Raw genomic sequence first — 72,089 nt, forward strand, 5'->3', positions numbered from 1 at the left:
ATTTGAACTTGGTACTTTTGAATTGTGGTCCGCGAGTAGTGACTTTGTCATTCAATAGCTTTTGACTTTTGCATCCATCGACCATCCGATTTGAACTTGGTACTTTTGAATTGTGGTTCGCGAGTAGTGACTTTGTCATACAATAGCTTTTGACTTTCGCATCCATTGACCATCCGATTTGAACTTGGTACTTTTGAATTAAGATCCGCGAGTAGTGACTTTGTCATTCAATAGCTTTTGACTTTTGCATCCATCGACCATCCGATTTTAACTTGGTACTTTTGAATTGAGGTCCGCGAGTAGTGACTTTGTCATTCAAAAACTTTTGACTTTCGCATCCATTGACCATCCGATTTGAACTTGGTACTTTTGAATTGTGGTCCGCGAGTAGTGACTTTGTCATACAATAGCTTTTGACTTTCGCATCCATCGTCCATCCGATTTGAACTTGGTACTTTTGAATTAAGATCCGCGAGTAGTGACTTTGTCATTCAATAGCTTTTGACTTTTGCATCCATCGACCATCCGATTTGAACTTAGTACTTTTGAATTGAGGTCCGCGAGTAGTGACTTTGTCATTCAATAGCTTTTGACTTTCGCATCCATCGACCATCCGATTTGAACTTGGTACTTTTGAATTGAGGTCCGCGAGTAGTGACTTTGTCATTCAATAGCTTTTGACTTTTGCATCCATCGACCATCCGATTTGAACTTAGTACTTTTGAATTGAGGTCCGCGAGTAGTGACTTTGTCATTCAATAGCTTTTGACTTTCACATCCATCGACCATCCGATTTGAACTTGGTACTTTTGAATTAAGATCCGCGAGTAGTGACTTTGTCATTCAAAAACTTTTGACTTTCGCATCCATTGACCATCAGATTTGAACATGGTACTTTTGAATTGTGGTCCGCGAGTAGTGACTTTGTCATTCAATAGCTTTTGACTTTTGCATCCATCGACCATCCGATTTGAACTTAGTACTTTTGAATTGAGGTCCGCGAGTAGTGACTTTGTCATTCAATAGCTTTTGACTTTCACATCCAACGACCATCCGATTTGAACTTAGTACTTTTGAATTGAGGTCCGCGAATAGTGACTTTGTCATTCCAAAGCTTTTGACTTTCGCATCCATCGAGCATCCGTTTTGAACTTCGTACTTTTGAATTGAGGTCCGCGAGTAGTGACTTTGTCATACAATAGCTTTTGACTTTCGCATCCATCGTCCATCCGATTTGAACTTGGTACTTTTGAATTAAGATCCGCGAGTAGTGACTTTGTCATTCAAAAACTTTTGACTTTCGCATCCATCGAGCATCCGATTTGAACTTCGTACTTTTGAATTGAGGTCCGCGAGTAGTGACTTTGTCATTCAATAGCTTTTGACTTTCACATCCATCGACCATCCGATTTGAACTTGGTACTTTTGAATTAAGATCCGCGAGTAGTGACTTTGTCATTCAAAAACTTTTGACTTTCGCATCCATTGACCATCAGATTTGAACATGGTACTTTTGAATTGTGGTCCGCGAGTAGTGACTTTGTCATTCAATAGCTTTTGACTTTTGCATCCATCGACCATCCGATTTGAACTTAGTACTTTTGAATTGAGGTCCGCGAGTAGTGACTTTGTCATTCAATAGCTTTTGACTTTCACATCCAACGACCATCCGATTTGAACTTAGTACTTTTGAATTGAGGTCCGCGAATAGTGACTTTGTCATTCCAAAGCTTTTGACTTTCGCATCCATCGAGCATCCGTTTTGAACTTCGTACTTTTGAATTGAGGTCCGCGAATAGTGACTTTGTCATTCCAAAGCTTTTGACTTTCGCATCCATCGAGCATCCGATTTGAACTTCGTACTTTTGAATTGAGGTCCGCGAGTAGTGACTTTGTCATACAATAGCTTTTGACTTTCGCATCCATCGTCCATCCGATTTGAACTTGGTACTTTTGAATTAAGATCCGCGAGTAGTGACTTTGTCATTCAAAAACTTTTGACTTTCGCATCCATCGAGCATCCGTTTTGAACTTCGTACTTTTGAATTGAGGTCCGCGAGTAGTGACTTTGTCATACAATAGCTTTTGACTTTCGCATCCATCGTCCATCCGATTTGAACTTGGTACTTTTGAATTGAGGTCCGCGAATAGTGACTTTGTCATTCCAAAGCTTTTGACTTTCGCATCCATCGAGCATCCGATTTGAACTTCGTACTTTTGAATTGAGGTCCGCGAGTAGTGACTTTGTCATTCAATAGCTTTTGACTTTCGCATCCATCGACCATCCGATTTGAACTTGGTACTTTTGAATTGTGGTCCGCGAGTAGTGACTTTGTCATTCAATAGCTTTTGACTTTTGCATCCATCGACCATCCGATTTGAACTTGGTACTTTTGAATTGTGGTCCGCGAGTAGTGACTTTGTCATTCAATAGCTTTTGACTTTCGCATCCATCGTCCATCCGATTTGAACTTGGTACTTTTGAATTAAGATCCGCGAGTAGTGACTTTGTCATTCAAAAACTTTTGACTTTCGCATCCATTGACCATCAGATTTGAACATGGTACTTTTGAATTGTGGTCCGCGAGTAGTGACTTTGTCATTCAATAGCTTTTGACTTTTGCATCCATCGACCATCCGATTTGAACTTAGTACTTTTGAATTGAGGTCCGCGAGTAGTGACTTTGTCATTCAATAGCTTTTGACTTTCACATCCAACGACCATCCGATTTGAACTTAGTACTTTTGAATTGAGGTCCGCGAATAGTGACTTTGTCATTCCAAAGCTTTTGACTTTCGCATCCATCGAGCATCCGATTTGAACTTCGTACTTTTGAATTGAGGTCCGCGAGTAGTGACTTTGTCATTCAATAGCTTTTGACTTTCGCATCCATCGACCATCCGATTTGAACTTGGTACTTTTGAATTGAGGTCCGCGAGTAGTGACTTTGTCATTCAATAGCTTTTGACTTTTGCATCCATCGACCATCCGATTTGAACTTGGTACTTTTGAATTGTGGTCCGCGAGTAGTGACTTTGTCATTCAATAGCTTTTGACTTTTGCATCCATCGACCATCCGATTTGAACTTGGTACTTTTGAATTGTGGTCCGCGAGTAGTGACTTTGTCATTCAATAGCTTTTGACTTTTGCATCCATCGACCATCCGATTTGAACTTGGTACTTTTGAATTAAGATCCGCGAGTAGTGACTTTGTCATTCAATAGCTTTTGACTTTCACATCCAACGACCATCCGATTTGAACTTAGTACTTTTGAATTGAGGTCCGCGAATAGTGACTTTGTCATTCCAAAGCTTTTGACTTTCGCATCCATCGAGCATCCGATTTGAACTTCGTACTTTTGAATTGAGGTCCGCGAGTAGTGACTTTGTCATTCAATAGCTTTTGACTTTCGCATCCATCGACCATCCGATTTGAACTTGGTACTTTTGAATTAAGATCCGCGAGTAGTGACTTTGTCATTCAAAAACTTTTGACTTTCGCATCCATCGAGCATCCGTTTTGAACTTCGTACTTTTGAATTGAGGTCCGCGAGTAGTGACTTTGTCATACAATAGCTTTTGACTTTCGCATCCATCGTCCATCCGATTTGAACTTGGTACTTTTGAATTGAGGTCCGCGAATAGTGACTTTGTCATTCCAAAGCTTTTGACTTTCGCATCCATCGAGCATCCGATTTGAACTTCGTACTTTTGAATTGAGGTCCGCGAGTAGTGACTTTGTCATTCAATAGCTTTTGACTTTCGCATCCATCGACCATCCGATTTGAACTTGGTACTTTTGAATTGTGGTCCGCGAGTAGTGACTTTGTCATTCAATAGCTTTTGACTTTTGCATCCATCGACCATCCGATTTGAACTTGGTACTTTTGAATTGTGGTCCGCGAGTAGTGACTTTGTCATTCAATAGCTTTTGACTTTCGCATCCATCGTCCATCCGATTTGAACTTGGTACTTTTGAATTAAGATCCGCGAGTAGTGACTTTGTCATTCAAAAACTTTTGACTTTCGCATCCATTGACCATCAGATTTGAACATGGTACTTTTGAATTGTGGTCCGCGAGTAGTGACTTTGTCATTCAATAGCTTTTGACTTTTGCATCCATCGACCATCCGATTTGAACTTAGTACTTTTGAATTGAGGTCCGCGAGTAGTGACTTTGTCATTCAATAGCTTTTGACTTTCACATCCAACGACCATCCGATTTGAACTTAGTACTTTTGAATTGAGGTCCGCGAATAGTGACTTTGTCATTCCAAAGCTTTTGACTTTCGCATCCATCGAGCATCCGATTTGAACTTCGTACTTTTGAATTGAGGTCCGCGAGTAGTGACTTTGTCATTCAATAGCTTTTGACTTTCGCATCCATCGACCATCCGATTTGAACTTGGTACTTTTGAATTGAGGTCCGCGAGTAGTGACTTTGTCATTCAATAGCTTTTGACTTTTGCATCCATCGACCATCCGATTTGAACTTGGTACTTTTGAATTGTGGTCCGCGAGTAGTGACTTTGTCATTCAATAGCTTTTGACTTTTGCATCCATCGACCATCCGATTTGAACTTGGTACTTTTGAATTGTGGTCCGCGAGTAGTGACTTTGTCATTCAATAGCTTTTGACTTTTGCATCCATCGACCATCCGATTTGAACTTGGTACTTTTGAATTAAGATCCGCGAGTAGTGACTTTGTCATTCAAAAACTTTTGACTTTCGCATCCATCGACCATCCGATTTGAACTTGGTACTTTTGAATTGTGGTCCGCGAGTAGTGACTTTGTCATTCCATAGCTTTTGACTTTTGCATCCATCGACCATCCGATTTGAACTTGGTACTTTTGAATTGTGGTCCGCGAGTAGTGACTTTGTCATTCAATAGCTTTTGACTTTCGCATCCATCGTCCATCCGATTTGAACTTGGTACTTTTGAATTAAGATCCGCGAGTAGTGACTTTGTCATTCAAAAACTTTTGACTTTCGCATCCATTGACCATCAGATTTGAACATGGTACTTTTGAATTGTGGTCCGCGAGTAGTGACTTTGTCATTCAATAGCTTTTGACTTTTGCATCCATCGACCATTCGACTTGAACTTGGTACTTTGGAATGGAGGTCCGCGAGTAGTGACTATGTCATTTAATAGCTTTTGACTTTTGCATCCATCGACCATCCGATTTGAACTTGGTACTTTTGAATTGTGGTCCGCGAGTAGTGACTTTGTCATTCAATAGCTTTTGACTTTCAAATCCATCGACCATCCGATTGGAACTTGGTACTTTTGAATTGAGGTCCGCGAGTAGTGACTTTGTCATTCAATAGCTTTTGACTTTCGCATCCATCGACCATTCGACTTGAACTTGGTACTTTTGAATTGTGGTCCGCGAGTAGTGACTTTGTCATACAATAGCTTTTGACTTTCGCATCCATCGATCATTCAACTTGAACTTGGTACTTTTGAATTGAGGTCCGCGAGTAGTGACTTTGTCATTCAATAGCTTTTGACTTTCGCATCCATCGACCATTCGACTTGAACTTGGTACTTTTGAATTGAAGTCCGCGAGTAGTGACTTGGTCATTCAATAGCTTTTGACTTTTGCATCCATTGACCATCCGATTTGAACTTGGTACTTTTGAATTGAGGTCCGCGAGTAGTGACTTTGTCATTCAATAGCTTTTGACTTTCAAATCCATCGACCATCCGATTGGAACTTGGTACTTTTGAATTGTGGTTCGCGAGTAGTGACTTTGTCATACAATAGCTTTTGACTTTCGCATCCATCGTCCATCCGATTTGAACTTGGTACTTTTGAATTGTGGTCCGCGAGTAGTGACTTTGTCATTCAATAGCTTTTGACTTTTGCATCCATCGACCATTCGACTTGAACTTGGTACTTTGGAATGGAGGTCCGCGAGTAGTGACTATGTCATTTAATAGCTTTTGACTTTCAAATCCATCGACCATCCGATTTGAACTTGGTACTTTTGAATTGTGGTCCGCGAGTAGTGACTTTGTCATTCAATAGCTTTTGACTTTCGCATCCATCGATCATTCAACTTGAACTTGGTACTTTTGAATTGTGGTCCGCGAGTAGTGACTTTGTCATTCAATAGCTTTTGACTTTTGCATCCATCGACCATTCGACTTGAACTTGGTACTTTGGAATGGAGGTCCGCGAGTAGTGACTATGTCATTTAATAGCTTTTGACTTTTGCATCCATCGACCATCCGATTTGAACTTGGTACTTTTGAATTGTGGTCCGCGAGTAGTGACTTTGTCATTCAATAGCTTTTGACTTTCGCATCCATCGACCATCCGATTTGAACTTGGTACTTTTGAATTGTGGTCCGCGAGTAGTGACTTTGTCATACAATAGCTTTTGACTTTCACATCCATCGACCATCCGATTTGAACTTAGTACTTTTGAATTGAGGTCCGCGAATAGTGACTTTGTCATTCCAAAGCTTTTGACTTTCGCATCCATCGACCATCCGATTTGAACTTGGTACTTTTGAATTGTGGTCCGCGAGTAGTGACTTTGTCATACAATAGCTTCTGACTTTTGCATCCATCGACCATCCGATTTGAACTTGGTACTTTTGAATTGTGGTCCGCGAGTAGTGACTTTGTCATTCAAAAACTTTTGACTTTCGCATCCATCGACCATCCAATTTGCACTTGGTACTTTTGAATTGAGGTCCGCGAGTAGTGACTTTGTCATACAATAGATTTTGACTTTCACATCCATCGACCATCCGACTTGAACTTGGTACTTTTGAATTGTGGTCCGCGAGTAGTGACTTTGTCATTCAATAGCTTTTGACTTTCGCATCCATCGACCATCCGATTTGAACTTGGTACTTTTGAATTGTGGTCCGCGAGTAGTGACTTTGTCATACAATAGCTTCTGACTTTTGCATCCATCGACCATTCGACTTGAACTTGGTACTTTGGAATGGAGGTCCGCGAGTAGTGACTATGTCATTTAATAGCTTTTGACTTTTGCATCCATCGACCATCCGATTTGAACTTGGTACTTTTGAATTGAGGTCCGCGAATAGTGACTTTGTCATTCCAAAGCTTTTGACTTTCGCATCCATCGACCATCCGATTTGAACTTGGTACTTTTGAATTGTGGTCCGCGAGTAGTGACTTTGTCATTCAATAGCTTTTGACTTTCGCATCCATCGACCATCCGACTTGAACTTGGTACTTTTGAATTGTGGTCCGCGAGTAGTGACTTTGTCATTCAATAGCTTTTGACTTTCGCATCCATCGACCATCCGCCTTGAACTTGGTACTTTTGAATTGAGGTCCGCGAGTAGTGACTTTGTCATTCCATAGCTTTTGACTTTCGCATCCATCGACCATCCGATTTGAACTTGGTACTTTTGAATTGAGGTTTGTCAGTAGTGACTTTGTCATTCAATAGCTTTTGACTTTCGCATCCATCGACCATCCGATTTGAACTTGGTACTTTTGAGTTGTGGTCCGCGAACAGTGACTTTGTCATTCCATAGCTTTTGACTTTTGCATCCATCGACCATCCGATTTGAACTTGGTACTTTTGAATTGTGGTCCGCGAGTAGTGACTTTGTCATTCAATAGCTTTTGACTTTCGCATCCATCGACCATCCGATTTGAACTTGGTACTTTTGAATTGAGGTCCGCGTGTAGTGGATTTGTCATTCAATAGCTTTTGACTTTCGCATCCATCGACCATTCAACTTTAACTTGGAACTTTTGAATTGAGGTCCGCGAGTAGTGACTATGTCATTTAATAGCTTTTGACTTTCACATCCATCGACCATCCGATTTGAACTTGGAACTTTTGAATTGAGGTCCGCGAATAGTGACTTTGTCATTCCAAAGCTTTTGACTTTTGCATCCATCGACCATCCGATTTGAACTTGGTACTTTTGAATTGAAGTCCGCGAGTAGTGACTTTGTCATTCAATAGCTTTTGACTTTCGCAGCCATCGACCATCCGACTTGAACTTGGTACTTTTGAATTGTGGTCCGCGAGTAGTGACTTTGTCATTCAATAGCTTTTGACTTTCGCATCCATCGACCATCCGACTTGAACTTGGTACTTTTGAATTGAGGTCCGCGAGTAGTGACTTTGTCATTCAATAGCTTTTGACTTTCGCATCCATCGACCATCCGATTTGAACTTGGTACTTTTGAGTTGTGGTCCGCGAACAGTGACTTTGTCATTCCATAGCTTTTGACTTTTGCATCCATCGACCATCCGATTTGAACTTGGTACTTTTGAATTGTGGTCCGCGAGTAGTGACTTTGTCATTCAATAGCTTTTGACTTTCGCATCCATCGACCATCCGATTTGAACTTGGTACTTTTGAATTGAGGTCCGCGTGTAGTGACTTTGTCATTCAATAGCTTTTGACTTTCGCATCCATCGACCATTCAACTTTAACTTGGAACTTTTGAATTGAGGTCCGCGAGTAGTGACTTTTTCATTCAATAGCTTTTGACTTTCACATCCATCGACCATCCGATTTGAACTTGGAACTTTTGAATTGAGGTCCGCGAATAGTGACTTTGTCATTCAATAGCTTTTGACTTTCGCATCCATCGACCATCCGATTTGAACTTGGTACTTTTGAATTGAGGTCCGCGTGTAGTGACTTTTTCATACAATAGCTTTTGACTTTCGCATCCATCGACCATCCGACTTGAACTTGGTACTTTTGAATTGAGGTCCGCGAGTAGTGACTTTGTCATTCAATAGCTTTTGACTTTCACATCCATCGACCATCCGACTTGAACTCGGAACTTTTGAATTGAGGTCCACGAGTAGTGACTTAGTCATTCAATAGCTTTTGACTTTCGCATCCATCGACCATCCGATTTGAACTTGGTACTTTTGAATTGAAGTCCGCGAGTAGTGACTTTGTCATTCAATAGCTTTTGACTTTCGCATCCATCGACCATCCGACTTGAACTTGAACTTTTGAATTGAGATCCGCGAGTAGTGACTTTGTCATTCAATAGCTTTTGACTTTTGCATCCTTCGACCATATGACTTGATCTTGGAACTTTTGAATTGTGGTCCGCGAGTAGCGACTTTGTCATTCAATAGCTTTTGACTTTTGCATCCATCGACCATCCGACTTGCACTTGGTACTTTTGAATTGAGGTCCGCGAGTAGTGACTTTGTCATTCAATAGCTTTTGACTTTCGCATCCATTGACCATCCGACTTGAACTTGGTACTTTTGAATTGAGGTCCGCGAGTAGTGACTTTGTCATTCAATAGCTTTTGACTTTCGCATCCATCGACCATCCGATTTGAACTTGGTACTTTTGAGTTGTGGTCCGCGAACAGTGACTTTGTCATTCCATAGCTTTTGACTTTTGCATCCATCGACCATCCGATTTGAACTTGGTACTTTTGAATTGAAGTCCGCGAGTAGTGACTTTGTCATTCAATAGCTTTTGACTTTCGCATCCATCGACCATCCGATTTGAACTTGGTACCTTTGAATTGAGGTCCGCGAACAGTGACTTTGTCATTCCATAGCTTTTGACTTTTGCATCCATCGACCATCCGATTTGAACTTGGTACTTTTGAATTGTGGTCCGCGAGTAGTGACTTTGTCATTCAATAGCTTTTGACTTTCGCATCCATCGACCATCCGATTTGAACTTGGTACTTTTGAGTTGTGGTCCGCGAACAGTGACTTTGTCATTCCATAGCTTTTGACTTTTGCATCCATCGACCATCCGATTTGAACTTGGTACTTTTGAATTGTGGTCCGCGAGTAGTGACTTTGTCATTCAATAGCTTTTGACTTTCACATCCATCGACCATCCGATTTGAACTTGGTACTTTTGAATTGAGGTCCGCGAGTAGTGACTTTGTCATTCAATAGCTTTTGACTTTCGCATCCATCGACCATTCAACTTGAACTTGGAACTTTTGAATTGAGGTCCGCGAGTAGTGACTTTGTCATTCAATAGCTTTTGACTTTCGCATCCATCGACCATCCGACTTGAACTTGAACTTTTGAATTGAGATCCGCGAGTAGTGACTTTGTCATTCAATAGCTTTTGACTTTTGCATCCTTCGACCATATGACTTGATCTTGGAACTTTTGAATTGTGGTCCGCGAGTAGTGACTTTGTCATTCAATAGCTTTTGACTTTCACATCCATCGACCATCCGATTTGAACTTGGTACTTTTGAATTGAGGTCCGCGTGTAGTGACTTTGTCATTCAATAGCTTTTGACTTTCGCATCCATCGACCATTCAACTTGAACTTGGAACTTTTGAATTGAGGTCCGCGAGTAGTGACTTTGTCATTCAATAGCTTTTGACTTTTGCATCCTTCGACCATATGACTTGATCTTGGAACTTTTGAATTGTGGTCCGCGAGTAGTGACTTTGTCATTCAATAGCTTTTGACTTTCACATCCATCGACCATCCGATTTGAACTTGGTACTTTTGAATTGAGGTCCGCGTGTAGTGACTTTGTCATTCAATAGCTTTTGACTTTCGCATCCATCGACCATCCGATTTGAACTTGGTACCTTTGAATTGAGGTCCGCGAACAGTGACTTTGTCATTCCATAGCTTTTGACTTTTGCATCCATCGACCATCCGATTTGAACTTGGTACTTTTGAATTGTGGTCCACGAGTAGTGACTTTGTCATTCAATAGCTTTTGACTTTCGCATCCATCGACCATTCAACTTGAACTTGGAACTTTTGAATTGAGGTCCGCGAGTAGTGACTTTGTCATTCAATAGCTTTTGACTTTCGCATCCATCGACCATCCGATTTGAACTTGGAACTTTTGAATTGAGGTCCGCGAATAGTGACTTTGTCATTCAATAGCTTTTGACTTTCGCATCCATCGACCATCCGATTTGAACTTGAACTTTTGAATTGAGATCCGCGAGTAGTGACTTTGTCATTCAATAGCTTTTGACTTTTGCATCCTTCGACCATATGACTTGATCTTGGAACTTTTGAATTGTGGTCCGCGAGTAGTGACTTTGTCATTCAATAGCTTTTGACTTTCACATCCATCGACCATCCGATTTGAACTTGGTACTTTTGAATTGAGGTCCGCGTGTAGTGACTTTGTCATTCAATAGCTTTTGACTTTCGCATCCATCGACCATTCAACTTGAACTTGGAACTTTTGAATTGAGGTCCGCGAGTAGTGACTTTGTCATTCAATAGCTTTTGACTTTCGCATCCATCGACCATCCGATTTGAACTTGGAACTTTTGAATTGAGGTCCGCGAATAGTGACTTTGTCATTCAATAGCTTTTGACTTTCGCATCCATCGACCATCCGATTTGAACTTGGTACTTTTGAATTGTGGTCCGCGAGTAGTGACTTTGTCATTCAATAGCTTTTGACTTTCGCATCCATCGACCATCCGACTTGAACTTGAACTTTTGAATTGAGATCCGCGAGTAGTGACTTTGTCATTCAATAGCTTTTGACTTTTGCATCCTTCGACCATATGACTTGATCTTGGAACTTTTGAATTGAGGTCCGCGAGTAGTGACTTTGTCATTCCATAGCTTTTGACTTTTGCATCCATCGACCATCCGATTTGAACTTGGTACTTTTGAATTGAAGTCCGCGAGTAGTGACTTTGTCATTCAATAGCTTTTGACTTTCGCATCCATCGACCATCCGATTTGAACTTGGTACCTTTGAATTGAGGTCCGCGAACAGTGACTTTGTCATTCCATAGCTTTTGACTTTTGCATCCATCGACCATCCGATTTGAACTTGGTACTTTTGAATTGTGGTCCACGAGTAGTGACTTTGTCATTCAATAGCTTTTGACTTTCGCATCCATCGACCATTCAACTTGAACTTGGAACTTTTGAATTGAGGTCCGCGAGTAGTGACTTTGTCATTCAATAGCTTTTGACTTTCGCATCCATCGACCATCCGATTTGAACTTGGAACTTTTGAATTGAGGTCCGCGAATAGTGACTTTGTCATTCAATAGCTTTTGACTTTCGCATCCATCGACCATCCGATTTGAACTTGGTACTTTTGAGTTGTGGTCCGCGAACAGTGACTTTGTCATTCCATAGCTTTTGACTTTTGCATCCATCGACCATCCGATTTGAACTTGGTACTTTTGAATTGTGGTCCGCGAGTAGTGACTTTGTCATTCAATAGCTTTTGACTTTCGCATCCATCGACCATCCGACTTGAACTTGAACTTTTGAATTGAGATCCGCGAGTAGTGACTTTGTCATTCAATAGCTTTTGACTTTTGCATCCTTCGACCATATGACTTGATCTTGGAACTTTTGAATTGTGGTCCGCGAGTAGTGACTTTGTCATTCAATAGCTTTTGACTTTCGCATCCATCGACCATCCGATTTGAACTTGAACTTTTGAATTGAGGTCCGCGAGTAGTGACTTTGTCATTCAATAGCTTTTGACTTTCGCATCCATCGACCATCCGATTTGAACTTGGTACTTTTGAGTTGTGGTCCGCGAACAGTGACTTTGTCATTCCATAGCTTTTGACTTTTGCATCCATCGACCATCCGATTTGAACTTGGTACTTTTGAATTGAAGTCCGCGAGTAGTGACTTTGTCATTCAATAGCTTTTGACTTTCGCATCCATCGACCATCCGATTTGAACTTGGTACCTTTGAATTGAGGTCCGCGAACAGTGACTTTGTCATTCCATAGCTTTTGACTTTTGCATCCATCGACCATCCGATTTGAACTTGGTACTTTTGAATTGTGGTCCGCGAGTAGTGACTTTGTCATTCAATAGCTTTTGACTTTCGCATCCATCGACCATCCGATTTGAACTTGGTACTTTTGAGTTGTGGTCCGCGAACAGTGACTTTGTCATTCCATAGCTTTTGACTTTTGCATCCATCGACCATCCGATTTGAACTTGGTACTTTTGAATTGTGGTCCGCGAGTAGTGACTTTGTCATTCAATAGCTTTTGACTTTCGCATCCATCGACCATCCGACTTGAACTTGGTACTTTTGAATTGAGGTCCGCGTGTAGTGACTTTGTCATTCAATAGCTTTTGACTTTCGCATCCATCGACCATTCAACTTGAACTTGGAACTTTTGAATTGAGGTCCGCGAGTAGTGACTTTTTCATTCAATAGCTTTTGACTTTCACATCCATCGACCATCCGATTTGAACTTGGAACTTTTGAATTGAGGTCCGCGAGTAGTGACTTTGTCATTCAATAGCTTTTGACTTTCGCATCCATCGACCATTCAACTTGAACTTGGAACTTTTGAATTGAGGTCCGCGAGTAGTGACTTTGTCATTCAATAGCTTTTGACTTTCGCATCCATCGACCATCCGATTTGAACTTGGAACTTTTGAATTGAGGTCCGCGAATAGTGACTTTGTCATTCAATAGCTTTTGACTTTCGCATCCATCGACCATCCGATTTGAACTTGGTACTTTTGAGTTGTGGTCCGCGAACAGTGACTTTGTCATTCCATAGCTTTTGACTTTTGCATCCATCGACCATCCGATTTGAACTTGGTACTTTTGAATTGTGGTCCGCGAGTAGTGACTTTGTCATTCAATAGCTTTTGACTTTCGCATCCATCGACCATCCGACTTGAACTTGAACTTTTGAATTGAGATCCGCGAGTAGTGACTTTGTCATTCAATAGCTTTTGACTTTTGCATCCTTCGACCATATGACTTGATCTTGGAACTTTTGAATTGTGGTCCGCGAGTAGTGACTTTGTCATTCAATAGCTTTTGACTTTCGCATCCATCGACCATCCGACTTGAACTTGGTACTTTTGAATTGAGGTCCGCGTGTAGTGACTTTGTCATTCAATAGCTTTTGACTTTCGCATCCATCGACCATTCAACTTGAACTTGGAACTTTTGAATTGAGGTCCGCGAGTAGTGATTTTGTCATTCAATAGCTTTTGACTTTCGCATCCATCGACCATCCGATTTGAACTTGGAACTTTTGAATTGAGGTCCGCGAATAGTGACTTTGTCATTCAATAGCTTTTGACTTTCGCATCCATCGACCATCCGATTTGAACTTGGTACTTTTGAATTGTGGTCCGCGAGTAGTGACTTTGTCATTCAATAGCTTTTGACTTTCGCATCCATCGACCATCCGACTTGATCTTGGAACTTTTGAATTGAGGTCCGCGAGTAGTGACTTTGTCATTCCATAGCTTTTGACTTTTGCATCCATCGACCATCCGATTTGAACTTGGTACTTTTGAATTGAAGTCCGCGAGTAGTGACTTTGTCATTCAATAGCTTTTGACTTTCGCATCCATCGACCATCCGATTTGAACTTGGTACCTTTGAATTGAGGTCCGCGAACAGTGACTTTGTCATTCCATAGCTTTTGACTTTTGCATCCATCGACCATCCGATTTGAACTTGGTACTTTTGAATTGTGGTCCACGAGTAGTGACTTTGTCATTCAATAGCTTTTGACTTTCGCATCCATCGACCATTCAACTTGAACTTGGAACTTTTGAATTGAGGTCCGCGAGTAGTGACTTTTTCATTCAATAGCTTTTGACTTTCACATCCATCGACCATCCGATTTGAACTTGGAACTTTTGAATTGAGGTCCGCGAGTAGTGACTTTGTCATTCAATAGCTTTTGACTTTCGCATCCATCGACCATCCGATTTGAACTTGGTACTTTTGAATTGTGGTCCGCGAGTAGTGACTTTGTCATTCAATAGCTTTTGACTTTTGCATCCATCGACCATTCGACTTGAACTTGGTACTTTGGAATGGAGGTCCGCGAGTAGTGACTATGTCATTTAATAGCTTTTGACTTTTGCATCCATCGACCATCCGATTTGAACTTGGTACTTTTGAATTGTGGTCCGCGAGTAGTGACTTTGTCATTCAATAGCTTTTGACTTTCAAATCCATCAACCATCCGATTGGAACTTGGTACTTTTGAATTGTGGTCCGCGAGTAGTGACTTTGTCATACAATAGCTTTTGACTTTCGCATCCATCGATCATTCAACTTGAACTTGTTACTTTTGAATTGTGGTCCGCGAGTAGTGACTTTGTCATTCAATAGCTTTTGACTTTTGCATCCATCGACCATTCGACTTGAACTTGGTACTTTGGAATGGAGGTCCGCGAGTAGTGACTATGTCATTTAATAGCTTTTGACTTTTGCATCCATCGACCATCCGATTTGAACTTGGTACTTTTGAATTGTGGTCCGCGAGTAGTGACTTTGTCATTCAATAGCTTTTGACTTTCAAATCCATCGACCATCCGATTGGAACTTGGTACTTTTGAATTGTGGTCCGCGAGTAGTGACTTTTTCATACAATAGCTTTTGACTTTCGCATCCATCGATCATTCAACTTGAACTTGGTACTTTTGAATTGTGGTCCGCGAGTAGTGACTTTGTCATTCAATAGCTTTTGACTTTTGCATCCATCGACCATTCGACTTGAACTTGGTACTTTTGAATTGTGGTCCGCGAGTAGTGACTATGTCATTTAATAGCTTTTGACTTTTGCATCCATCGACCATCCGATTTGAACTTGGTACTTTTGAATTGTGGTCCGCGAGTAGTGACTTTGTCATTCAATAGCTTTTGACTTTCGCATCCATCGACCATCCGACTTGAACTTAGTACTTTTGAATTGAGGTCCGCGAATAGTGACTTTGTCATTCCAAAGCTTTTGACTTTCGCATCCATCGACCATCCGATTTGAACTTGGTACTTTTGAATTGTGGTCCGCGAGTAGTGACTTTGTCATACAATAGCTTCTGACTTTTGCATCCATCGACCATCCGATTTGAACTTGGTACTTTTGAATTGTGGTCCGCGAGTAGTGACTTTGTCATTCAATAGCTTTTGACTTTCAAATCCATCAACCATCCGATTGGAACTTGGTACTTTTGAATTGTGGTCCGCGAGTAGTGACTTTGTCATACAATAGCTTTTGACTTTCGCATCCATCGATCATTCAACTTGAACTTGGTACTTTTGAATTGTGGTCCGCGAGTAGTGACTTTGTCATTCAATAGCTTTTGACTTTTGCATCCATCGACCATTCGACTTGAACTTGGTACTTTGGAATGGAGGTCCGCGAGTAGTGACTATGTCATTTAATAGCTTTTGACTTTTGCATCCATCGACCATCCGATTTGAACTTGGTACTTTTGAATTGTGGTCCGCGAGTAGTGACTTTGTCATTCAATAGCTTTTGACTTTCAAATCCATCGACCATCCGATTGGAACTTGGTACTTTTGAATTGTGGTCCGCGAGTAGTGACTTTTTCATACAATAGCTTTTGACTTTCGCATCCATCGATCATTCAACTTGAACTTGGTACTTTTGAATTGTGGTCCGCGAGTAGTGACTTTGTCATTCAATAGCTTTTGACTTTTGCATCCATCGACCATTCGACTTGAACTTGGTACTTTGGAATGGAGGTCCGCGAGTAGTGACTATGTCATTTAATAGCTTTTGACTTTTGCATCCATCGACCATCCGATTTGAACTTAGTACTTTTGAATTGAGGTCCGCGAATAGTGACTTTGTCATTCCAAAGCTTTTGACTTTCACATCCATCGACCATCCGATTTGAACTTAGTACTTTTGAATTGAGGTCCGCGAATAGTGACTTTGTCATTCCAAAGCTTTTGACTTTCGCATCCATCGACCATCCGATTTGAACTTGGTACTTTTGAATTGTGGTCCGCGAGTAGTGACTTTGTCATACAATAGCTTCTGACTTTTGCATCCATCGACCATCCGATTTGAACTTGGTACTTTTGAATTGTGGTCCGCGAGTAGTGACTTTGTCATTCAATAGCTTTTGACTTTCGCATCCATCGACCATCCAATTTGCACTTGGTACTTTTGAATTGAGGTCCGCGAGTAGTGACTTTGTCATTCAATAGATTTTGACTTTCACATCCATCGACCATCCGATTTGAACTTAGTACTTTTGAATTGAGGTCCGCGAATAGTGACTTTGTCATTCAATAGCTTTTGACTTTCGCATCCATCGACCATCCGATTTGAACTTGGTACTTTTGAGTTGTGGTCCGCGAACAGTGACTTTGTCATTCCATAGCTTTTGACTTTTGCATCCATCGACCATCCGATTTGAACTTGGTACTTTTGAATTGAAGTCCGCGAGTAGTGACTTTGTCATTCAATAGCTTTTGACTTTCGCATCCATCGACCATCCGCCTTGAACTTGGTACTTTTGAATTGAGGTCCGCGAGTAGTGACTATGTCATTTAATAGCTTTTGACTTTCGCATCCATCGACCATCCGACTTGAACTTGGTACTTTTGAATTGTGGTCCGCGAGTAGTGACTTTGTCATTCAATAGCTTTTGACTTTCGCATCCATCGACCATCCGCCTTGAACTTGGTACTTTTGAATTGAGGTCCGCGAGTAGTGACTTTGTCATTCCATAGCTTTTGACTTTCGCATCCATCGACCATCCGATTTGAACTTGGTACTTTTGAATTGAGGTTTGTCAGTAGTGACTTTGTCATTCAATAGCTTTTGACTTTCGCATCCATCGACTATCCGATTTGAACTTGGTACTTTTGAATTGAAGTCCGCGAGTAGTGACTTTGTCATTCAATAGCTTTTGACTTTCGCATCCTTCGACCATCCGACTTGAACTTGGTACTTTTGAATTGAGGTCCGCGAGTAGTGACTTTGTCATTCAATAGCTTTTGACTTTCGCATCCATCGACCATCCGACTTGAACTTGGTACTTTTGAATTGAGGTCCGCGAGTAGTGACTTTGTCATTCCATAGCTTTTGACTTTCGCATCCATCGACCATCCGATTTGAACTTGGTACTTTTGAATTGAGGTTTGTCAGTAGTGACTTTGTCATTCAATAGCTTTTGACTTTCGCATCCATCGACCATCCGACTTGAACTTGGTACTTTTGAATTGTGGTCCGCGAGTAGTGACTTTGTCATTCAATAGCTTTTGACTTTCGCATCCTTCGACCATCCGACTTGAACTTGGTACTTTTGAATTGAGGTCCGCGAGTAGTGACTTTGTCATTCAATAGCTTTTGACTTTCGCATCCATCGACCATCCGACTTGAACTTGGTACTTTTGAATTGAGGTCCGCGAGTAGTGACTTTGTCATTCCATAGCTTTTGACTTTTGCATCCATCGACCATCCGATTTGAACTTGGTACTTTTGAATTGAAGTCCGCGAGTAGTGACTTTGTCATTCCATAGCTTTTGACTTTCGCATCCATCGACCATCCGATTTGAACTTGGTACTTTTGAATTGAGGTTTGTCAGTAGTGACTTTGTCATTCAATAGCTTTTGACTTTCGCATCCATCGACTATCCGATTTGAACTTGGTACTTTTGAATTGAAGTCCGCGAGTAGTGACTTTGTCATTCAATAGCTTTTGACTTTCGCATCCATCGACTATCCGATTTGAACTTGGTACTTTTGAATTGAAGTCCGCGAGTAGTGACTTTGTCATTCAATAGCTTTTGACTTTCGCATCCTTCGACCATCCGACTTGAACTTGGTACTTTTGAATTGAGGTCCGCGAGTAGTGACTTTGTCATTCAATAGCTTTTGACTTTCGCATCCATCGACCATCCGACTTGAACTTGGTACTTTTGAATTGAGGTCCGCGAGTAGTGACTTTGTCATTCCATAGCTTTTGACTTTCGCATCCATCGACCATCCGATTTGAACTTGGTACTTTTGAATTGAGGTTTGTCAGTAGTGACTTTGTCATTCAATAGCTTTTGACTTTCGCATCCATCTACCATCCGACTTGAACTTGGTACTTTTGAATTGTGGTCCGCGAGTAGTGACTTTGTCATTCAATAGCTTTTGACTTTCGCATCCTTCGACCATCCGACTTGAACTTGGTACTTTTGAATTGAGGTCCGCGAGTAGTGACTTTGTCATTCAATAGCTTTTGACTTTCGCATCCATCGACCATCCGACTTGAACTTGGTACTTTTGAATTGTGGTCCGCGAGTAGTGACTTTGTCATTCAATAGCTTTTGACTTTCGCATCCATCGACCATCCGCCTTGAACTTGGTACTTTTGAATTGAGGTCCGCGAGTAGTGACTTTGTCATTCCATAGCTTTTGACTTTCGCATCCATCGACCATCCGATTTGAACTTGGTACTTTTGAATTGAGGTTTGTCAGTAGTGACTTTGTCATTCAATAGCTTTTGACTTTCGCATCCATCGACTATCCGATTTGAACTTGGTACTTTTGAATTGAAGTCCGCGAGTAGTGACTTTGTCATTCCATAGCTTTTGACTTTCGCATCCTTCGACCATCCGACTTGAACTTGGTACTTTTGAATTGTGGTCCGCGAGTAGTGACTTTGTCATTCAATAGCTTTTGACTTTCGCATCCATCGACCATCCGCCTTGAACTTGGTACTTTTGAATTGAGGTTTGTCAGTAGTGACTTTGTCATTCAATAGCTTTTGACTTTCGCATCCATCGACCATCCGACTTGAACTTGGTACTTTTGAATTGTGGTCCGCGAGTAGTGACTTTGTCATTCAATAGCTTTTGACTTTCGCATCCTTCGACCATCCGACTTGAACTTGGTACTTTTGAATTGAGGTCCGCGAGTAGTGACTTTGTCATTCAATAGCTTTTGACTTTCGCATCCATCGACCATCCGACTTGAACTTGGTACTTTTGAATTGAGGTCCGCGAGTAGTGACTTTGTCATTCCATAGCTTTTGACTTTTGCATCCATCGACCATCCGATTTGAACTTGGTACTTTTGAATTGAAGTCCGCGAGTAGTGACTTTGTCATTCAATAGCTTTTGACTTTCGCATCCATCGACCATCCGACTTGAACTTGGTACTTTTGAATTGAGGTCCGCGAGTAGTGACTTTGTCATTCAATAGCTTTTGACTTTCGCATCCTTCGACCATCCGACTTGAACTTGGTACTTTTGAATTGAGGTCCGCGAGTAGTGACTTTGTCATTCAATAGCTTTTGACTTTCGCATCCATCGACCATTCGACTTGAACTTGGTACTTTGGAATGGAGGTCCGCGAGTAGTGACTATGTCATTTAATAGCTTTTGACTTTCGCATCCATCGACCATTCGACTTGAACTTGGTACTTTGGAATGGAGGTCCGCGAGTAGTGACTATGTCATTCAATAGCTTTTGACTTTCGCATCCATCGACCATCCGATTTGAACTTGGTACTTTTGAATTGTGGTCCGCGAGTAGTGACTTTGTCATTTAATAGCTTTTGACTTTCGCATCCATCGACCATCCGCCTTGAACTTGGTACTTTTGAATTGAGGTCCGCGAGTAGTGACTATGTCATTCAATAGCTTTTGACTTTCGCATCCATCGACCATCCGATTTGAACTTGGTACTTTTGAATTGTGGTCCGCGAGTAGTGACTATGTCATTTAATAGCTTTTGACTTTCGCATCCATCGACCATCCGCCTTGAACTTGGTACTTTTGAATTGAGGTCCGCGAGTAGTGACTTTGTCATTCAATAGCTTTTGACTTTCGCATCCTTCGACCATCCGACTTGAACTTGGTACTTTTGAATTGAGGTCCGCGAGTAGTGACTTTGTCATTCAATAGCTTTTGACTTTCGCATCCATCGACCATTCGACTTGAACTTGGTACTTTGGAATGGAGGTCCGCGAGTAGTGACTATGTCATTCAATAGCTTTTGACTTTCGCATCCATCGACCATCCGATTTGAACTTGGTACTTTTGAATTGTGGTCCGCGAGTAGTGACTTTGTCATTTAATAGCTTTTGACTTTCGCATCCATCGACCATCCGCCTTGAACTTGGTACTTTTGAATTGAGGTCCGCGAGTAGTGACTATGTCATTCAATAGCTTTTGACTTTCGCATCCATCGACCATCCGATTTGAACTTGGTACTTTTGAATTGTGGTCCGCGAGTAGTGACTATGTCATTTAATAGCTTTTGACTTTCGCTTCCATCGACCATCCGCCTTGAACTTGGTACTTTTGAATTGAGGTCCGCGAGTAGTGACTTTGTCATTCAATAGCTTTTGACTTTCGCATCCTTCGACCATCCGACTTGAACTTGGTACTTTTGAATTGAGGTCCGCGAGTAGTGACTTTGTCATTCAATAGCTTTTGACTTTCGCATCCATCGACCATTCGACTTGAACTTGGTACTTTGGAATGGAGGTCCGCGAGTAGTGACTATGTCATTCAATAGCTTTTGACTTTCGCATCCATCGACCATCCGATTTGAACTTGGTACTTTTGAATTGAGGTTTGTCAGTAATGACTTTGTCATTCAATAGCTTTTGACTTTCGCATCCATCGACCATCCGACTTGAACTTGGTACTTTTGAATTGTGGTCCGCGTGTAGTGACTTTGTCATTCCATAGCTTTTGACTTTCGCATCCTTCGACCATCCGACTTGAACTTGGTACTTTTGAATTGAGGTCCGCGAGTAGTGACTTTGTCATTCAATAGCTTTTGACTTTCGCATCCATCGACCATCCGACTTGAACTTGGTTCTTTTGAATTGAGGTCCGCGAGTAGTGACTTTGTCATTCAATAGCTTTTGACTTTCGCATCCATCGACCATTCGACTTGAACTTGGTACTTTGGAATGGAGGTCCGCGAGTAGTGACTATGTCATTCAATAGCTTTTGACTTTCGCATCCATCGACCATCCGATTTGAACTTGGTACTTTTGAATTGAGGTCCGCGAGTAGTGACTTTGTCATTCAATAGCTTTTGACTTTCGCATCCATCGACCATCCGCCTTGCACTTGGTACTTTTGAATTGAGGTCCGCGAGTAGTGACTTTGTCATACAAACACTTTTGACTTTCGCATCCATCGACCATCCGATTTGAACTTGGTACTTTTGAATTGTGGTCCACGAGTAGTGACGTTGTCATTCAATAGCTTTTGACTTTCGCATCCATCGACCATCCGATTTGAACTTGGTACTTTTGAATTGAGGTCTGCGAGTAGTGACTTTGTCATTCAATAGCTTTTGACTTTCGCATCCATCGACCATCCGATTTGAACTTGGTACTTTTGAATTGAGGTCCGCGAGTAGTGACTTTGTCATTCAATAGCTTTTGACTTTCGCATTCATCGACCATCCGATTTGAACTTGGTACTTTTGAATTGTGGTCCGCGAGTAGTGATTTTGTCATACAACAGCTTTTGACTTTCGCATCCATCGACCATCCGACTTGAATTTGGTACTTTTGAATTGTGGTCCACGAGTAGTGACGTTGTCATTCAATAGCTTTTGACTTTTGCATCCATCGACCATCCGACTTGAATTTGGTACTTTTGAATTGAGGTCCGCGAGTAGTGACTTTGTCATTCAATAGCTTTTGACTTTCGCATCCATCGACCATCCGCCTTGCACTTGGTACTTTTGAATTGAGGTCCGCGAGTAGTGACTTTGTCATACAAACACTTTTGACTTTCGCATCCATCGACCATCCGATTTGAACTTGGTACTTTTGAATTGTGGTCCACGAGTAGTGACGTTGTCATTCAATAGCTTTTGACTTTCGCATCCATCGACCATCCGATTTGAACTTGGTACTTTTGAATTGAGGTCTGCGAGTAGTGACTTTGTCATTCAATAGCTTTTGACTTTCGCATCCATCGACCATCCGATTTGAACTTGGTACTTTTGAATTGAGGTCCGCGAGTAGTGACTTTGTCATTCAATAGCTTTTGACTTTCGCAACCATCGACCATCCAACTTGCACTTGGAACTTTTGAATTGTGGTCCGCGAGTAGTGATTTTGTCATACAACAGCTTTTGACTTTCGCATCCATCGACCATCCGATTTGAACTTGGAACTTTTGAATTGTGGTCCGCGAGTAGTGACGTTGTCATTCAATAGCTTTTGACTTTCGCATCCATCGACCATCCGATTTGAACTTGGTACTTTTGAATTGAGGTCTGCGAGTAGTGACTTTGTCATTCAATAGCTTTTGACTTTCGCATCCATCGACCATCCGATTTGAACTTGGTACTTTTGAATTGAGGTCCGCGAGTAGTGACTTTGTCATTCAAAAGCTTTTGACTTTCGCATCCATCGACCATCCGATTTGCACTTGGTACTTTTGAATTGAGGTCCGCGAGTAGTGACTTTGTCATTCAATAGCTTTTGACTTTCGCATCCATCGACCATCCGATTTGCACTTGGTACTTTTGAATTGAGGTCCGCGAGTAGTGACTTTGTCATTCAATAGCTTTTGACTTTCGCATCCATCGACCATCCGACTTGCACTTGGTACTTTTGAATTGAGGTCCGCGAGTAGTGACTTTGTCATTCAATAGCTTTCGACCTTCACATCCATCGACCATACAACTTGCACTTGGAACTTTTGAATTGTGGTCCGCGAGTAGTGATTTTGTCATACAACAGCTTTTGACTTTCGCATCCATCGACCATCCGATTTGAACTTGGAACTTTTGAATTGTGGTCCGCGAGTAGTGACTTTGTCATTCAAAAGCTTTTGACTTTCGCATTCATCGACCATCCGATTTGAACTTGGTACTTTTGAATTGAGGTCCGCGAGTAGTGACTTTGTCATTCAATAGCTTTTGACTTTCGCATCCATCGACCATCCGCCTTGAACTTGGTACTTTTGAATTGAGGTCCGCGAGTAGTGACTTTGTCATTCAATAGCTTTTGACTTTCGCAACCATCGACCATCCGCCTTGAACTTGGTACTTTTGAATTGAGGTCTGCGAGTAGTGACTTTGTCATTCAATAGCTTTTGACTTTCGCATCCATCGACCATCCGATTTGAACTTGGTACTTTTGAATTGAGGTCCGCGAGTAGTGACTTTGTCATACAACAGCTTTTGACTTTCGCATCCATCGACCATCCGATTTGAACTTGGAACTTTTGAATTGTGGTCCGCGAGTAGTGACTTTGTCATTCAAAAGCTTTTGACTTTCGCATCCATCGACCATCCGATTTGCACTTGGTACTTTTGAATTGAGGTCCGCGAGTAGTGACTTTGTCATTCAATAGCTTTTGACTTTCGCAACCATCGACCATCCGCCTTGAACTTGGTACTTTTGAATTGAGGTCTGCGAGTAGTGACTTTGTCATTCAATAGCTTTTGACTTTCGCATCCATCGACCATCCGATTTGAACTTGGTACTTTTGAATTGAGGTCCGCGAGTAGTGACTTTGTCATACAACAGCTTTTGACTTTCGCATCCATCGACCATCCGATTTGAACTTGGAACTTTTGAATTGTGGTCCGCGAGTAAAGACTTTGTCATTCAAAAGCTTTTGACTTTCGCATCCATCGACCATCCGATTTGCACTTGGTACTTTTGAATTGAGGTCCGCGAGTAGTGACGTTGTCATTCAATAGCTTTTGACTTTCGCATCCATCGATAATTCAACTTGCACTTGGTACTTTTGAATTGAGGTTCGCGAGTAGTGACTTTGTCATTCAATAGCTTTTGACTTTCGCATCCATCGACCATCCGACTTGAACTTGGTACTTTTGAATTGTGGTCCGCGAGTAGTGACTTTGTCATTCAATAGCTTTTGACTTTCGCATCCATCCACCATCCGCCTTGCACTTGGTACTTTTGAATTGAGGTCCGCGAGTAGTGACTTTGTCATTCAATAGCTTTTGACTTTCGCATCCATCGACCATCCGCCTTGAACTTGGTACTTTTGAATTGAGGTCCGCGAGTAGTGACTTTGTCATTCAATAGCTTTTGACTTTCGCATCCGTCGACCATCCGATTTGAACTTGGTACTTTTGAATTGAGGTCCGGGAGTAGTGACTTTATCATTCAATAGCTTTTGACTTTTGCATCCATCGAGCATCCGATTTGAACTTGGTACTTTTGAATTGAGGTCCGCGAGTAGTGACTTTGTCATTCAATAGCTTTTGACTTTCGCATCCATCGACCATCCGATTTGAACTTGGTACTTTTGAATTGTGGTCCACGAGTAGTGACGTTGTCATTCAATAGCTTTTGACTTTCGCATCCATCGACCATCCGACTTGAACTTGGTACTTTTGAATTGAGGTCCGCGAGTAGTGACTTTGTCATTCAATAGCTTTTGACTTTTGCATCCATCGACCATCCGACTTGAATTTGGTACTTTTGAATTGAGGTCCGCGAGTAGTGACTTTGTCATTCAATAGCTTTTGACTTTCGCATCCATCGACCATCCGCCTTGCACTTGGTACTTTTGAATTGAGGTCCGCGAGTAGTGACTTTGTCATACAAACACTTTTGACTTTCGCATCCATCGACCATCCGATTTGAACTTGGTACTTTTGAATTGAGGTCCGCGAGTAGTGACTTTGTCATTCAATAGCTTTTGACTTTTGCATCCATCGACCATTCAACTTGCACTTGGTACTTTTGAAATGAGGTCCGGGAGAAGTGACTTTGTCATTCAATAGCTTTTGACTTTCGCATCCATCGACCATCCGATTTGAACTTGGTACTTTTGAATTGTGGTCCACGAGTAGTGACGTTGTCATTCAATAGCTTTTGACTTTCGCATCCATCGACCATCCGACTTGAACTTGGTACTTTTGAATTGAGGTCCGCGAGTAGTGACTTTGTCATTCAATAGCTTTTGACTTTTGCATCCATCGACCATCCGACTTGAATTTGGTACTTTTGAATTGAGGTCCGCGAGTAGTGACTTTGTCATTCAATAGCTTTTGACTTTCGCATCCATCGACCATCCGCCTTGCACTTGGTACTTTTGAATTGAGGTCCGCGAGTAGTGACTTTGTCATACAAACACTTTTGACTTTCGCATCCATCGACCATCCGATTTGAACTTGGTACTTTTGAATTGAGGTCCGCGAGTAGTGACTTTGTCATTCAAAAGCTTTTGACTTTCGCATCCATCGACCATCCGCCTTGAACTTGGTACTTTTGAAATGTGGTCCGCGAGTAGTGACTTTGTCATTCAATAGCTTTTGACTTTTGCATCCATTGACCATCCGATTTGAACTTGGTACTTTTGATTTGAGGTCCGCGAGTAGTGACTTTGTCATTCAATAGCTTTTGACTTTCGCATCCGTCGACCATCCGATTTGAACTTGGTACTTTTGAATTGAGGTCCGGGAGTAGTGACTTTATCATTCAATAGCTTTTGACTTTTGCATCCATCGAGCATCCGATTTGAACTTGGTACTTTTGAATTGAGGTCCGCGAGTAGTGACTTTGTCATTCAATAGCTTTTGACTTTCGCATCCATCGACCATCCGCCTTGCGCTTGGTACTTTTGAAATGTGGTCCGCGAGTAGTGACTTTGTCATTCAATAGCTTTTGACTTTCGCATCCATCGACCATCCGACTTGAACTTGGTACTTTTGAATTGAGGTCCGCGAGTAGTGACTTTGTCATTCAATAGCTTTTGACTTTCGCATCCATCGACCATCCGCCTTGAACTTGGTACTTTTGAATTGAGGTCCGCGAGTAGTGACTTTGTCATACAAACACTTTTGACTTTCGCATCCATCGACCATCCGCCTTGAACTTGGTACTTTTGAATTGAGGTCCGCGAGTAGTGACTTTGTCATTCAATAGCTTTTGACTTTCGCATCCGTCGACCATCCGATTTGAACTTGGTACTTTTGAATTGAGGTCCGGGAGTAGTGACTTTATCATTCAATAGCTTTTGACTTTTGCATCCATCGAGCATCCGATTTGAACTTGGTACTTTTGAATTGAGGTCCGCGAGTAGTGACTTTGTCATTCAATAGCTTTTGACTTTCGCATCCATCGACCATCCGATTTGAACTTGGTACTTTTGAATTGAGGTCCGCGAGTAGTGACTTTGTCATTCAATAGCTTTTGACTTTCGCATCCATCGACCATCCGATTTGAACTTGGTACTTTTGAATTGAGGTCCACGAGCAGTGACTTTGTCATTCAATAGCTTTTGACTTTCGCATCCATCGACCATCCGATTTGAACTTGGTACTTTTGAATTGAGGTCCGCGAGTAGTGACTTTGTCATTCAATAGCTTTTGACTTTCGCATCCATCGACCATTCGATTTGAACTTGGTACTTTTGAATTGAGGTCCGCGAGTAGTGACTTTGTCATTCAATAGCTTTTGACTTTCGCATCCATCGACCATTCGATTTGAACTTGGTACTTTTGAATTGAGGTCCGCGAGTAGTGACTTTGTCATTCAATAGCTTTTGACTTTCGCATCCATCGACCATCCGATTTGAACTTGGTACTTTTGAAATGTGGTCCGCGAGTAGTGACTTTGTCATTCAATAGCTTTTGACTTTTGCATCCATTGACCATCCGATTTGAACTTGGTACTTTTGAATTGAGGTCCGCGAGTAGTGACTTTGTCATTCAATAGCTTTTGACTTTCGCATCCATCGACCATCCGATTTGAACTTGGTACTTTTGAATTGAGGTCCACGAGCAGTGACTTTGTCATTCAATAGCTTTTGACTTTCGCTTCCATCGACCATCCACCTTAAACTTGATACTTTTGAATTGAGGTCCGCGAGTAGTGACTGTGTCATACAAACACTTTTGACTTTCGCATCCATCGACCATCCGATTTGAACTTGGTACTTTTGAATTGAGGTCCGCGAGTAGTGACTTTGTCATTCAATAGCTTTTGACTTTCGCATCCATCCACCATCCGATTTGAACTTGGTGCTTTTGAAATGAGGTCCGGGAGAAGTGACTTTGTCATTCAATAGCTTTTGACTTTCGCATCCATCGACCATCCGCCTTGAACTTGGTACTTTTGAATTGTGGTCTGCGAGTAGTGACTTTGTCATTCCATAGCTTTTGACTTTCGCATCCATCGACCATCCGATTTGAACTTGGTACTTTTGAATTGAGGTCCGCGAGTAGTGACTTTGTCATTCAATAGCTTTTGACTTTTGCATCCATCGACCATCCGATTTGAACTTGGTACTTTTGAATTGAGGTCCGAGAGTAGTGACTTTGTCATTCAATAGCTTTTGACTTTCGCATCCATCGACCATCCGACTTGAACTTGGTACTTTTGAATTGAGGTCTGCGAGTAGTGACTTTTTCATTCAATAGCTTTTGACTTTCGCATCCATCGACCATCCGCCTTGAACTTGGTACTTTTGAATTGAGGTCCGCGAGTAGTGACTTTTTCATTCAATAGCTTTTGACTTTCACATCCATCGACCATCCGATTTGAACTTGGTACTTTTGAATTGAGGTCCGCGAGTAGTGACTTTGTCATTCAATAGCTTTTGACTTTCGCATCCATCGACCATCCGATTTGAACTTGGTACTTTTGAATTAAGGTCCACGAGTAGTGACTTTGTCATTCAATAGCTTTTGACTTTTGCATCCATCGACCATCCGATTTGAACTTGGTACTTTGGAATTGAGGTCCGCGAGTAGTGACTTTGTCATTCAATAGCTTTCGACCTTCACATCCATCGACCATCCAACTTGCACTTGGAACTTTTGAATTGTGGTCCGCGAGTAGTGATTTTGTCATACAACAGCTTTTGACTTTCGCATCCATCGACCATCCGATTTGAACTTGAAACTTTTGAATTGTGGTCCGCGAGTAGTGACTTTGTCATTCAAAAGCTTTTGACTTTCGCATCCATCGACCATCCGATTTGCACTTGGTACTTTTGAATTGAGGTCCGCGAGTAGTGACGTTGTCATTCAATAGCTTTTGACTTTCGCATCCATCGACCATTCAACTTGCACTTGGTACTTTTGAATTGAGGTCCGCGAGTAGTGATTTTGTCATACAAACACTTTTGACTTTCGCATCCATCGACCATCCGATTTGCACTTGGTACTTTTGAATTGTGGTCCGCGAGTAGTGACTTTGTCATTCAAAAGCTTTTGACTTTCGCATCCATCGACCATCCGATTTGCACTTGGTACTTTTGAATTGAGGTCCGCGAGTAGTGACGTTGTCATTCATTAGCTTTTGACTTTCGCATCCATCGACCATTCAACTTGCACTTGGTACTTTTGAATTGAGGTTCGCGAGTAGTGACTTTGTCATTCAATAGCTTTTGACTTTCGCATCCATCGACCATCCGACTTGAACTTGGTACTTTTGAATTGTGGTCCGCGAGTAGTGACTTTGTCATTCAATAGCTTTTGAATTTCGCAGTAGTGACTTTGTCATTCAATAGCTTTTGACTTTTGCATCCATCGACCATCCGATTTGAACTTGGTACTTTTGAATTGTGGTCCGCGAGTAGTGACTTTGTCATGCAATAGCTTTTGACTTTTGCATCCATCGACCATCCGCCTTGCACTTGGTACTTTTGAATTGAGGTCCGCGAGTAGTGACTTTGTCATTCAATAGCTTTTGACTTTCGCATCCATCGACCATCCGACTTGAACTTGGTACTTTTGAATTGAGGTCCGCGAGTAGTGACTTTGTCATTCAATAGCTTTTGACTTTCGCATCCATCGACCATCCGCCTTGCACTTGGTACTTTTGAATTGAGGTCCGCGAGTAGTGACTTTGTCATACAAACACTTTTGACTTTCGCATCCATCGACCATCCGATTTGAACTTGGTACTTTTGAATTGAGGTCCGCGAGTAGTGACTTTGTCATTCAATAGCTTTTGACTTTTGCATCCATCGACCATCCGATTTGAACTTGGTACTTTTGAATTGTGGTCCGCGAGTAGTGACTTTGTCATGCAATAGCTTTTGACTTTTGCATCCATCGACCATCCGCCTTGAATTTGGTACTTTTGAATTGAGGTCCGCGAGTAGTGACTTTGTCATTCAATAGCTTTTGACTTTCGCATCCATCGACCATCCGCCTTGCACTTGGTACTTTTGAATTGAGGTCCGCGAGTAGTGACTTTGTCATTCAATAGCTTTTGACTTTCGCATCCATCGACCATCCGACTTGAACTTGGTACTTTTGAATTGAGGTCCGCGAGTAGTGACTTTGTCATTCAATAGCTTTTGACTTTCGCATCCATCGACCATCCGCCTTGCACTTGGTACTTTTGAATTGAGGTCCGCGAGTAGTGACTTTGTCATACAAACACTTTTGACTTTCGCATCCATCGACCATCCGATTTGAACTTGGTACTTTTGAATTGAGGTCCGCGAGTAGTGACTTTGTCATTCAATAGCTTTTGACTTTCGCATCCATCGACCATCCGCCTTGCACTTGGTACTTTTGAATTGAGGTCCGCGAGTAGTGACTTTGTCATACAAACACTTTTGACTTTCGCATCCATCGACCATCCGATTTGAACTTGGTACTTTTGAATTGTGGTCCACGAGTAGTGACTTTGTCATTCCATAGCTTTTGACTTTCGCATCCATCGACCATCCGACTTGAACTTGGTACTTTTGAATTGAGGTCCGCGAGTAGTGACTTTGTCATTCCATAGCTTTTGACTTTCGCATCCATCGACCATTCGATTTGAACTTAGTACTTTTGAATTGAGGTCCGCGAGTAGTGACTTTGTCATTCAATAGCTTTTGACTTTCGCATCCATCGACCATCCGCCTTGCACTTGGTACTTTTGAATTGAGGTCCGCGAGTAGTGACTTTGTCATACAAACACTTTTGACTTTCGCATCCATCGACCATCCGATTTGAACTTGGTACTTTTGAATTGTGGTCCACGAGTAATGACTTTGTCATTCCATAGCTTTTGACTTTCGCATCCATCGACCATCCGCCTTGCACTTGGTACTTTTGAATTGAGGTCCGCGAGTAGTGACTTTGTCATACAAACTCTTTTGACTTTCGCATCCATCGACCATCCGATTTGAACTTGGTACTTTTGAATTGTGGTCCACGAGTAGTGACGTTGTCATTCAATAGCTTTTGACTTTCGCATCCATCGACCATCCGACTTGAACTTGGTACTTTTGAATTGAGGTCCGCGAGTAGTGACTTTGTCATTCCATAGCTTTTGACTTTTGCATCCATCGACCATCCGACTTGAATTTGGTACTTTTGAATTGAGGTCCGCGAGTAGTGACTTTGTCATTCAATAGCTTTTGACTTTCGCATCCATCGACCATCCGCCTTGCACTTGGTACTTTTGAATTGAGGTCCGCGAGTAGTGACTTTGTCATACAAACACTTTTGACTTTCGCATCCATCGACCATCCGATTTGAACTTGGTACTTTTGAATTGTGGTCCACGAGTAATGACTTTGTCATTCCATAGCTTTTGACTTTTGCATCCATCGACCATCCGACTTGAACTTGGTACTTTTGAATTGAGGTCCGCGAGTAGTGACTTTGTCATACAAACACTTTTGACTTTCGCATCCATCGACCATCCGCCTTGCACTTGGTACTTTTGAATTGAGGTCCGCGAGTAGTGACTTTGTCATACAAACACTTTTGACTTTCGCATCCATCGACCATCCGATTTGAACTTGGTACTTTTGAATTGTGGTCCACGAGTAATGACTTTGTCATTCCATAGCTTTTGACTTTCGCATCCATCGACCATCCGCCTTGCACTTGGTACTTTTGAATTGAGGTCCGCGAGTAGTGACTTTGTCATACAAACACTTTTGACTTTCGCATCCATCGACCATCCGATTTGAACTTGGTACTTTTGAATTGTGGTCCACGAGTAATGACTTTGTCATTCCATAGCTTTTGACTTTCGCATCCATCGACCATCCGACTTGAACTTGGTACTTTTGAATTGAGGTCCGCGAGTAGTGACTTTGTCATTCCATAGCTTTTGACTTTCGCATCCATCGACCATCCGATTTGAACTTGGTACTTTTGAATTGAGGTCCGCGAGTAGTGACTTTGTCATTCAATAGCTTTTGACTTTCGCATCCATCGACCATCCGCCTTGCACTTGGTACTTTTGAATTGAGGTCCGCGAGTAGTGACTTTGTCATACAAACACTTTTGACTTTCGCATCCATCGACCATCCGATTTGAACTTGGTACTTTTGAATTGTGGTCCACGAGTAATGACTTTGTCATTCCATAGCTTTTGACTTTCGCATCCATCGACCATCCGCCTTGCACTTGGTACTTTTGAATTGAGGTCCGCGAGTAGTGACTTTGTCATACAAACACTTTTGACTTTCGCATCCATCGACCATCCGATTTGAACTTGGTACTTTTGAATTGTGGTCCACGAGTAGTGACGTTGTCATTCAATAGCTTTTGACTTTCGCATCCATCGACCATCCGACTTGAACTTGGTACTTTTGAATTGAGGTCCGCGAGTAGTGACTTTGTCATTCCATAGCTTTTGACTTTTGCATCCATCGACCATCCGACTTGAATTTGGTACTTTTGAATTGAGGTCCGCGAGTAGTGACTTTGTCATTCAATAGCTTTTGACTTTCGCATCCATCGACCATCCGCCTTGCACTTGGTACTTTTGAATTGAGGTCCGCGAGTAGTGACTTTGTCATACAAACACTTTTGACTTTCGCATCCATCGACCATCCGATTTGAACTTGGTACTTTTGAATTGAGGTCCGCGAGTAGTGACTTTGTCATTCAATAGCTTTTGACTTTCGCATCCATCGACCATCCGCCTTGAACTTGGTACTTTTGAAATGTGGTCCGCGAGTAGTGACTTTGTCATTCAATAGCTTTTGACTTTCGCTTCCGTCGACCATCCGATTTGAACTTGGTACTTTTGAATTGAGGTCCGCGAGTAGTGACTTTGTCATTCAATAGCTTTTGACTTTTGCATCCATCGAGCATCCGATTTGAACTTGGTACTTTTGAATTGAGGTCCGCGAGTAGTGACTTTGTCATTCAATAGCTTTTGACTTTCGCATCCATCGATCATCCAACTTGCGCTGGGTACTTTTGAAATGTGGTCCGCGAGTAGTGACTTTGTCATTCAATAGCTTTTGACTTTTGCATCCATGGACCATCCGATTTGAACTTGGTACTTTTGAATTGAGGTCCGCGAGTAGTGACTTTGTCATGCAATAGCTTTTGACTTTTGCATCCATCGACCATCCGCCTTGAATTTGGTACTTTTGAATTGAGGTCCGCGAGTAGTGACTTTGTCATTCAATAGCTTTTGACTTTCGCATCCATCGACCATCCGCCTTGCACTTGGTACTTTTGAATTGAGGTCCGCGAGTAGTGACTTTGTCATGCAATAGCTTTTGACTTTTGCATCCATCGACCATCCGCCTTGAATTTGGTACTTTTGAATTGAGGTCCGCGAGTAGTGACTTTGTCATGCAATAGCTTTTGACTTTTGCATCCATCGACCATCCGCCTTGAATTTGGTACTTTTGAATTGAGGTCCGCGAGTAGTGACTTTGTCATTCAATAGCTTTTGACTTTCGCATCCATCGACCATCCGCCTTGCACTTGGTACTTTTGAATTGAGGTCCGCGAGTAGTGACTTTGTCATTCAATAGCTTTTGACTTTTGCATCCATCGACCATCCGATTTGAACTTGGTACTTTTGAATTGAGGTCCGCGAGTAGTGACTTTGTCATGCAATAGCTTTTGACTTTTGCATCCATCGACCATCCGCCTTGAATTTGGTACTTTTGAATTGAGGTCCGCGAGTAGTGACTTTGTCATTCAATAGCTTTTGACTTTCGCATCCATCGACCATCCGCCTTGAACTTGGTACTTTTGAAATGTGGTCCGCGAGTAGTGACTTTGTCATTCAATAGCTTTTGACTTTCGCTTCCGTCGACCATCCGATTTGAACTTGGTACTTTTGAATTGAGGTCCGCGAGTAGTGACTTTGTCATTCAATAGCTTTTGACTTTTGCATCCATCGAGCATCCGATTTGAACTTGGTACTTTTGAATTGAGGTCCGCGAGTAGTGACTTTGTCATTCAATAGCTTTTGACTTTCGCATCCATCGATCATCCAACTTGCGCTGGGTACTTTTGAATTGAGGTCCGGGAGTAGTGACTTTGTCATTCAATAGCTTTTGACTTTCGCATCCATCGACCATCCGCCTTGAACTTGGTACTTTTGAATTGAGGTCCGCGAGTAGTGACTTTGTCATGCAATAGCTTTTGACTTTTGCATCCATCGACCATCCGCCTTGAATTTGGTACTTTTGAATTGAGGTCCGCGAGTAGTGACTTTGTCATTCAATAGCTTTTGACTTTCGCATCCATCGACCATCCGCCTTGCACTTGGTACTTTTGAATTGAGGTCCGCGAGTAGTGACTTTGTCATTCAATAGCTTTTGACTTTCGCATCCATCGACCATCCGACTTGAACTTGGTACTTTTGAATTGAGGTCCGCGAGTAGTGACTTTGTCATTCAATAGCTTTTGACTTTCGCATCCATCGACCATCCGCCTTGCACTTGGTACTTTTGAATTGAGGTCCGCGAGTAGTGACTTTGTCATACAAACACTTTTGACTTTCGCATCCATCGACCATCCGATTTGAACTTGGTACTTTTGAATTGAGGTCCGCGAGTAGTGACTTTGTCATTCAATAGCTTTTGACTTTCGCATCCATCGACCATCCGCCTTGCACTTGGTACTTTTGAATTGAGGTCCGCGAGTAGTGACTTTGTCATACAAACACTTTTGACTTTCGCATCCATCGACCATCCGATTTGAACTTGGTACTTTTGAATTGTGGTCCACGAGTAATGACTTTGTCATTCCATAGCTTTTGACTTTTGCATCCATCGACCATCCGCCTTGCACTTGGTACTTTTGAATTGAGGTCCGCGAGTAGTGACTTTGTCATACAAACACTTTTGACTTTCGCATCCATCGACCATCCGATTGGAACTTGGTACTTTTGAATTGTGGTCCGCGAGTAGTGACTTTGTCATTCCATAGCTTTTGACTTTCGCATCCATCAACCATCCGATTTGAACTTGGAACTTTTGAATTGAGGTCCGCGAGTAGTGACTTTGTCATTCAATAGCTTTTGACTTTCGCATCCATCGACCATCCGCCTTGCACTTGGTACTTTTGAATTGAGGTCCGCGAGTAGTGACTTTGTCATTCAATAGCTTTTGACTTTTGCATCCATCGACCATCCGATTTGAACTTGGTACTTTTGAATTGTGGTCCGCGAGTAGTGACTTTGTCATTCCATAGCTTTTGACTTTCGCATCCATCGACCATCCGCCTTGCACTTGGTACTTTTGAATTGAGGTCCGCGAGTAGTGACTTTGTCATACAAACACTTTTGACTTTCGCATCCATCGACCATCCGATTGGAACTTGGTACTTTTGAATTGTGGTCCGCGAGTAGTGACTTTGTCATTCCATAGCTTTTGACTTTCGCATCCATCGACCATCCGCCTTGCACTTGGTACTTTTGAATTGAGGTCCGCGAGTAGTGACTTTGTCATTCCATAGCTTTTGACTTTTGCATCCATCGACCATCCGACTTGAATTTGGTACTTTTGAATTGAGGTCCGCGAGTAGTGACTTTGTCATACAAACACTTTTGACTTTCGCATCCATCGACCATCCGATTTGAACTTGGTACTTTTGAATTGTGGTCCACGAGTAGTGACGTTGTCATTCAATAGCTTTTGACTTTCGCATCCATCGACCATCCGACTTGAACTTGGTACTTTTGAATTGAGGTCCGTGAGTAGTGACTTTGTCATTCCATAGCTTTTGACTTTTGCATCCATCGACCATCCGACTTGAATTTGGTACTTTTGAATTGAGGTCCGCGAGTAGTGACTTTGTCATTCAATAGCTTTTGACTTTCGCATCCATCGACCATCCGCCTTGCACTTGGTACTTTTGAATTGAGGTCCGCGAGTAGTGACTTTGTCATACAAACACTTTTGACTTTCGCATCCATCGACCATCCGATTTGAACTTGGTACTTTTGAATTGTGGTCCACGAGTAATGACTTTGTCATTCCATAGCTTTTGACTTTTGCATCCATCGACCATCCGACTTGAACTTGGTACTTTTGAATTGAGGTCCGCGAGTAGTGACTTTGTCATACAAACACTTTTGACTTTCGCATCCATCGACCATCCGATTTGAACTTGGTACTTTTGAATTGAGGTCCGCGAGTAGTGACTTTGTCATTCAATAGCTTTTGACTTTCGCATCCATCGACCATCCGCCTTGCACTTGGTACTTTTGAATTGAGGTCCGCGAGTAGTGACTTTGTCATACAAACACTTTTGACTTTCGCATCCATCGACCATCCGATTTGAACTTGGTACTTTTGAATTGTGGTCCACGAGTAATGACTTTGTCATTCCATAGCTTTTGACTTTCGCATCCATCGACCATCCGCCTTGCACTTGGTACTTTTGAATTGAGGTCCGCGAGTAGTGACTTTGTCATTCAATAGCTTTTGACTTTCGCATCCATCGACCATCCGACTTGAACTTGGTACTTTTGAATTGAGGTCCGCGAGTAGTGACTTTGTCATTCAATAGCTTTTGACTTTCGCATCCATCGACCATCCGCCTTGAACTTGGTACTTTTGAATTGAGGTCCGCGAGTAGTGACTTTGTCATGCAATAGCTTTTGACTTTTGCATCCATCGACCATCCGCCTTGAATTTGGTACTTTTGAATTGAGGTCCGCGAGTAGTGACTTTGTCATTCAATAGCTTTTGACTTTCGCATCCATCGACCATCCGACTTGAACTTGGTACTTTTGAATTGAGGTCCGCGAGTAGTGACTTTGTCATACAAACACTTTTGACTTTCGCATCCATCGACCATCCGATTTGAACTTGGTACTTTTGAATTGTGGTCCACGAGTAATGACTTTGTCATTCCATAGCTTTTGACTTTTGCATCCATCGACCATCCGACTTGAACTTGGTACTTTTGAATTGAGGTCCGCGAGTAGTGACTTTGTCATACAAACACTTTTGACTTTCGCATCCATCGACCATCCGATTTGAACTTGGTACTTTTGAATTGAGGTCCGCGAGTAGTGACTTTGTCATTCCATAGCTTTTGACTTTTGCATCCATCGACCATCCGACTTGAACTTGGTACTTTTGAATTGAGGTCCGCGAGTAGTGACTTTGTCATTCCATAGCTTTTGACTTTCGCATCCATCGACCATTCGATTTGAACTTAGTACTTTTGAATTGAGGTCCGCGAGTAGTGACTTTGTCATGCAATAGCTTTTGACTTTTGCATCCATCGACCATCCGCCTTGAATTTGGTACTTTTGAATTGAGGTCCGCGAGTAGTGACTTTGTCATTCAATAGCTTTTGACTTTCGCATCCATCGACCATCCGCCTTGAACTTGGTACTTTTGAAATGTGGTCCGCGAGTAGTGACTTTGTCATTCAATAGCTTTTGACTTTCGCTTCCGTCGACCATCCGATTTGAACTTGGTACTTTTGAATTGAGGTCCGCGAGTAGTGACTTTGTCATTCAATAGCTTTTGACTTTTGCATCCATCGAGCATCCGATTTGAACTTGGTACTTTTGAATTGAGGTCCGCGAGTAGTGACTTTGTCATTCAATAGCTTTTGACTTTCGCATCCATCGATCATCCAACTTGCGCTGGGTACTTTTGAATTGAGGTCCGGGAGTAGTGACTTTGTCATTCAATAGCTTTTGACTTTCGCATCCATCGACCATCCGCCTTGAACTTGGTACTTTTGAATTGAGGTCCGCGAGTAGTGACTTTGTCATGCAATAGCTTTTGACTTTTGCATCCATCGACCATCCGCCTTGAATTTGGTACTTTTGAATTGAGGTCCGCGAGTAGTGACTTTGTCATTCAATAGCTTTTGACTTTCGCATCCATCGACCATCCGCCTTGCACTTGGTACTTTTGAATTGAGGTCCGCGAGTAGTGACTTTGTCATTCAATAGCTTTTGACTTTCGCATCCATCGACCATCCGACTTGAACTTGGTACTTTTGAATTGAGGTCCGCGAGTAGTGACTTTGTCATTCAATAGCTTTTGACTTTCGCATCCATCGACCATCCGCCTTGCACTTGGTACTTTTGAATTGAGGTCCGCGAGTAGTGACTTTGTCATACAAACACTTTTGACTTTCGCATCCATCGACCATCCGATTTGAACTTGGTACTTTTGAATTGAGGTCCGCGAGTAGTGACTTTGTCATTCAATAGCTTTTGACTTTCGCATCCATCGACCATCCGCCTTGCACTTGGTACTTTTGAATTGAGGTCCGCGAGTAGTGACTTTGTCATACAAACACTTTTGACTTTCGCATCCATCGACCATCCGATTTGAACTTGGTACTTTTGAATTGTGGTCCACGAGTAATGACTTTGTCATTCCATAGCTTTTGACTTTTGCATCCATCGACCATCCGCCTTGCACTTGGTACTTTTGAATTGAGGTCCGCGAGTAGTGACTTTGTCATACAAACACTTTTGACTTTCGCATCCATCGACCATCCGATTGGAACTTGGTACTTTTGAATTGTGGTCCGCGAGTAGTGACTTTGTCATTCCATAGCTTTTGACTTTCGCATCCATCGACCATCCGATTTGAACTTGGAACTTTTGAATTGAGGTCCGCGAGTAGTGACTTTGTCATTCAATAGCTTTTGACTTTTGCATCCATCGACCATCCGATTTGAACTTGGTACTTTTGAATAGAGGTCCGCGAGTAGTGACTTTGTCATACAAACACTTTTGACTTTCGCATCCATCGACCATCCGATTGGAACTTGGTACTTTTGAATTGTGGTCCGCGAGTAGTGACTTTGTCATTCCATAGCTTTTGACTTTCGCATCCATCGACCATCCGCCTTGCACTTGGTACTTTTGAATTGAGGTCCGCGAGTAGTGACTTTGTCATACAAACACTTTTGACTTTCGCATCCATCGACCATCCGATTTGAACTTGGTACTTTTGAATTGTGGTCCACGAGTAGTGACGTTGTCATTCAATAGCTTTTGACTTTCGCATCCATCGACCATCCGACTTGAACTTGGTACTTTTGAATTGAGGTCCGTGAGTAGTGACTTTGTCATTCCATAGCTTTTGACTTTTGCATCCATCGACCATCCGACTTGAATTTGGTACTTTTGAATTGAGGTCCGCGAGTAGTGACTTTGTCATTCAATAGCTTTTGACTTTCGCATCCATCGACCATCCGCCTTGCACTTGGTACTTTTGAATTGAGGTCCGCGAGTAGTGACTTTGTCATACAAACACTTTTGACTTTCGCATCCATCGACCATCCGATTTGAACTTGGTACTTTTGAATTGTGGTCCACGAGTAATGACTTTGTCATTCCATAGCTTTTGACTTTTGCATCCATCGACCATCCGACTTGAACTTGGTACTTTTGAATTGAGGTCCGCGAGTAGTGACTTTGTCATACAAACACTTTTGACTTTCGCATCCATCGACCATCCGATTTGAACTTGGTACTTTTGAATTGAGGTCCGCGAGTAGTGACTTTGTCATTCAATAGCTTTTGACTTTCGCATCCATCGACCATCCGCCTTGCACTTGGTACTTTTGAATTGAGGTCCGCGAGTAGTGACTTTGTCATACAAACACTTTTGACTTTCGCATCCATCGACCATCCGATTTGAACTTGGTACTTTTGAATTGTGGTCCACGAGTAATGACTTTGTCATTCCATAGCTTTTGACTTTCGCATCCATCGACCATCCGCCTTGCACTTGGTACTTTTGAATTGAGGTCCACGAGTAGTGACTTTGTCATTCAATAGCTTTTGACTTTCGCATCCATCGACCATCCGACTTGAACTTGGTACTTTTGAATTGAGGTCCGCGAGTAGTGACTTTGTCATTCAATAGCTTTTGACTTTCGCATCCATCGACCATCCGCCTTGCACTTGGTACTTTTGAATTGAGGTCCGCGAGTAGTGACTTTGTCATACAAACACTTTTGACTTTCGCATCCATCGACCATCCGATTTGAACTTGGTACTTTTGAATTGAGGTCCGCGAGTAGTGACTTTGTCATTCAATAGCTTTTGACTTTCGCATCCATCGACCATCCGCCTTGCACTTGGTACTTTTGAATTGAGGTCCGCGAGTAGTGACTTTGTCATACAAACACTTTTGACTTTCGCATCCATCGACCATCCGCCTTGCACTTGGTACTTTTGAATTGAGGTCCGCGAGTAGTGACTTTGTCATACAAACACTTTTGACTTTCGCATCCATCGACCATCCGATTTGAACTTGGTACTTTTGAATTGTGGTCCACGAGTAATGACTTTGTCATTCCATAGCTTTTGACTTTTGCATCCATCGACCATCCGACTTGAACTTAGTACTTTTGAATTGAGGTCCGCGAGTAGTGACTTTGTCATACAAACACTTTTGACTTTCGCATCCATCGACCATCCGCCTTGCACTTGGTACTTTTGAATTGAGGTCCGCGAGTAGTGACTTTGTCATACAAACACTTTTGACTTTCGCATCCATCGACCATCCGATTTGAACTTGGTACTTTTGAATTGTGGTCCACGAGTAATGACTTTGTCATTCCATAGCTTTTGACTTTCGCATCCATCGACCATCCGCCTTGCACTTGGTACTTTTGAATTGAGGTCCGCGAGTAGTGACTTTGTCATTCCATAGCTTTTGACTTTCGCATCCATCGACCATCCGATTTGAACTTGGTACTTTTGAATTGAGGTCCGCGAGTAGTGACTTTGTCATTCAATAGCTTTTGACTTTTGCATCCATCGACCATCCGACTTGAACTTAGTACTTTTGAATTGAGGTCCGCGAGTAGTGACTTTGTCATACAAACACTTTTGACTTTCGCATCCATCGACCATCCGCCTTGCACTTGGTACTTTTGAATTGAGGTCCGCGAGTAGTGACTTTGTCATACAAACTCTTTTGACTTTCGCATCCATCGACCATCCGATTTGAACTTGGTACTTTTGAATTGTGGTCCACGAGTAGTGACGTTGTCATTCAATAGCTTTTGACTTTCGCATCCATCGACCATCCGACTTGAACTTGGTACTTTTGAATTGAGGTCCGCGAGTAGTGACTTTGTCATTCCATAGCTTTTGACTTTCGCATCCATCGACCATCCGATTTGAACTTGGTACTTTTGAATTGAGGTCCGCGAGTAGTGACTTTGTCATTCAATAGCTTTTGACTTTCGCATCCATCGACCATCCGACTTGAACTTGGTACTTTTGAATTGAGGTCCGCGAGTAGTGACTTTGTCATACAAACACTTTTGACTTTCGCATCCATCGACCATCCGATTTGAACTTGGTACTTTTGAATTGAGGTCCGCGAGTAGTGACTTTGTCATTCAATAGCTTTTGACTTTCGCATCCATCGACCATCCGCCTTGAACTTGGTACTTTTGAAATGTGGTCCGCGAGTAGTGACTTTGTCATTCAATAGCTTTTGACTTTCGCTTCCGTCGACCATCCGATTTGAACTTGGTACTTTTGAATTGAGGTCCGCGAGTAGTGACTTTGTCATTCAATAGCTTTTGACTTTCGCATCCATCGACCATCCGATTTGAACTTGGTACTTTTGAATTGTGGTCCACGAGTAATGACTTTGTCATTCCATAGCTTTTGACTTTCGCATCCATCGACCATCCGCCTTGCACTTGGTACTTTTGAATTGAGGTCCGCGAGTAGTGACTTTGTCATACAAACACTTTTGACTTTCGCATCCATCGACCATCCGATTTGAACTTGGTACTTTTGAATTGTGGTCCACGAGTAATGACTTTGTCATTCCATAGCTTTTGACTTTCGCATCCATCGACCATCCGACTTGAACTTGGTACTTTTGAATTGAGGTCCGCGAGTAGTGACTTTGTCATTCCATAGCTTTTGACTTTCGCATCCATCGACCATCCGATTTGAACTTGGTACTTTTGAATTGAGGTCCGCGAGTAGTGACTTTGTCATTCAATAGCTTTTGACTTTCGCATCCATCGACCATCCGCCTTGCACTTGGTACTTTTGAATTGAGGTCCGCGAGTAGTGACTTTGTCATACAAACACTTTTGACTTTCGCATCCATCGACCATCCGATTTGAACTTGGTACTTTTGAATTGTGGTCCACGAGTAATGACTTTGTCATTCCATAGCTTTTGACTTTCGCATCCATCGACCATCCGCCTTGCACTTGGTACTTTTGAATTGAGGTCCGCGAGTAGTGACTTTGTCATACAAACACTTTTGACTTTCGCATCCATCGACCATCCGATTTGAACTTGGTACTTTTGAATTGTGGTCCACGAGTAGTGACGTTGTCATTCAATAGCTTTTGACTTTCGCATCCATCGACCATCCGACTTGAACTTGGTACTTTTGAATTGAGGTCCGCGAGTAGTGACTTTGTCATTCCATAGCTTTTGACTTTTGCATCCATCGACCATCCGACTTGAATTTGGTACTTTTGAATTGAGGTCCGCGAGTAGTGACTTTGTCATTCAATAGCTTTTGACTTTCGCATCCATCGACCATCCGCCTTGCACTTGGTACTTTTGAATTGAGGTCCGCGAGTAGTGACTTTGTCATACAAACACTTTTGACTTTCGCATCCATCGACCATCCGATTTGAACTTGGTACTTTTGAATTGAGGTCCGCGAGTAGTGACTTTGTCATTCAATAGCTTTTGACTTTCGCATCCATCGACCATCCGCCTTGAACTTGGTACTTTTGAAATGTGGTCCGCGAGTAGTGACTTTGTCATTCAATAGCTTTTGACTTTCGCTTCCGTCGACCATCCGATTTGAACTTGGTACTTTTGAATTGAGGTCCGCGAGTAGTGACTTTGTCATTCAATAGCTTTTGACTTTTGCATCCATCGAGCATCCGATTTGAACTTGGTACTTTTGAATTGAGGTCCGCGAGTAGTGACTTTGTCATTCAATAGCTTTTGACTTTCGCATCCATCGATCATCCAACTTGCGCTGGGTACTTTTGAAATGTGGTCCGCGAGTAGTGACTTTGTCATTCAATAGCTTTTGACTTTTGCATCCATGGACCATCCGATTTGAACTTGGTACTTTTGAATTGAGGTCCGCGAGTAGTGACTTTGTCATGCAATAGCTTTTGACTTTTGCATCCATCGACCATCCGCCTTGAATTTGGTACTTTTGAATTGAGGTCCGCGAGTAGTGACTTTGTCATTCAATAGCTTTTGACTTTCGCATCCATCGGCCATCCGATTCGAACTTGGTACTTTTGAATTGAGGTCCGCGAGTAGTGACTTTGTCATGCAATAGCTTTTGACTTTTGCATCCATCGACCATCCGACTTGAATTTGGTACTTTTGAATTGAGGTCCGCGAGTAGTGACTTTGTCATTCAATAGCTTTTGACTTTCGCATCCATCGACCATCCGCCTTGCACTTGGTACTTTTGAATTGAGGTCCGCGAGTAGTGACTTTGTCATGCAATAGCTTTTGACTTTCGCATCCATCGATCATCCAACTTGCGCTGGGTACTTTTGAAATGTGGTCCGCGAGTAGTGACTTTGTCATTCAATAGCTTTTGACTTTTGCATCCATGGACCATCCGATTTGAACTTGGTACTTTTGAATTGAGGTCCGCGAGTAGTGACTTTGTCATGCAATAGCTTTTGACTTTTGCATCCATCGACCATCCGACTTGAATTTGGTACTTTTGAATTGAGGTCCGCGAGTAGTGACGTTGTCATTCAATAGCTTTTGACTTTCGCATCCATCGGCCATCCGATTTGAACTTGGTACTTTTGAATTGAGGTCCGCGAGTAGTGACTTTGTCATTCAATAGCTTTTGACTTTCGCATCCATCGATCATCCAACTTGCGCTGGGTACTTTTGAAATGTGGTCCGCGAGTAGTGACTTTGTCATTCAATAGCTTTTGACTTTTGCATCCATGGACCATCCGATTTGAACTTGGTACTTTTGAATTGAGGTCCGCGAGTAGTGACTTTGTCATGCAATAGCTTTTGACTTTTGCATCCATCGACCATCCGCCTTGAATTTGGTACTTTTGAATTGTGGTCCACGAGTAGTGACGTTGTCATTCAATAGCTTTTGACTTTCGCATCCATCGACCATCCGCCTTGCACTTGGTACTTTTGAATTGAGGTCCGCGAGTAGTGACTTTGTCATGCAATAGCTTTTGACTTTTGCATCCATCGACCATCCGACTTGAATTTGGTACTTTTGAATTGAGGTCCGCGAGTAGTGACTTTGTCATTCAATAGCTTTTGACTTTCGCATCCATCGACCATCCGCCTTGCACTTGGTACTTTTGAATTGAGGTCCGCGAGTAGTGACTTTGTCATTCCATAGCTTTTGACTTTCGCATCCATCGACCATCCGCCTTGCACTTGGTACTTTTGAATTGAGGTCCGCGAGTAGTGACTTTGTCATACAAACACTTTTGACTTTCGCATCCATCGACCATCCGATTTGAACTTGGTACTTTTGAATTGAGGTCCGCGAGTAGTGACTTTGTCATTCAATAGCTTTTGACTTTCGCATCCATCGACCATCCGATTTGAACTTGGTACTTTTGAATTGAGGTCCGCGAGTAGTGACTTTGTCATGCAATAGCTTTTGACTTTTGCATCCATCGACCATCCGACTTGCACTTGGTACTTTTGAATTGAGGTCCGCGAGTAGTGACTTTGTCATACAAACACTTTTGACTTTCGCATCCATCGACCATCCGATTTGAACTTGGTACTTTTGAATTGTGGTCCACGAGTAGTGACTTTGTCATTCCATAGCTTTTGACTTTCGCATCCATCGACCATCCGACTTGAACTTGGTACTTTTGAATTGAGGTCCGCGAGTAGTGACTTTGTCATTCCATAGCTTTTGACTTTCGCATCCATCGACCATTCGATTTGAACTTAGTACTTTTGAATTGAGGTCCGCGAGTAGTGACTTTGTCATTCAATAGCTTTTGACTTTCGCATCCATCGACCATCCGCCTTGCACTTGGTACTTTTGAATTGAGGTCCGCGAGTAGTGACTTTGTCATACAAACACTTTTGACTTTCGCATCCATCGACCATCCGATTTGAACTTGGTACTTTTGAATTGTGGTCCACGAGTAATGACTTTGTCATTCCATAGCTTTTGACTTTCGCATCCATCGACCATCCGCCTTGCACTTGGTACTTTTGAATTGAGGTCCGCGAGTAGTGACTTTGTCATACAAACTCTTTTGACTTTCGCATCCATCGACCATCCGATTTGAACTTGGTACTTTTGAATTGTGGTCCACGAGTAGTGACGTTGTCATTCAATAGCTTTTGACTTTCGCATCCATCGACCATCCGACTTGAACTTGGTACTTTTGAATTGAGGTCCGCGAGTAGTGACTTTGTCATTCCATAGCTTTTGACTTTTGCATCCATCGACCATCCGACTTGAATTTGGTACTTTTGAATTGAGGTCCGCGAGTAGTGACTTTGTCATTCAATAGCTTTTGACTTTCGCATCCATCGACCATCCGCCTTGCACTTGGTACTTTTGAATTGAGGTCCGCGAGTAGTGACTTTGTCATACAAACACTTTTGACTTTCGCATCCATCGACCATCCGATTTGAACTTGGTACTTTTGAATTGTGGTCCACGAGTAATGACTTTGTCATTCCATAGCTTTTGACTTTTGCATCCATCGACCATCCGACTTGAACTTGGTACTTTTGAATTGAGGTCCGCGAGTAGTGACTTTGTCATACAAACACTTTTGACTTTCGCATCCATCGACCATCCGCCTTGCACTTGGTACTTTTGAATTGAGGTCCGCGAGTAGTGACTTTGTCATACAAACACTTTTGACTTTCGCATCCATCGACCATCCGATTTGAACTTGGTACTTTTGAATTGTGGTCCACGAGTAATGACTTTGTCATTCCATAGCTTTTGACTTTCGCATCCATCGACCATCCGCCTTGCACTTGGTACTTTTGAATTGAGGTCCGCGAGTAGTGACTTTGTCATACAAACACTTTTGACTTTCGCATCCATCGACCATCCGATTTGAACTTGGTACTTTTGAATTGTGGTCCACGAGTAATGACTTTGTCATTCCATAGCTTTTGACTTTCGCATCCATCGACCATCCGACTTGAACTTGGTACTTTTGAATTGAGGTCCGCGAGTAGTGACTTTGTCATTCCATAGCTTTTGACTTTCGCATCCATCGACCATCCGATTTGAACTTGGTACTTTTGAATTGAGGTCCGCGAGTAGTGACTTTGTCATTCAATAGCTTTTGACTTTCGCATCCATCGACCATCCGCCTTGCACTTGGTACTTTTGAATTGAGGTCCGCGAGTAGTGACTTTGTCATACAAACACTTTTGACTTTCGCATCCATCGACCATCCGATTTGAACTTGGTACTTTTGAATTGTGGTCCACGAGTAATGACTTTGTCATTCCATAGCTTTTGACTTTCGCATCCATCGACCATCCGCCTTGCACTTGGTACTTTTGAATTGAGGTCCGCGAGTAGTGACTTTGTCATACAAACACTTTTGACTTTCGCATCCATCGACCATCCGATTTGAACTTGGTACTTTTGAATTGTGGTCCACGAGTAGTGACGTTGTCATTCAATAGCTTTTGACTTTCGCATCCATCGACCATCCGACTTGAACTTGGTACTTTTGAATTGAGGTCCGCGAGTAGTGACTTTGTCATTCCATAGCTTTTGACTTTTGCATCCATCGACCATCCGACTTGAATTTGGTACTTTTGAATTGAGGTCCGCGAGTAGTGACTTTGTCATTCAATAGCTTTTGACTTTCGCATCCATCGACCATCCGCCTTGCACTTGGTACTTTTGAATTGAGGTCCGCGAGTAGTGACTTTGTCATACAAACACTTTTGACTTTCGCATCCATCGACCATCCGATTTGAACTTGGTACTTTTGAATTGAGGTCCGCGAGTAGTGACTTTGTCATTCAATAGCTTTTGACTTTCGCATCCATCGACCATCCGCCTTGAACTTGGTACTTTTGAAATGTGGTCCGCGAGTAGTGACTTTGTCATTCAATAGCTTTTGACTTTCGCTTCCGTCGACCATCCGATTTGAACTTGGTACTTTTGAATTGAGGTCCGCGAGTAGTGACTTTGTCATTCAATAGCTTTTGACTTTTGCATCCATCGAGCATCCGATTTGAACTTGGTACTTTTGAATTGAGGTCCGCGAGTAGTGACTTTGTCATTCAATAGCTTTTGACTTTCGCATCCATCGATCATCCAACTTGCGCTGGGTACTTTTGAAATGTGGTCCGCGAGTAGTGACTTTGTCATTCAATAGCTTTTGACTTTTGCATCCATGGACCATCCGATTTGAACTTGGTACTTTTGAATTGAGGTCCGCGAGTAGTGACTTTGTCATGCAATAGCTTTTGACTTTTGCATCCATCGACCATCCGCCTTGAATTTGGTACTTTTGAATTGAGGTCCGCGAGTAGTGACTTTGTCATTCAATAGCTTTTGACTTTCGCATCCATCGACCATCCGCCTTGCACTTGGTACTTTTGAATTGAGGTCCGCGAGTAGTGACTTTGTCATGCAATAGCTTTTGACTTTTGCATCCATCGACCATCCGCCTTGAATTTGGTACTTTTGAATTGAGGTCCGCGAGTAGTGACTTTGTCATGCAATAGCTTTTGACTTTTGCATCCATCGACCATCCGCCTTGAATTTGGTACTTTTGAATTGAGGTCCGCGAGTAGTGACTTTGTCATTCAATAGCTTTTGACTTTCGCATCCATCGACCATCCGCCTTGCACTTGGTACTTTTGAATTGAGGTCCGCGAGTAGTGACTTTGTCATTCAATAGCTTTTGACTTTTGCATCCATCGACCATCCGATTTGAACTTGGTACTTTTGAATTGAGGTCCGCGAGTAGTGACTTTGTCATGCAATAGCTTTTGACTTTTGCATCCATCGACCATCCGCCTTGAATTTGGTACTTTTGAATTGAGGTCCGCGAGTAGTGACTTTGTCATTCAATAGCTTTTGACTTTCGCATCCATCGACCATCCGCCTTGAACTTGGTACTTTTGAAATGTGGTCCGCGAGTAGTGACTTTGTCATTCAATAGCTTTTGACTTTCGCTTCCGTCGACCATCCGATTTGAACTTGGTACTTTTGAATTGAGGTCCGCGAGTAGTGACTTTGTCATTCAATAGCTTTTGACTTTTGCATCCATCGAGCATCCGATTTGAACTTGGTACTTTTGAATTGAGGTCCGCGAGTAGTGACTTTGTCATTCAATAGCTTTTGACTTTCGCATCCATCGATCATCCAACTTGCGCTGGGTACTTTTGAATTGAGGTCCGGGAGTAGTGACTTTGTCATTCAATAGCTTTTGACTTTCGCATCCATCGACCATCCGCCTTGAACTTGGTACTTTTGAATTGAGGTCCGCGAGTAGTGACTTTGTCATGCAATAGCTTTTGACTTTTGCATCCATCGACCATCCGCCTTGAATTTGGTACTTTTGAATTGAGGTCCGCGAGTAGTGACTTTGTCATTCAATAGCTTTTGACTTTCGCATCCATCGACCATCCGCCTTGCACTTGGTACTTTTGAATTGAGGTCCGCGAGTAGTGACTTTGTCATTCAATAGCTTTTGACTTTCGCATCCATCGACCATCCGACTTGAACTTGGTACTTTTGAATTGAGGTCCGCGAGTAGTGACTTTGTCATTCAATAGCTTTTGACTTTCGCATCCATCGACCATCCGCCTTGCACTTGGTACTTTTGAATTGAGGTCCGCGAGTAGTGACTTTGTCATACAAACACTTTTGACTTTCGCATCCATCGACCATCCGATTTGAACTTGGTACTTTTTAATTGAGGTCCGCGAGTAGTGACTTTGTCATTCAATAGCTTTTGACTTTCGCATCCATCGACCATCCGCCTTGCACTTGGTACTTTTGAATTGAGGTCCGCGAGTAGTGACTTTGTCATACAAACACTTTTGACTTTCGCATCCATCGACCATCCGATTTGAACTTGGTACTTTTGAATTGTGGTCCACGAGTAATGACTTTGTCATTCCATAGCTTTTGACTTTTGCATCCATCGACCATCCGCCTTGCACTTGGTACTTTTGAATTGAGGTCCGCGAGTAGTGACTTTGTCATACAAACACTTTTGACTTTCGCATCCATCGACCATCCGATTGGAACTTGGTACTTTTGAATTGTGGTCCGCGAGTAGTGACTTTGTCATTCCATAGCTTTTGACTTTCGCATCCATCGACCATCCGATTTGAACTTGGAACTTTTGAATTGAGGTCCGCGAGTAGTGACTTTGTCATTCAATAGCTTTTGACTTTTGCATCCATCGACCATCCGATTTGAACTTGGTACTTTTGAATAGAGGTCCGCGAGTAGTGACTTTGTCATACAAACACTTTTGACTTTCGCATCCATCGACCATCCGATTGGAACTTGGTACTTTTGAATTGTGGTCCGCGAGTAGTGACTTTGTCATTCCATAGCTTTTGACTTTCGCATCCATCGACCATCCGCCTTGCACTTGGTACTTTTGAATTGAGGTCCGCGAGTAGTGACTTTGTCATACAAACACTTTTGACTTTCGCATCCATCGACCATCCGATTTGAACTTGGTACTTTTGAATTGTGGTCCACGAGTAGTGACGTTGTCATTCAATAGCTTTTGACTTTCGCATCCATCGACCATCCGACTTGAACTTGGTACTTTTGAATTGAGGTCCGTGAGTAGTGACTTTGTCATTCCATAGCTTTTGATTATTGCATCCATCGACCATCCGACTTGAATTTGGTACTTTTGAATTGAGGTCCGCGAGTAGTGACTTTGTCATTCAATAGCTTTTGACTTTCGCATCCATCGACCATCCGCCTTGCACTTGGTACTTTTGAATTGAGGTCCGCGAGTAGTGACTTTGTCATACAAACACTTTTGACTTTCGCATCCATCGACCATCCGATTTGAACTTGGTACTTTTGAATTGTGGTCCACGAGTAATGACTTTGTCATTCCATAGCTTTTGACTTTTGCATCCATCGACCATCCGACTTGAACTTGGTACTTTTGAATTGAGGTCCGCGAGTAGTGACTTTGTCATACAAACACTTTTGACTTTCGCATCCATCGACCATCCGATTTGAACTTGGTACTTTTGAATTGAGGTCCGCGAGTAGTGACTTTGTCATTCAATAGCTTTTGACTTTCGCATCCATCGACCATCCGCCTTGCACTTGGTACTTTTGAATTGAGGTCCGCGAGTAGTGACTTTGTCATACAAACACTTTTGACTTTCGCATCCATCGACCATCCGATTTGAACTTGGTACTTTTGAATTGTGGTCCACGAGTAATGACTTTGTCATTCCATAGCTTTTGACTTTCGCATCCATCGACCATCCGCCTTGCACTTGGTACTTTTGAATTGAGGTCCGCGAGTAGTGACTTTGTCATTCAATAGCTTTTGACTTTCGCATCCATCGACCATCCGACTTGAACTTGGTACTTTTGAATTGAGGTCCGCGAGTAGTGACTTTGTCATTCAATAGCTTTTGACTTTCGCATCCATCGACCATCCGCCTTGCACTTGGTACTTTTGAATTGAGGTCCGCGAGTAGTGACTTTGTCATACAAACACTTTTGACTTTCGCATCCATCGACCATCCGATTTGAACTTGGTACTTTTGAATTGAGGTCCGCGAGTAGTGACTTTGTCATTCAATAGCTTTTGACTTTCGCATCCATCGACCATCCGCCTTGCACTTGGTACTTTTGAATTGAGGTCCGCGAGTAGTGACTTTGTCATACAAACACTTTTGACTTTCGCATCCATCGACCATCCGATTTGAACTTGGTACTTTTGAATTGTGGTCCACGAGTAGTGACTTTGTCATTCCATAGCTTTTGACTTTCGCATCCATCGACCATCCGACTTGAACTTGGTACTTTTGAATTGAGGTCCGCGAGTAGTGACTTTGTCATTCCATAGCTTTTGACTTTTGCATCCATCGACCATCCGACTTGAACTTGGTACTTTTGAATTGAGGTCCGCGAGTAGTGACTTTGTCATTCCATAGCTTTTGACTTTCGCATCCATCGACCATTCGATTTGAACTTAGTACTTTTGAATTGAGGTCCGCGAGTAGTGACTTTGTCATTCAATAGCTTTTGACTTTCGCATCCATCGACCATCCGCCTTGCACTTGGTACTTTTGAATTGAGGTCCGCGAGTAGTGACTTTGTCATACAAACACTTTTGACTTTCGCATCCATCGACCATCCGATTTGAACTTGGTACTTTTGAATTGTGGTCCACGAGTAATGACTTTGTCATTCCATAGCTTTTGACTTTCGCATCCATCGACCATCCGCCTTGCACTTGGTACTTTTGAATTGAGGTCCGCGAGTAGTGACTTTGTCATACAAACTCTTTTGACTTTCGCATCCATCGACCATCCGATTTGAACTTGGTACTTTTGAATTGTGGTCCACGAGTAGTGACGTTGTCATTCAATAGCTTTTGACTTTCGCATCCATCGACCATCCGACTTGAATTTGGTACTTTTGAATTGAGGTCCGCGAGTAGTGACTTTGTCATTCAATAGCTTTTGACTTTCGCATCCATCGACCATCCGCCTTGCACTTGGTACTTTTGAATTGAGGTCCGCGAGTAGTGACTTTGTCATACAAACACTTTTGACTTTCGCATCCATCGACCATCCGATTTGAACTTGGTACTTTTGAATTGTGGTCCACGAGTAATGACTTTGTCATTCCATAGCTTTTGACTTTTGCATCCATCGACCATCCGACTTGAACTTGGTACTTTTGAATTGAGGTCCGCGAGTAGTGACTTTGTCATACAAACACTTTTGACTTTCGCATCCATCGACCATCCGATTTGAACTTGGTACTTTTGAATTGTGGTCCACGAGTAATGACTTTGTCATTCCATAGCTTTTGACTTTCGCATCCATCGACCATCCGCCTTGCACTTGGTACTTTTGAATTGAGGTCCGCGAGTAGTGACTTTGTCATACAAACACTTTTGACTTTCGCATCCATCGACCATCCGATTTGAACTTGGTACTTTTGAATTGTGGTCCACGAGTAATGACTTTGTCATTCCATAGCTTTTGACTTTCGCATCCATCGACCATCCGCCTTGCACTTGGTACTTTTGAATTGAGGTCCGCGAGTAGTGACTTTGTCATACAAACACTTTTGACTTTCGCATCCATCGACCATCCGATTTGAACTTGGTACTTTTGAATTGTGGTCCACGAGTAATGACTTTGTCATTCCATAGCTTTTGACTTTCGCATCCATCGACCATCCGACTTGAACTTGGTACTTTTGAATTGAGGTCCGCGAGTAGTGACTTTGTCATTCCATAGCTTTTGACTTTCGCATCCATCGACCATCCGATTTGAACTTGGTACTTTTGAATTGAGGTCCGCGAGTAGTGACTTTGTCATTCAATAGCTTTTGACTTTCGCATCCATCGACCATCCGCCTTGCACTTGGTACTTTTGAATTGAGGTCCGCGAGTAGTGACTTTGTCATACAAACACTTTTGACTTTCGCATCCATCGACCATCCGATTTGAACTTGGTACTTTTGAATTGTGGTCCACGAGTAATGACTTTGTCATTCCATAGCTTTTGACTTTCGCATCCATCGACCATCCGCCTTGCACTTGGTACTTTTGAATTGAGGTCCGCGAGTAGTGACTTTGTCATACAAACACTTTTGACTTTCGCATCCATCGACCATCCGATTTGAACTTGGTACTTTTGAATTGTGGTCCACGAGTAGTGACGTTGTCATTCAATAGCTTTTGACTTTCGCATCCATCGACCATCCGACTTGAACTTGGTACTTTTGAATTGAGGTCCGCGAGTAGTGACTTTGTCATTCCATAGCTTTTGACTTTTGCATCCATCGACCATCCGACTTGAATTTGGTACTTTTGAATTGAGGTCCGCGAGTAGTGACTTTGTCATTCAATAGCTTTTGACTTTCGCATCCATCGACCATCCGCCTTGCACTTGGTACTTTTGAATTGAGGTCCGCGAGTAGTGACTTTGTCATACAAACACTTTTGACTTTCGCATCCATCGACCATCCGATTTGAACTTGGTACTTTTGAATTGAGGTCCGCGAGTAGTGACTTTGTCATTCAATAGCTTTTGACTTTCGCATCCATCGACCATCCGCCTTGAACTTGGTACTTTTGAAATGTGGTCCGCGAGTAGTGACTTTGTCATTCAATAGCTTTTGACTTTCGCTTCCGTCGACCATCCGATTTGAACTTGGTACTTTTGAATTGAGGTCCGGGAGTAGTGACTTTGTCATTCAATAGCTTTTGACTTTTGCATCCATCGAGCATCCGATTTGAACTTGGTACTTTTGAATTGAGGTCCGCGAGTAGTGACTTTGTCATTCAATAGCTTTTGACTTTCGCATCCATCGATCATCCAACTTGCGCTGGGTACTTTTGAAATGTGGTCCGCGAGTAGTGACTTTGTCATTCAATAGCTTTTGACTTTTGCATCCATCGACCATCCGATTTGAACTTGGTACTTTTGAATTGAGGTCCGGGAGTAGTGACTTTGTCATTCAATAGCTTTTGACTTTCGCATCCATCGACCATCCGCCTTGAACTTGGTACTTTTGAATTGAGGTCCGCGAGTAGTGACTTTGTCATGCAATAGCTTTTGACTTTTGCATCCATCGACCATCCGCCTTGAATTTGGTACTTTTGAATTGAGGTCCGCGAGTAGTGACTTTGTCATTCAATAGCTTTTGACTTTCGCATCCATCGACCATCCGCCTTGCACTTGGTACTTTTGAATTGAGGTCCGCGAGTAGTGACTTTGTCATTCAATAGCTTTTGACTTTCGCATCCATCGACCATCCGACTTGAACTTGGTACTTTTGAATTGAGGTCCGGGAGTAGTGACTTTGTCATTCAATAGCTTTTGACTTTCGCATCCATCGACCATCCGCCTTGAACTTGGTACTTTTGAATTGTGGTCCACGAGTAATGACTTTGTCATTCAATAGCTTTTGACTTTTGCATCCATCGACCATCCGACTTGAACTTGGTACTTTTGAATTGAGGTCCGCGAGTAGTGACTTTGTCATACAAACACTTTTGACTTTCGCATCCATCGACCATCCGCCTTGAACTTGGTACTTTTGAATTGAGGTCCACGAGTAGTGACTTTGTCATTCAATAGCTTTTGACTTTCGCATCCATCGACCATCCGCCTTGAACTTGGTACTTTTGAATTGTGGTCCACGAGTAATGACTTTGTCATTCCATAGCTTTTGACTTTCGCATCCATCGACCATCCGCCTTGAACTTGGTACTTTTGAATTGTGGTCCACGAGTAATGACTTTGTCATTCAATAGCTTTTGACTTTCGCATCCATCGACCATCCGATTTGAACTTGGTACTTTTGAATTGAGGTCCGGGAGTAGTGACTTTGTCATTCAATAGCTTTTGACTTTCGCATCCATCGACCATCCGCCTTGAACTTGGTACTTTTGAATTGTGGTCCACGAGTAATGACTTTGTCATTCCATAGCTTTTGACTTTTGCATCCATCGACCATCCGACTTGAACTTGGTACTTTTGAATTGAGGTCCGCGAGTAGTGACTTTGTCATACAAACACTTTTGACTTTCGCATCCATCGACCATCCGACTTGAACTTGATGCTTTTGAATTGAGGTCCGCGAGTAGTGACTTTGTCATTCAATAGCTTTTGACTTTCGCATCCATCGACCATCCGCCTTGAACTTGGTACTTTTGAATTGTGGTCCACGAGTAATGACTTTGTCATTCCATAGCTTTTGACTTTCGCATCCATCGACCATCCGCCTTGAACTTGGTACTTTTGAATTGTGGTCCACGAGTAATGACTTTGTCATTCAATAGCTTTTGACTTTCGCATCCATCGACCATCCGATTTGAACTTGGTACTTTTGAATTGAGGTCCGGGAGTAGTGACTTTGTCATTCAATAGCTTTTGACTTTCGCATCCATCGACCATCCGCCTTGAACTTGGTACTTTTGAATTGAGGTCCGCGAGTAGTGACTTTGTCATGCAATAGCTTTTGACTTTTGCATCCATCGACCATCCGCCTTGAATTTGGTACTTTTGAATTGAGGTCCGCGAGTAGTGACTTTGTCATTCAATAGCTTTTGACTTTCGCATCCATCGACCATCCGCCTTGCACTTGGTACTTTTGAATTGAGGTCCGCGAGTAGTGACTTTGTCATTCAATAGCTTTTGACTGTCACATCCATTGACCATCCGATTTGAACTTGGTACTTTTGAATTGTGGTCCGCGAGTAATGACTTTGTCATTCCATAGCTTTTGACTTTTGCATCCATCGACCATCCGCCTTGCACTTGGTACTTTTGAATTGAGGTCCGCGAGTAGTGACTTTGTCATACAAACACTTTTGACTTTCGCATCCATCGACCATCCGATTGGAACTTGGTACTTTTGAATTGTGGTCCGCGAGTAGTGACTTTGTCATTCAATAGCTTTTGACTTTTGCATCCATCGACCATCCGATTTGAACTTGGTACTTTTGAATAGAGGTCCGCGAGTAGTGACTTTGTCATACAAACACTTTTGACTTTCGCATCCATCGACCATCCGATTGGAACTTGGTACTTTTGAATTGTGGTCCGCGAGTAGTGACTTTGTCATTCCATAGCTTTTGACTTTCGCATCCATCGACCATCCGCCTTGCACTTGGTACTTTTGAATTGAGGTCCGCGAGTAGTGACTTTGTCATACAAACACTTTTGACTTTCGCATCCATCGACCATCCGATTTGAACTTGGTACTTTTGAAATGTGGTCCACGAGTAGTGACGTTGTCATTCAATAGCTTTTGACTTTCGCATCCATCGACCATCCGACTTGAACTTGGTACTTTTGAATTGAGGTCCGTGAGTAGTGACTTTGTCATTCCATAGCTTTTGACTTTTGCATCCATCGACCATCCGACTTGAATTTGGTACTTTTGAATTGAGGTCCGCGAGTAGTGACTTTGTCATTCAATAGCTTTTGACTTTCGCATCCATCGACCATCCGCCTTGCACTTGGTACTTTTGAATTGAGGTCCGCGAGTAGTGACTTTGTCATACAAACACTTTTGACTTTCGCATCCATCGACCATCCGATTTGAACTTGGTACTTTTGAATTGTGGTCCACGAGTAATGACTTTGTCATTCCATAGCTTTTGACTTTTGCATCCATCGACCATCCGACTTGAACTTGGTACTTTTGAATTGAGGTCCGCGAGTAGTGACTTTGTCATACAAACACTTTTGACTTTCGCATCCATCGACCATCCGATTTGAACTTGGTACTTTTGAATTGAGGTCCGCGAGTAGTGACTTTGTCATTCAATAGCTTTTGACTTTCGCATCCATCGACCATCCGCCTTGCACTTGGTACTTTTGAATTGAGGTCCGCGAGTAGTGACTTTGTCATACAAACACTTTTGACTTTCGCATCCATCGACCATCCGATTTGAACTTGGTACTTTTGAATTGTGGTCCACGAGTAATGACTTTGTCATTCCATAGCTTTTGACTTTCGCATCCATCGACCATCCGCCTTGCACTTGGTACTTTTGAATTGAGGTCCGCGAGTAGTGACTTTGTCATACAAACACTTTTGACTTTCGCATCCATCGACCATCCGATTTGAACTTGGTACTTTTGAATTGTGGTCCACGAGTAGTGACGTTGTCATTCAATAGCTTTTGACTTTCGCATCCATCGACCATCCGACTTGAACTTGGTACTTTTGAATTGAGGTCCGCGAGTAGTGACTTTGTCATTCAATAGCTTTTGACTTTCGCATCCATCGACCATCCGCCTTGCACTTGGTACTTTTGAATTGAGGTCCGCGAGTAGTGACTTTGTCATACAAACACTTTTGACTTTCGCATCCATCGACCATCCGATTTGAACTTGGTACTTTTGAATTGAGGTCCGCGAGTAGTGACTTTGTCATTCAATAGCTTTTGACTTTTGCATCCATCGACCATCCGATTTGAACTTGGTACTTTTGAATTGAGGTCCGCGAGTAGTGACTTTGTCATTCAATAGCTTTTGACTTTCGCTTCCGTCGACCATCCGATTTGAACTTGGTACTTTTGAATTGAGGTCCGCGAGTAGTGACTTTATCATTCAATAGCTTTTGACTTTTGCATCCATCGAGCATCCGATTTGAACTTGGTACTTTTGAATTGAGGTCCGCGAGTAGTGACTTTGTCATTCAATAGCTTTTGACTTTCGCATCCATCGACCATCCAACTTGCGCTGGGTACTTTTGAAATGTGGTCCGCGAGTAGTGACTTTGTCATTCAATAGCTTTTGACTTTTGCATCCATCGACCATCCGCCTTGAACTTGGTACTTTTGAATTGAGGTCCGGGAGTAGTGACTTTGTCATTCAATAGCTTTTGACTTTCGCATCCATCGACCATCCGCCTTGAACTTGGTACTTTTGAATTGAGGTCCGCGAGTAGTGACTTTGTCATACAAACACTTTTGACTTTCGCATCCATCGACCATCCGCCTTGAACTTGGTACTTTTGAATTGAGGTCCGCGAGTAGTGACTTTGTCATTCAATAGCTTTTGACTTTTGCATCCATCGAGCATCCGATTTGAACTTGGTACTTTTGAATTGAGGTCCGCGAGTAGTGACCTTGTCATTCAATAGCTTTCGACCTTCACATCCATCGACCATCCAACTTGCACTTGGAACTTTTGAATTGAGGTCCGCGAGTAGTGACTTTGTCATTCAATAGCTTTTGACTTTCGCATCCATCGACCATCCGCCTTGAACTTGGTACTTTTGAATTGAGGTCCGCGAGTAGTGACTTTGTCATACAAACACTTTTGACTTTCGCATCCATCGACCATCCGATTTGAACTTGGTACTTTTGAATTGTGGTCCGCGAGTAGTGACTTTTTCATTTAATAGCTTTTGACTTTCACATCTATCGACCATCCGATTTGAACTTGGTGCTTTTGAATTGAGGTCCGCGAGTAGTGACTTTGTCATTCAAAAGCTTTTGACTTTCGCATCCATCGACCATCCGATTTGCACTTGGTACTTTTGAATTGAGGTCCGCGAGTAGTGACTTTGTCATTCAATAGCTTTTGACTTTCGCATCCATCGACCATCCGACTTGAACTTGGTACTTTTGAATTGAGGTCCGCGAGTAGTGACTTTGTCATTCAATAGCTTTCGACCTTCACATCCATCGACCATCCAACTTGCACTTGGAACTTTTGAATTGTGGTCCGCGAGTAGTGATTTTGTCATACAACAGCTTTTGACTTTCGCATCCATCGACCATCCGATTTGAACTTGGAACTTTTGAATTGTGGTCCGCGAGTAGTGACTTTGTCATACAACAGCTTTTGACTTTCGCATTCATCGACCATCCGATTTGAACTTGGTACTTTTGAATTGAGGTCCGCGAGTAGTGACTTTGTCATTCAATAGCTTTTGACTTTCGCATCCATCGACCATCCGCCTTGAACTTGGTACTTTTGAATTGAGGTCCGCGAGTAGTGACTTTGTCATTCAATAGCTTTTGACTTTCGCAACCATCGACCATCCGCCTTGAACTTGGTACTTTTGAATTGAGGTCTGCGAGTAGTGACTTTGTTATTCAATAGCTTTTGACTTTCGCATCCATCGACCATCCGATTTGAACTTGGTACTTTTGAATTGAGGTCCGCGAGTAGTGACTTTGTCATACAACAGCTTTTGACTTTCGCATCCATCGACCATCCGACTTGAACTTGGTACTTTTGAATTGAGGTTCGCGAGTAGTGACTTTGTCATTCAATAGCTTTTGACTTTCGCATTCATCGACCATCCGATTTGAACTTGGTACTTTTGATTTGAGGTCCGCGAGTAGTGACTTTGTCATTCAATAGCTTTTGACTTTCGCATCCATCGACCATCCGATTTGAACTTGGTACTTTTGAATTGAGGTCCGCGAGTAGTGACTTTGTCATTCAATAGCTTTTGACTTTTGCATCCATCGACCATCCGATTTGAACTTGGTACTTATGAATTGAGGTCCGCGAGTAGTGACTTTGTCATTCAATAGCTTTTGACTTTCGCAACCATCGACCATCCGCCTTGAACTTGGTACTTTTGAATTGAGGTCTGCGAGTAGTGACTTTGTTATTCAATAGCTTTTGACTTTCGCATCCATCGACCATCCGATTTGAACTTGGTACTTTTGAATTGAGGTCTGCGAGTAGTGACTTTGTCATTCAATAGCTTTTGACTTTCGCATCCATCGACCATCCGATTTGAACTTGGTACTTTTGAATTGAGGTCCGCGAGTAGTGACTTTGTCATTCAATAGCTTTTGACTTTCGCATTCATCGACCATCCGATTTGAACTTGGTACTTTTGATTTGAGGTCCGCGAGTAGTGACTTTGTCATTCAATAGCTTTTGACTTTCGCATCCATCGACCATCCGATTTGAACTTGGTACTTTTGAATTGAGGTCCGCGAGTAGTGACTTTGTCATTCAATAGCTTTTGACTTTTGCATCCATCGACCATCCGATTTGAACTTGGTACTTATGAATTGAGGTCCGCGAGTAGTGACTTTGTCATTCAATAGCTTTTGACTTTCACATCCATCGACCATCCGCCTTGCACTTGGTACTTTTGAATTGTGGTCCGCGAGTAGTGACTTTGTCATTCAATAGCTTTTGACTTTTGCATCCATCGACCATCCGATTTGAACTTGGTACTTTTGAATTGAGGTCCGCGAGTAGTGACTTTGTCATTCAATAGCTTCTGACTTTCGCATCCATCGACCATCCGCCTTGCACTTGGTACTTTTGAATTGTGGTCCGCGAGTAGTGACTTTGTCATTCAATAGCTTTTGACTTTTGCATCCATCGACCATCCGATTTGAACTTGGTACTTTTGAATTGAGGTCCGCGAGTAGTGACTTTGTCATTCAATAGCTTTTGACTTTCGCATCCATCGACCATCCGATTTGAACTTGGTACTTTTGAATTGAGGTCTGCGAGTAGTGACTTTGTCATTCAATAGCTTTTGACTTTCGCATCCATCGACCATCCGATTTGAACTTGGTACTTTTGAATTGAGGTCCGCGAGTAGTGACTTTGTCATTCAATAGCTTCTGACTTTCACATCCATCGACCATCCGCCTTGCACTTGGTACTTTTGAATTGTGGTCCGCGAGTAGTGACTTTGTCATTCAATAGCTTCTGACTTTCGCATCCATCGACCATCCGCCTTGCACTTGGTACTTTTGAATTGTGGTCCGCGAGTAGTGACTTTGTCATTCAATAGCTTTTGACTTTTGCATCCATCGACCATCCGATTTGAACTTGGTACTTTTGAATTGAGGTCCGCGAGTAGTGACTTTGTCATTCAATAGCTTCTGACTTTCACATCCATCGACCATCCGCCTTGCACTTGGTACTTTTGAATTGAGGTCCGCGAGTAGTGACTTTGTCATTCAATAGCTTCTGACTTTCGCATCCATCGACCATCCGCCTTGCACTTGGTACTTTTGAATTGAGGTCCGCGAGTAGTGACTTTGTCATTCAATAGCTTTTGACTTTTGCATCCATTGACCATCCGCCTTGCACTTGGTACTTTTGAATAGAGGTCCGCGAGTAGTGACTTTGTCATTCAAAAGCTTTTGACTTTTGCATCCATCGACCATCCGATTTGAACTTGGTACTTTTGAATTGAGGTCCGCGAGTAGTGACTTTGTCATTCAATAGCTTTTGACTTTCGCATCCATCGACCATCCGCCTTGCACTTGGTACTTTTGAATTGTGGTCCGCGAGTAGTGACTTTGTCATTCAATAGCTTTTGACTTTTGCATCCATCGACCATCCGATTTGAACTTGGTACTTTTGAATTGAGGTCCGGGAGTAGTGACTTTGTCATTCAATAGCTTTTGACTTTCGCATCCATCGACCATCCGATTTGAACTTGGTACTTTTGAATTGAGGTCCGCGAGTAGTGACTTTGTCATTCAATAGCTTTTGACTTTTGCATCCATCGACCATCCGATTTGAACTTGGTACTTTTGAATTGAGGTCCGCGAGTAGTGACTTTGTCATTCAATAGCTTCTGACTTTCGCATCCATCGACCATCCGCCTTGCACTTGGTACTTTTGAATTGTGGTCCGCGAGTAGTGACTTTGTCATTCAATAGCTTTTGACTTTTGCATCCATCGACCATCCGATTTCAACTTGGTACTTTTGAATTGAGGTCCGCGAGTAGTGACTTTGTCATTCAATAGCTTCTGACTTTCACATCCATCGACCATCCGCCTTGCACTTGGTACTTTTGAATTGAGGTCCGCGAGTAGTGACTTTGTCATTCAATAGCTTCTGACTTTCGCATCAATCGACCATCCGCCTTGCACTTGGTACTTTTGAATTGAGGTCCGCGAGTAGTGACTTTGTCATTCAATAGCTTTTGACTTTTGCATCCATTGACCATTCGCCTTGCACTTGGTACTTTTGAATTGAGGTCCGCGAGTAGTGACTTTGTCATTCAATAGCTTCTGACTTTCGCATCCATCGACCATCCGACTTGCACTTGGTACTTTTGAATTGAGGTCCGCGAGTAGTGACTTTGTCATTCAATAGCTTTTGACTTTCGCATCCATCGACCATCCGATTTGAACTTGGTACTTTTGAATAGAGGTCCGCGAGTAGTGACTTTGTCATTCAATAGCTTTTGACTTTCGCATCCATCGACCATCCGATTTGAACTTGGTACTTTTGAATTGAGGTCCGCGAGTAGTGACTTTGTCATTCAATAGCTTCTGACTTTCGCATCCATCGACCATCCGCCTTGCACTTGGTACTTTTGAATTGAGGTCCGCGAGTAGTGACTTTGTTATTCAATAGCTTCTGACTTTCGCATCCATCGACCATCCGATTTGAACTTGGTACTTTTGATTTGAGGTCCGCGAGTAGTGACTTTGTCATTCAATAGCTTTTGACTTTCGCATCCATCGACCATCCGACTTGCACTTGGTACTTTTGAATTGAGGTCCGCGAGTAGTGACTTTGTCATTCAATAGCTTCTGACTTTCGCATCCATCGACCATCCGACTTGCACTTGGTACTTTTGAATTGAGGTCCGCGAGTAGTGACTTTGTCATTCAATAGCTTTTGACTTTCGCATCCATCGACCATCCGATTTGAACTTGGTACTTTTGAATTGAGGTCCGCGAGTAGTGACTTTGTCATTCAATAGCTTTTGACTTTCGCATCCATCGACCATCCGATTTGAACTTGGTACTTTTGAATTGAGGTCCGCGAGTAGTGACTTTGTCATTCAATAGCTTCTGACTTTCGCATCCATCGACCATCCGCCTTGCACTTGGTACTTTTGAATTGAGGTCCGCGAGTAGTGACTTTGTCATTCAATAGCTTCTGACTTTCGCATCCATCGACCATCCGCCTTGCACTTGGTACTTTTGAATTGAGGTCCGCGAGTAGTGACTTTGTCATTCAATAGCTTCTGACTTTCACATCCATCGACCATCCGATTTGAACTTGGAACTTTTGAATTGAGGTCCGCGAGTAGTGACTTTGTCATTCAATAGCTTTTGACTTTCGCATCCATCGACCATCCGATTTGAACTTGGTACTTTTGAATTGAGGTCCGCGAGTAGTGACTTTGTCATTCAATAGCTTTTGACTTTTGCATCCATCGACCATCCGATTTGAACTTGGTACTTTTGAATTGAGGTCCGCGAGTAGTGACTTTGTCATTCACTAGTTTTCGACTTTCGCATCCATCGACCATCCGACTTGCACTTGGTACTTTTGAACTGAGGTCCGCGAGTAGTGACTTTGTCATTCAATAGCTTTTGACTTTCGCATCCATCGACCATCCGATTTGAACTTTGTACTTTTGAATTGTGGTCCGCGAGTAGTGACTTTGTCATTCAATAGCTTTTGACTTTCACATCCATCGACCATCCGACTTGCACTTGGTACTTTTGAATTGAGGTCCGCGAGTAGTGACTTTGTCATTCAATAGCTTTTGACTTTTGCATCCATCGACCATCCGATTTGAACTTGGTACTTTTGAATTGAGGTCCGCGAGTAGTGACTTTGTCATTCAATAGCTTTTGACTTTTGCATCCATCGACCATCCGATTTGAACTTGGTACTTTTGAATGGAGGTCCGCGAGTAGTGACTTTGTCATTCAATAGCTTTTGACTTTCGCATTCATCGACCATCCGATTTGAACTTGGTACTTTTGAATTGAGGTCCGCGAGTAGTGACTTTGTCATTCACTAGTTTTTGACTTTCGCATCCATCGACCATTCGACTTGTACTTGGTACTTTTGAATTGAGGTCCGCGAGTAGTGACTTTGTCATTCAATAGCTTTTGACTTTCGCATCCATCGACCATCCGATTTGAACTTGGTACTTTTGAATTGTGGTCCGCGAGTAGTGACTTTGTCATTCAATAGCTTTTGACTTTCACATCCATCGACCATCCGACTTGCACTTGGTACTTTTGAATTGAGGTCCGCGAGTAGTGACTTTGTCATTCAATAGCTTTTGACTTTCACATCCATCGACCATCCGATTTGAACTTGGTACTTTTGAATTGAGGTCCGCGAGTAGTGACTTTGTCATTCAATAGCTTTTGACTTTTGCATCCATCGACCATCCGATTTGAACTTGGTACTTTTGAATTGAGGTCCGCGAGTAGTGACTTTGTCATTCACTAGTTTTTGACTTTCGCATCCATCGACCATTCGACTTGTACTTGGTACTTTTGAATTGAGGTCCGCGAGTAGTGACTTTGTCATTCAATAGCTTTTGACTTTCGCATCCATCGACCATCCGATTTGAACTTGGTACTTTTGAATTGTGGTCCGCGAGTAGTGACTTTGTCATTCAATAGCTTTTGACTTTCACATCCATCGACCATCCGACTTGCACTTGGTACTTTTGAATTGAGGTCCGCGAGTAGTGACTTTGTCATTCAATAGCTTTTGACTTTCGCATCCATCGACCATCCGACTTGCACTTGGTACTTTTGAATTGAGGTCCGCGAGTAGTGACTTTGTCATTCAATAGCTTTTGACTTTTGCATCCATCGACCATCCGATTTGAACTTGGTACTTTTGAATTGAGGTCCGCGAGTAGTGACTTTGTCATTCAATAGCTTTTGACTTTTGCATCCATCGACCATCCGATTTGAACTTGGTACTTTTGATTTGAGGTCCGCGAGTAATGACTTTGTCATTCAATAGCTTTTGACTTTCACATCCATCGACCATCCGATTTGAACTTGGTACTTTTGATTTGAGGTCCGCGAGTAGTGACTTTGTTATTCAATAGCTTTTGACTTTCACATCCATCGACCATCCGACTTGCACTTGGTACTTTTGAATTGAGGTCCGCGAGTAATGACTTTGTCATTCAATAGCTTTTGACTTTCACATCCATCGACCATCCGATTTGAACTTGGTACTTTTGAATTGAGGTCTGCGAGTAGTGACTTTGTCATTCAATAGCTTTTGACTTTCGCATCCATCGACCATCCGATTTGAACTTGGTACTTTTAAATTGAGGTCCGCGAGTAGTGACTTTGTCATTCAATAGCTTTTGACTTTCGCATCCATCGACCATCCGACTTGAACTTGGTGCTTTTGAATTGAGGTTCGCGAGTAGTGACTTTGTCATTCAATAGCTTTTGACTTTCACATCCATCGAGCATCCGATTTGAACTTGGAACTTTTGAATTGAGGTCCGCGAGTAGTGACTTTGTCATTCAATAGCTTTTGACTTTCGCATCCATCGACCATTCGATTTGAACTTGGTACTTTTGAATTGAGGTCCGCGAGTAGTGACTTTGTCATTCAATAGCTTTTGACTTTCGCATCCATCGACCATCCGATTTGAACTTGGTACTTTTGAATTGAAGTCCGCGAGTAGTGACTTTGTCATTCCATAGCTTTTGACTTTTGCATCCATCGACCATCCGATTTGAACTTGGTACTTTTGAATTGAGGTCCGCGTGTATTGTCTTTGTCATTCAATAGCTTTTGACTTTCGCATCCATCGACCATCCGATTTGAACTTGGAACTTTTGAATTGAGGTCCGCGAGTAGTGACTTTGTCATTCAATAGCTTTTGACTTTCGCATCCATCGACCATCCGATTTGAACTTGGTACTTTTGAATTGAGGTCCGCGAGTAGTGACTTTGTCATTCAATAGCTTTTGACTTTCGCATCCATCGACCATCCGACTTGCACTTGGTACTTTTGAATTGAGGTTCGCGAGTAGTGACTTTGTCATTCAATAGCTTTTGACTTTCGCATCCATCGACCATCCGATTTGAACTTGGTACTTTTGAATTGAGGTTCGCGAGTAGTGACTTTGTCATTCAATAGCTTTTGTCTGTCGCATCCATCGACCATCCGATTTGAACTTGGTACTTTTGAATTGAGGTTCGCGAGTAGTGACTTTGTCATTCAATAGCTTTTGACTTTCGCATCCATCGACCATCCGATTTGAACTTGGTACTTTTGAATTGAGGTCCGCAAGTAGTGACTTTGTCATTCAATAGCTTTTGACTTTCGCATCCATCGACCATCCGATTTGAACTTGGTACTTTTGAATAGAGGTCCGCGAGTAGTGACTTTGTCATTCAATAGCTTTTGACTTTCGCATCCATCGACCATCCAACTTAAACTTGGTACTTTTAAATTGAGGTCCGCGAGTAGTGACTTTGTCATTCAATAGCTTTTGACTTTCGCATCCATCGACCATCAGACTTGAACTTGGTACTTTTGAATTGAGGTCCGCAAGTAGTGACTTTGTCATTCAATAGCTTTTGACTTTCGCATCCATCGGCCATCCGATTCGAACTTGGTACTTTTGAATTGTGGTCCGCGAGTAATGACTTTGTCATTCAATAGCTTTTGACTTTCGCATCCATCGACCATCCGATTTGAACTTGGTACTTTTGAATAGAGGTCCGCAAGTAGTGACTTTGTCATTCAATAGCTTTTGACTTTCGCATCCATCGACCATCCGATTTGAACTTGGTACTTTTGAATAGAGGTCCGCGAGTAGTGACTTTGTCATTCAATAGCTTTTGACTTTCGCATCCATCGACCATCCGATTTTAACTTGGTACTTTTGAATTGTGGTCCGCGAGTAGTGACTTTGTCATTCAATAGCTTTTGACTTTCGCATCCATCGACCATCCGATTTTAACTTGGTACTTTTGAATTGAGGTCCGCAAGTAGTGACTTTGTCATTCAATAGCTTTTGACTTTCGCATCCATCGGCCATCCGATTCGAACTTGGTACTTTTGAATTGTGGTCCGCGAGTAATGACTTTGTCATTCAATAGCTTTTGACTTTCGCATCCATCGACCATCCGATTTGAACTTGGTACTTTTGAATAGAGGTCCGCGAGTAGTGACTTTGTCATTCAATAGCTTTTGACTTTCGCATCCATCGGCCATCCGATTCGAACTTGGTACTTTTGAATTGTGGTCCGCGAGTAATGACTTTGTCATTCAATAGCTTTTGACTTTCGCATCCATCGACCATCCAACTTAAACTTGGTACTTTTAAATTGAGGTCCGCAAGTAGTGACTTTGTCATTCAATAGCTTTTGACTTTCGCATCCATCGACCATCCGATTTGAACTTGGTACTTTTGAATTGTGGTCCGCGAGTAATGACTTTGTCATTCAATAGCTTTTGACTTTCGCATCCATCGACCATCCGATTTGAACTTGGTACTTTTGAATTGAGGTCCGCAAGTAGTGACTTTGTCATTCAATAGCTTTTGACTTTCGCATCCATCGGCCATCCGATTCGAACTTGGTACTTTTGAATTGTGGTCCGCGAGTAATGACTTTGTCATTCAATAGCTTTTGACTTTCGCATCCATCGACCATCCAACTTAAACTTGGTACTTTTAAATTGAGGTCCGCAAGTAGTGACTTTGTCATTCAATAGCTTTTGACTTTCGCATCCATCGACCATCCGATTTGAACTTGGTACTTTTGAATAGAGGTCCGCAAGTAGTGACTTTGTCATTCAATAGCTTTTGACTTTCGCATCCATCGACCATCCGATTTGAACTTGGTACTTTTGAATAGAGGTCCGCGAGTAGTGACTTTGTCATTCAATAGCTTTTGACTTTCGCATCCATCGACCATCCGATTTTAACTTGGTACTTTTGAATTGAGGTCCGCAAGTAGTGACTTTGTCATTCAATAGCTTTTGACTTTCGCATCCATCGGCCATCCGATTCGAACTTGGTACTTTTGAATTGTGGTCCGCGAGTAATGACTTTGTCATTCAATAGCTTTTGACTTTCGCATCCATCGACCATCCGATTTGAACTTGGTACTTTTGAATAGAGGTCCGCGAGTAGTGACTTTGTCATTCAATAGCTTTTGACTTTCGCATCCATCGACCATCCAACTTAAACTTGGTACTTTTAAATTGAGGTCCGCGAGTAGTGACTTTGTCATTCAATAGCTTTTGACTTTCGCATCCATCGACCATCAGACTTGAACTTGGTACTTTTGAATTGAGGTCCGCGAGTAGTGACTTTGTCATTCAATAGCTTTTGACTTTCGCATCCATCGACCATCCGATTTGAACTTGGTACTTTTGAATAGAGGTCCACGAGTAGTGACTTTGTCATTCAATAGCTTTTGACTTTCGCATCCATCGACCATCCGATTTTAACTTGGTACTTTTGAATTGTGGTCCGCGAGTAGTGACTTTGTCATTCAATAGCTTTTGACTTTCACATCCATCGACCATCCGACTTGCACTTGGTACTTTTGAATTGAGGTCCGCGAGTAGTGACTTTGTCATTCAATAGCTTTTGACTTTTGCATCCATCGACCATCCGATTTGAACTTGGTACTTTTGAATTGAGGTCCGCGAGTAGTGACTTTTTCATTCAATAGCTTTTGACTTTTGCATCCATCGACCATCCGATTTGAACTTTGTACTTTTGAATTGTGGTCCTCGAGTAGTGACTTTGTCATTCAATAGCTTTTGACTTTTGCATCCATCGACCATCCGATTTGAACTTTGTACTTTTGAATTGTGGTCCGCGAGTAGTGACTTTGTCATTCAATAGCTTTTGACTTTCACATCCATCGACCATCCGACTTGCACTTGGTACTTTTGAATTGAGGTCCGCGAGTAGTGACTTTGTCATTCAATAGCTTTTGACTTTCACATCCATCGACCATCCGACTTGCACTTGGTACTTTTGAATTGAGGTCCGCGAGTAGTGACTTTGTCATTCAATAGCTTTTGACTTTTGCATCCATCGACCATCCGATTTGAACTTGGTACTTTTGAATTGAGGTCCGCGAGTAGTGACTTTTTCATTCAATAGCTTTTGACTTTTGCATCCATCGACCATCCGATTTGAACTTGGTACTTTTGATTTGAGGTCCGCGAGTAGTGACTTTGTCATTCAATAGCTTTTGACTTTTGCATCCATCGACCATCCGATTTGAACTTGGTACTTTTGATTTGAGGTCCGCGAGTAATGACTTTGTCATTCAATAGCTTTTGACTTTCACATCCATCGACCATCCGATTTGAACTTGGTACTTTTGATTTGAGGTCCGCGAGTAGTGACTTTGTTATTCAATAGCTTTTGACTTTCACATCCATCGACCATCCGACTTGCACTTGGTACTTTTGAATTGAGGTCCGCGAGTAGTGACTTTGTCATTCAATAGCTTTTGACTTTCACATCCATCGACCATCCGACTTGAACTTGGTACTTTTGAATTGAGGTCTGCGAGTAGTGACTTTGTCATTCAATAGCTTTTGACTTTCACATCCATCGACCATCCGATTTGAACTTGGTACTTTTGAATTGAGGTTCGCGAGTAGTGACTTTGTCATTCAATAGCTTTTGACTTTCGCATCCATCGACCATCCGATTTGAACTTGGTACTTTTAAATTGAGGTCCGCGAGTAGTGACTTTGTCATTCAATAGCTTTTGACTTTCGCATCCATCGACCATCCGACTTGAACTTGGTGCTTTTGAATTGAGGTTCGCGAGTAGTGACTTTGTCATTCAATAGCTTTTGACTTTCACATCCATCGAGCATCCGATTTGAACTTGGAACTTTTGAATTGAGGTCCGCGAGTAGTGACTTTGTCATTCAATAGCTTTTGACTTTCGCATCCATCGACCATTCGATTTGAACTTGGTACTTTTGAATTGAGGTCCGCGAGTAGTGACTTTGTCATTCAATAGCTTTTGACTTTCGCATCCATCGACCATCCGATTTGAACTTGGTACTTTTGAATTGAAGTCCGCGAGTAGTGACTTTGTCATTCCATAGCTTTTGACTTTTGCATCCATCGACCATCCGATTTGAACTTGGTACTTTTGAATTGAGGTCCGCGTGTATTGTCTTTGTCATTCAATAGCTTTTGACTTTCGCATCCATCGACCATCCGATTTGAACTTGGAACTTTTGAATTGAGGTCCGCGAGTAGTGACTTTGTCATTCAATAGCTTTTGACTTTCGCATCCATCGACCATCCGATTTGAACTTGGTACTTTTGAATTGAGGTCCGCGAGTAGTGACTTTGTCATTCAATAGCTTTTGACTTTCGCATCCATCGGCCATCCGATTCGAACTTGGTACTTTTGAATTGTGGTCCGCGAGTAGTGACTTTGTCATTCAATAGCTTTTGACTTTCGCATCCATCGACCATCCAACTTGAACTTGGTACTTTTAAATTGAGGTCCGCGAGTAGTGACTTTGTCATTCAATAGCTTTTGACTTTCGCATCCATCGACCATCAGACTTGAACTTGGTACTTTTGAATTGAGGTCCGCGAGTAATGACTTTGTCATTCAATAGCTTTTGACTTTCGCATCCATCGACCATCCGATTTGAACTTGGTACTTTTGAATAGAGGTCCGCAAGTAGTGACTTTGTCATTCAATAGCTTTTGACTTTCGCATCCATCGACCATCCGATTTGAACTTGGTACTTTTGAATAGAGGTCCACGAGTAGTGACTTTGTCATTCAATAGCTTTTGATTTTCGCATCCATCGACCTTCCGATTTGAACTTGGTACTTTTGAATAGAGGTCCGCGAGTAGTGACTTTGTCATTCAATAGCTTTTGACTTTCGCATCCATCGACCATCCGATTTGAACTTGGTACTTTTGAATTGAGGTCCGCAAGTAGTGACTTTGTCATTCAATAGCTTTTGACTTTCGCATCCATCGACCATCCGATTTGAACTTGGTACTTTTGAATAGAGGTCCACGAGTAGTGACTTTGTCATTCAATAGCTTTTGACTTTCGCATCCATCGACCATCCGACTTGCACTTGGTACTTTTGAATTGTGGTCCGCGAGTAATGACTTTGTCATTCAATAGCTTTTGACTTTCGCATCCATCGACCATCCAACTTGAACTTGGTACTTTTAAATTGAGGTCCGCGAGTAGTGACTTTGTCATTCAATAGCTTTTGACTTTCGCATCCATCGACCATCAGACTTGAACTTGGTACTTTTGAATTGAGGTCCGCGAGTAATGACTTTGTCATTCAATAGCTTTTGACTTTCGCATCCATCGACCATCCGATTTGAACTTGGTACTTTTGAATAGAGGTCCGCAAGTAGTGACTTTGTCATTCAATAGCTTTTGACTTTCGCATCCATCGACCATCCGATTTGAACTTGGTACTTTTGAATAGAGGTCCACGAGTAGTGACTTTGTCATTCAATAGCTTTTGACTTTCGCATCCATCGGCCATCCGATTCGAACTTGGTACTTTTGAATTGAGGTCCGCGAGTAATGACTTTGTCATTCAATAGCTTTTGACTTTCGCATCCATCGACCATCCGATTTGAACTTGGTACTTTTGAATTGAGGTCCGCAAGTAGTGACTTTGTCATTCAATAGCTTTTGACTTTCGCATCCATCGACCATCCGATTTGAACTTGGTACTTTTGAATAGAGGTCCACGAGTAGTGACTTTGTCATTCAATAGCTTTTGACTTTCGCATCCATCGACCATCCGACTTGCACTTGGTACTTTTGAATTGTGGTCCGCGAGTAATGACTTTGTCATTCAATAGCTTTTGACTTTCGCATCCATCGACCATCCGATTTGAACTTGGTACTTTTGAATTGAGGTCCGGGAGTAGTGACTTTGTCATTCAATACCTTTTGACTTTTGCATCCATCGACCATCCGATTTGAACTTGGAACTTTTGAATTGAGGTCCGTGAGTAGTGACTTTGTCATTCAATACCTTTTGACTTTTGCATCCATCGACCATCCGATTTGAACTTGGTACTTTTGAATTGTGGTCCACGAGTAGTGACTTTGTCATTCAATAGCTTTTGACTTTCGCATCCATCGACCATCCGACTTGCACTTGGTACTTTTGAATTGTGGTCCGCGAGTAATGACTTTGTCATTCAATAGCTTTTGACTTTCGCATCCATCGACCATCCGATTTGAACTTGGTACTTTTGAATTGAGGTCCGCGAGTAGTGACTTTGTCATTCAATAGCTTTTGACTTTCGCATCCATCGACCATCCGATTTGAACTTGGTACTTTTGAATTGAGGTCCGCGAGTAGTGACTGTGTCATTCAATAGCTTTTGACTTTCGCATCCATCGACCATCCGATTTGAACTTGGAACTTTTGAATTGAGGTCCGTGAGTAGTGACTTTGTCATTCAATACCTTTTGACTTTTGCATCCATCGACCATCCGATTTGAACTTGGAACTTTTGAATTGAGGTCCGTGAGTAGTGACTTTGTCATTCAATACCTTTTGACTTTCACATCCATCGACCATCCGATTTGAACTTGGTACTTTTGAATTGTGGTCCGCGAGTAGTGACTTTGTCATTCAATAGCTTTTGACTTTTGCATCCATCGACCATCCGATTTGCACTTGGAACTTTTGAATTGAGGTCCGCGAGTAGTGACTTTGTCATTCAATAGCTTTTGACTTTCGCAT

The sequence above is a fragment of the Anopheles moucheti genome, unplaced genomic scaffold (assembly GCF_943734755.1).
Source record: "Anopheles moucheti unplaced genomic scaffold, idAnoMoucSN_F20_07 U1, whole genome shotgun sequence".
Classification (NCBI taxonomy): Eukaryota; Metazoa; Arthropoda; class Insecta; order Diptera; family Culicidae; genus Anopheles; species Anopheles moucheti.